We start from the raw sequence: 72089 nt of genomic DNA, 5'->3' as shown, positions 1-72089 counted from the left end.
CAAAGGAAACTTTGGGATATTATTTCTACAACCGGTCAGAGGGCAAAGTGTTTGTCGCTCGGAATAGGGTTTTCCTAGAGAAAGAGTTTCTCAAAGGAGAAAATAGTGGAAAGAGAGTGGATCGTGAAGAAGTTCAAGATGAGTCAATCGGGCAAGAATCAATGAGTGATGCTAACGTAGCAGAACAAGTTGAGATACCCATAGCACCGCCACAACCACGAAGGTCGGCAAGGCTCCGCGAAATGCGGGAAATATTATTGTTGGACAATGATGAGCCTGCGACATATGCAGAAGCAATGATGGACCCAGACTCCGAAAAATGGTAGAGTGCCATGCAATCTGAAATAGAGTCCATGGGAGACAATCAAGTTTGGCACTTGGTTGACCCGCCTAATGGTGTTAAAGCCATGGAGTGCAAGTGGATATATAAGAATAAAAAGGACATGGATGGAAATGTTCACATCTATAAAGCATGACTTGTTGCAAAAGGTTTTCGACAAGGTCAAGGAGTTGACTACGATGAGAACTTCTCGCCCATAGTGATGCTTAAGTCCATTCGGATTATTCTAGCTATAGCTGCATATTTCGATTATGAGATATGGCAGATGGATGTCAAGATAGCTTTCCTGAATGGAAACCTAGCTGAGGACGTGTATATAATACAGCCTGAGGGTTTTGTCGATCCAAAAAAATGCTAGAAAGGTATGCAAGCTTCAGAGATCCATTTATGGATTGAAGTAAGCATCTAGGAGTTGGAACATTCGTTTTGATGAAGTGGTCAAAGGGTTTGACTTCACCAAGAACGAAGAAGAGTCTTGTGTTTACAAGAAGGTTAGTGGGAGCTCTGTAGTATTTCTAATCTTATATGTGGATGACATATTGCTGATTGGAAATAACATTCCTATGCTTGAGTCCGTAAAGACTTCATTGAAAAATAGTTTTTCGATGAAGGACTTAGGGGAAGCGGCATATATTCTGGGCATTAAGATCTATAGAGATCTATGGAGAAGGCTTATAGGATTAAGCCAAGATACTTACATTGACAAAGTGTTGAAGCGGTTCAGCATGGAAGTGGCAAAGAAAGGGTTCTTGCCTATGTCACATGGCATACATCTCAGCACGACTCAGTGTCCTTCGACTGCTGATGAGCGGGATCGCATGATTAATGTGCCATATGCCTCGGCTATTGGATCTATCATGATTAGAGTGCCATATGTACTCGCCCAGATGTTTCATATGTGCTAAGTATGACAAGCAGACACCAGTCTAATCCAGGTGAGAGTCACTGGACAACGGTGAAAAACATTCTTAAGTACTTGAGAAGGACTAAAGATATGTTCCTCATCTATGGAGGTGAGGAGGAGCTCATTGTAATAGGTTACACCGATGCTAGTTTCCAAACCGACAGAGATGATTCAAAGTCACAATCAGGATTTGTGTTCACGCTAAATGGTGGTGCTATTAGTTGGAAGAGTTCTAAGCAGGAGACGGTGGCCGATTCTACGACAGAAGCTGAGTACATCGCGGCTTCGGAAGCCGCGAAGGAGGGTGTTTGGATAAGGAATTTCCTCATTGAGCTTGGTGTGTTCCTGAATGCGTCCAGCCCATTGAATCTCTACTGTGATAACAATAGGGCAATTGCGCAAGCAAAGGAGCCAAGGAACCACCAGAAGAACAAACACGTAATGTGGCATTTTCATCTCATTCGAGACTTCGTTAACCAGGGTGAGATCAAGATATGCAAAATACACACCGATCTGAACATTTCTGATCCGTTGACAAAACCACTCTCGCAGGCTAAGCATGATGCGCATGTAAGAGCTATGGGTATTAGGTACTTTCTAGATTGACTCTAGTGCAAGTGGGAGACTGTTGGAGGTATGCCCTAGAGTCAATCATAGAGATGATGATATTCCATTTGTATCCATGATTTATATTGTGTTCCTTGAATATCCATTAAAGGCTACTTGAATTGATTTGCAATTATGTGAATTGTATGTGAAACTCTTTACTTGTATGGTTATTCTAAAGTTGTCCCTAGTCAGAGTTCATGTGAGGACACACATGAATATTAGACTAGCACATGTATTAGTTGATGAGTATGTTTCACAAGTCATGGATATGGAGATGTTAAACTAATAATGTGGGCACATGTGGAGACATGGTAACATGGTAGTTATAAAGGTAGCTTTCAGGTTTGTCAAGAAGCATGCTATGAGACATGGTCAATCAAGATGGGATTTGCCCCTCTCTGATTGAGAGTGATATCTCTGAGCCCCTCGAGTGATCGGATCCGAAAATGCATGGCCATGCTACGTACGGTTAAGAGTTAACCTATAAAGGGATTCCGAATCATAGGATCGAGAAAGAGCGGTCGGCTTGAAGCTAGACCAAATATCATGAGGCAAAGGGAATAACATGTATATAATGTTGTTATGGTTCGTCTGATATGATCTTCGTGTGCGTATAGGAGTTGGCACGTCTTGCTAGAGGCCGCTACCGACTATTGGGCCGAGTAGGAGTACTCGGGCCATGTCTATACGTATCTGAAGCCATAGGGTCACACACTTAAGGGGCTGGAAGCCCAATTCGGATGTGATCCAAGTTGGATTAGGTTTAGAAGTACTAATGGGCCTCAGACCCAGAGTTCCGTTAGGAACCTGTATAAATAGAGGGGTGGGGGTGCCCTAGGGTTTAGACCTTTTGGCGAAACTCATCTGACGCGCACCTCCCACACCCTCGCCTGTTGCAACTCATGGACCTAGCAGTCCGGCTTGCGATGCTTCCTCCCTGCACGTGTGGATACCTTTGAGGTGTTGCGCCTGCAGCACTTGGACGAGGCACCGACGAGCTACGATGAGCCGCTAACGAGCTGATGAGGACACCACGAGTACATCTACACCAGCAGCACCTCACGCGCCTCCAGTTGCTCCTCCACCTCAGGCGCCTACAGTTGATCGTCCAGTTGGGTCAATCACTCGGGCCCGTGCGAGAGAATTAAACTTCATCATGGTGTTAAGGAATGAAGGCCCATCGGAATAAGAAGATGGCCCAAAAGGGCAGCCCAGGTGGGGCGCCTAGGGTTGGGCGCGCGTGATCCCTTCGGACTCCAGGGGCTGCGCCCCCTTTATTTAGTCGGAGTTATTTTTATTTACGACTTGAGTTTTGTTTTACATCTAGCTTTAGCTACTCTTGAACACGCGCAAATACGCGCTGTCCTTGTGTGATTCAGAACTCCACCTTCGAGTGATATTTAGATTGCTCGCCTCTTTTTCTTGTTCGTTCTTCGATTGCGGACAGGAATCAATCTTCGTGATCAGGCTGATCTCGCACCGGCGAGGTTGGTAACCATCGGGAGTTGGTTCAGCGATTGCATTGGCGCTTCAGGTTCGCTCGTCGTAGTTGGATCGTGAGGGTCTACTTCCACCAAGTCGAATTTATCTCCACTCACCGAAAGATCAGGCACTCCGACTCTATCAAGTGGTATCAGCTTTCCAGGTTGATCGGTGAGTTTTATCGAGTGTTTTTCCCTTCCTACAGTCCACAAAACCCAAAACAAATTTTTTTCAGGTTAGATCCTTTGTCCCAGCAACCGTTTAGCCTCGCACATTCTTTCAATAAGTGTTTTTGTTGAATTTGTGTGCCTACTCGTTCAATTGTTGCTGGTTACTTGTGTTTAATCTCTTGTTTCTCGTTTTTCCTCTAACCCTAGTTTTTGCCGCCGCCGTCGTTCCGCTGCTCGCCAACCCTACCACGCCGCGCCCACCGCTCCCCTTCGCGACAACCGTGCCGCACCATCCCACCCCTCCGATCGCTCCCTCCCCTGTCCAAAAAAAAAGAAAGATAGAAAGCAATCAAAAAAAAGGAAAGTGCAAAAAAAAGGAAAGAAGCAAAAAAAAAAAAGAATCCAACAGGGAGAAGGAAGGTGATCCGGTTTTGTTTCGGTGGAAACTCCCTCCCTTTGCGCGCGCCGTGAACCCCCCTGGGTCACGACACTCCAGGGCAACTTCCCCCCCCCCCCACGCATTCCGTGCCAGCTTTTTCATATCCGTATCTCTCTTTCTTGGTACTTTTTTTCTGAGGTCCGCCTTACTCTAGAGAGAGAGAGAGTGTGTGCCACAATTTGCTCCTTGTGATCCTCTGTGTTCATATATCAGTTTTGGGGCACCCTCTGTGAAAAAAAAACAAAAAAAAAACAAAAGAGGTGCGCCCTCCCCACCTTTGCCTCTGTTCTTTCGATTTCCCTTGTTACCAGCAACTATTGTTACGTGTTTGGCATTATATTTCAATTTTGCATTATTGTTTGATTGTGCTAATCCTTCATTTGAGTGCAGCCTTCCCAGAACTCCAAATAGTTCTACGACGAGCATATTTTGTTTCTCCAGGCAATCGCTCCTCCAATCTTTCGCGAGTTCCACCGGTTGGTTGCAGTTCGCCCCTGTGTGCGTGGTAAGGACGGATAAGAATTTGATAACAGCACTAGTGTGAGCGCCTTGTGAGCCGTTACACCCCTGTCTTGTCGTCGCTTTTGTTCTTGTATTTGCGCTAACCATGGCAGATGATGTCGACGCGGGGGCTAACCAGCTGCAGGGCATACGGGCACAAGTTGAAGGGCTTGTCACCGACATTCAGACGATTCATGAACAGCTGGACTCGACGATCTCCTCGACGACCGAGCGGTGTGATCAGCTCGACCTTGCACAGACGGCCGCTAAGGCCACACTCGACTCAGTTGTGGCTAGACTCGATGCATTGCACACAACAGTCGCAGAGTTGCAGCAGGGTTATGGTGGTGACTCGGACCAGGACGATGGCGACCGCCGAGGCCGTGCCCGCCGCGTGCCACGCCGTCCCGGTGGTAATGATTCCTTTTCCAAGATTAAATTTAAAATTCCACCTTTTAATGGCAAATATGATCCTGCTGCATATCTTGATTGGGAATTAGAAGTTGAACAGAAATTTTCATGCCATGATATTCTTGCTAATTCTCAAGTTAAAGCTGCTATTAGTGAATTTACTGATTTTGCTTTAATTTGGTGGCGTGAATATAAACACAAACATCCCAATACCATTCCAACCACTTGGGAGCAATTAAAAACTGCTATGCGCCACAGATTTGTGCCTTCTTATTATGCCCGAGATTTGCTTAATAAAATGCAACATTTTCAGCAAGGTTCCAAATCTGTTGAGGAATATTTCTAGGAATTACAAATAGGCATGATTCATTGTGGGTTATTGGAGGAAAATGACGCTGCTATGGCACGTTTTCGTGGTGGTTTGAACCGCGAAATTCAGGATATACTTGATTATAAGGACTACACAGATATGACAACATTATTTGAATATGCTTGCAAAGCTGAACGTGAAGTGCAGGGACGCCGCTCGAAGACATATTCTAACTCTTTTGCAGGAAGAAGCTCGACATCCAACTCCGCACCCGCTCTCCCTACGCCACCCACGCCCACCACTACACCGCGCGAGCGAACGGCCAAACCTGCAAGCGCTGCCCCTTCCACAGGCGCCGCCCCTCCCACAGGCCGTACACGGGATATTCAGTGTCATCGTTGCAAAGGATTTGGCCACGTGATTCAGGACTGTCCGAACAAGCGCACTTTGCTTCTTCGTGACGATGGTGAGTACTCTTCCGCTAGTGATTCTGAAGATACTCGACATGCGATGCTTGCCACTGACCATGCAGCTATGGAGGTACATGTCAACCCGGGCGACACCGATAGGTATGAAAGTCTTGTTGTGCAGCGTGTTCTTAGTACACAGGTCGCCCCGTCTGAGAAGAATCAGCGACACACTCTTTTCCATACCAAGGGCGTTGTGCAGGAGCGGTCGATTCGCATCATCATCGACAGCGGCAGCTGCAACAATTTGGCGAGTACCACGCTGGTTGAAAAGTTGTCTTTACCCACTCGTAAGCATCCACATCCATATCACATTCCATGGGTGGGAAAATTAGAATTACTCGATCAGTCCGTGTTTCTTTCTCCATGGGTGCTTATTCTGATTTTGTCGATTGTGATGTTATTCCCATGGAAGCATGCTCTCTGTTACTTGGGCGACCTTGGCAATATGATACTGATAGCTTGCATCATGGTCGTTCAAATCACTATTGTTTCATGTTTAAGGGTCAGAAAATAATTATACATCCAATGACACCTGAACAAATTCTTAAAGATGATCTTGCTAGAGCTGCTAAAACTGCTAAACAACTTGACGCATCGCCATCTGTTAATTCTGAAATCAAGTTGAATGCTCCTGTTTTGCTTGCCACACGTGCTAATTTTGATGAGTTACGCGATGCTCCTTTGCCATGCTATGCCCTTATATGCTCTAGTGTGCTCGTTTCACTTGATGATGCACCATCTTTGGATATTCCCCCTGCGGTTGCTAACATTTTGCAGGAGTACGCTCATGTCTTTCCAAACGATTTGCCACCGGGACTCCCACCACTTCGTGGAATTGAGCACCAGATCGACCTCATTCCCGGCGCACAGCTTCCGAACCGCGCACCGTACCGTACAAATCCGGATGAGATGAAGGAAATCTAGCGCCAGGTACAGGCGTTGCTTGACAAGGGTTATATTCGTGAGTCTCTTAGCCCTTGCTCCGTTCCCGTGTTACTTGTTCCAAAGAAAGATGGCTCATGGCGTATGTGTGTCGACTGTCGTGCTATTAATAACATTACCATTCGCTACAGATACCCTATACCACGCCTTGATGATATGCTAGATGAGCTTAGTGGTGCCATTATTTTCACTAAGATTGATTTGCGTAGTGGCTACCATCAGATTCGCATGAAATTAGGTGATGAATAGAAAACGGCTTTTAAAACGAAATTTGGGTTATATGAATGGTTGGTTATGCCATTTGGTTTGACAAATGCTCCCAGCACATTTATGCGTTTGATGAATGAAGTTCTGAGGCCCTTCATAGGATTGTTTGTAGTTGTCTATTTTGATGATATCCTCATTTACAGCAAGTCTATGGAAGAGCATTTAGAACATTTGCGTGCTGTTTTTGATGCGTTACGTGCGGCCCATTTATTTGCTAACCTCGAAAAATGCATGTTTTGCACACAACGTGTCTCGTTTCTTGGCTATGTTGTTACTCCACAGGGCATTGAGGTGGATAGCAGCAAGATTGATGCCATTCGGGAGTGGCCCACACCGACGACGGTCACACAAATTCGAAGCTTTCTTGGCCTTGCAGGTTTCTACCGCCGGTTTGTTCGTGATTTTAGCTCCATTGCAGCGCCTCTACATGAGCTTACAAAGAAGGATGTTCCCTTTGCTTGGAGTGATTCGCAAGAGGTTGCGTTCAGCACCTTGAAAGATAAGTTAACCAATGCTCCTCTCTTGCAGTTGCCTGATTTTACTAAAGTGTTTGAGCTTGAATGCGATGCTAGTGGTATTGGACTAGGTACTGTTTTGTTACAAGAAGGAAAACCGGTTGCTTACTTTAGCGAGAAATTAAGTGGTGCTAGCTTGAATTATTCTACTTATGATAAGGAGCTTTATGCTTTAGTGCGCACTTTGCATACTTGGTAGCACTACCTTTGGCATCGCGAGTTTATAATTCATTCTGATCATGAGGCTTTAAAACATATTCGTACCCAAACAAACCTGAACCGTCGTCATGCTAAATGGGTAGAATTCATTGAGTCTTTCCCTTACATTATTAAACACAAGAGCGGGAAGGAAAATGTCATTGCTGATGCTTTGTCTCGTCGCTATACCATGCTGTCACAGTTAGATTTTAAAATCTTTGGCTTGCACACTGTGAAGGATCAATATGTGGATGATGCTGATTTTAAAGATGCTTTCGCCCATTGTATTCATGGAAAACCATGGGGCAAATTTCACATACAGGACGGGTTCCTATTTTGCGCTAACAATCTGTGTGTTCCAGCTAGCTCGGTTCGTCGTTTGTTGTTACAGGAAGCGCATGGAGGCGGTCTCATGGGGCACTTTGGCGTCTACAAGACGCATGAAGTGCTGGCTGCCCACTTCTTTTGGCCCCGGATGCGTGCTGATGTTGAGCGCCTTGTTGCACGCTGCACTACTTGCCAGAAAGCTAAGTCACGATTGAACAACCATGGTTTGTACATGCCTTTGCCTGTTCCTACTTCCCCTTGGCTTGATATTTCTATGGACTTTGTTTTGGGATTGCCTAGAACTAAGAAGGGGAGGGACAATATTTTTGTGGTTGTTGATCGTTTCTCCAAAATGGCTCATTTTATACCTTGTCATAAGACTGATGATGCTAGCAATGTTGCTGAATTGTTCTTTCGCGAGATTATTCGTTTGCATGGTATTCCAAATACAATAGTCTCTGATCGTGATACTAAGTTTCTGAGTCATTTTTGGAGATCGCTGTGGAATAAAATGGGAACTAAATTGCTGTTTAGCACCACTTGTCACCCTCAGACTGATGGACAAACTGAGGTGGTTAATCGCACCTTGTCCACTATGCTTAGGGCTGTTTTAGATACACACTTGAAACGTTGGGAAGATTGCTTGCCTCATGTTGAGTTTGCTTATAATCATGCAACGCATTCTTCTACAAAGATGTGTCCTTTTCAGGTTGTTTATGGTTATATTCCTTGGGCGCCTATTGATTTGTTTGCACTTGATGCCGAGGACGCCCCACACATAGATGCCGCTGCACATGTTGATCAAATGATTAGCTTGCATGAGCAAGCTCAACAAAACATTGCTGCTGCTAATGCTAAATATCAGGTTGCGGGTAGTAAAGGGAGAAAACATGTTACTTTTGCACCAGGTGATCTGGTTTGGTTGGATTTGAGAAAGGATCGTTTTCCTACTTTACGTCGTTCTAAATTGATGCCACGTGCTGCTGGTCCTTTTAAAGTGCTAACCAAGATTAATGATAATGCTTATATCCTTGACCTGCCTGCGGAGTTTGGTGTTTCCACGAGTTTTAATGTTGCAGATTTGAAACCGTATGTGGGCGAAGATGAGGAGTTGCCGTCGAGGACGACTTCAGTTCAAGAAGGGGAGGATGATGAGGACACCACGAGTACATCTACACCAGCAGCACCTCAGGCGCCTCCAGTTGCTCCTCCACCTCAGGTGCCTATAGTTGATTGTCCAGTTGGGCCAATATTTCGGGCCCGTGCGAGAGAATTAAACTTCATCATGGTGTTAAGGAACGAAGGCCCATCGGAATAAGAAGATGGCCCAAAAGGGCAGCCCAGGTGGGGCGCCTAGGGTTGGGCGCGCGTGATCCCTTCGGACTCCAGGGGCTGCGCCCCCTTTATTTAGTCGGAGTCCTTTTTGTTTACGACTTGAGTTTTGTTTTACATCTAGCTTTAGCTACTCTTGAACACGCGCAAATACGCATTGTCCTTGTGTGATTCAGAACTCCACCTTCGAGTGATATTTTGATTGCTCGCCTCTTTTTCTTGTTCGTTCTTCAATTGCGGACAGGAATCGATCTTCGTGATCAGGCTGATCTCGCAACGGCGAGGTTGGTAACCATCAGGAGTTGGTTCAGCGATTGCATTGGTGCTTCGGGTTCGCTCGTCGTAGTCGGATTGTGAGGGTCTACTTCCACCAAGTCGAATTTATCTCCACTCACCGAAAGATCGGGCACTCCGACTCTATCACGAGCCACGACGAGCCGGCGACGAGCCACGACGAGCCGTGACACGAGGGCGATCTTGCTGCACGTGGACGAGCTGCTGAGGAGCTGCTGGACATCAACGTGATCGACTACGTACGACTTCACTGATAGACTTTGCTCATCGACGTGAATCTACATCTTCCGCATCAGTGCGTCGAGTGGTAATCCCGTGATCCTTATACAACAGTTTTCGTGGTTTACGTGGTAGAAAATTTTTGATTTGCGCTAGTGTAACCTACCGCGTATCCCAACACAGTAACCACCGGCAAGCGAAGATCATGGTTCCCAATATAGAACCACCTTTTCTTCCACTCCCCATGGGAGTCAGTCAAATTGTACTCAATATACGCGCCCGAGTTCTTGAGTTGGAACCCGGCACCTCCAAAGACCTCTGTCCTAAGTGCACTAGGCTGAGGCTTACAACGGAACAACTTTCTAAACAGCTCAAGGCTTCAAGGCTTGGAGGAACTCCCAAGTAAACTTCGCAGAGGTGTACGAAAATCGACATGTGCAGTACAACATTGGGGTTCAAGTGAACAAGTTGAAGCTTATAGTACTCAAGGATACCTCTGAAGAAGTCGAAGGTGGGCATGGCCAACCCTCTCTCTACGAAGTGTGCAAGCATCATTGTCTCGGTGGGGTGTTTCTCGAACTGCCACGCATTCGCAAAAGCCGGGTGCCACTCGAGTACCTCCTTCGTCTGTAGAAGCTTGGCGTCGACTAGCGCCTGCATGACCTCCTCCTTCATCACCGAATGCTGCCACGTTGCTCCAGGCAATGGCGGCGCAGTCTGGTTCATCAGCCCCACCTTGGGCGCCGGTAGCACTAGTTCCTTCCCCTTCTTGGACTTCACCTTACCCGCCGCTGGAGTCTTGCCTTGGATCTTCTCGGGTTTCTTGCCCATCTTCTTGGTGCGCATCCGCCGATTTCAACCTTAGCAAAATGCACTCACCCTCGGATCTCTCTCAAAGAACAGCAATGGTGGTGGCGGCACTTGGCAATCGCGACGGTGGAGGAAAACAGGAACTGAAAAATAGGGGAAGAAGAGAAATAGATCTGACTACAGTAGGGCATAAACCTAACCAAAAGGGGGCCCTCCAGTTATATCTCCGTCACCTCTAGATTCTAAGCATCAGTTACGCAACAGGTGGATTTTAGGCAGATTAATTGCCTTAAACAACCAACGGCTACTCTTTTCAACGGGTTGTTGACCACTTCAATGACAAAAAAATCGCCTAAGTGCTCGGGGGCTGCGGGTACCGTACCCGATGGTCAGAATTTTCTTTTTTAGATTTCCAAGGGTAAAACAGTCAAAAAGCAGGATTGACCCTAAGCCTGACTCTTTGACTCAACCTAAGGCTCGGGGGCTACTCCATATGGAGTGCGATTGACATCGCACTACCATATAAAAACTCTCGGAACAGAAGCATCTCAAAGGAACAAGAAGAGTACCTTCCAGCCATGCGACAGTACTCGAGAACTTCGGACACTCCAACCTCTACGACAACTACTCAGATAGTGCCCACAGTACTCGAGACTGTGGCGCACAACTACAAAGTAATCGGGGGCTTGTCGGGTATACATCCTAGGCCTACGAGTAGACCCTGGATGGCCCACTAAGGGACGTACTCGGATATGATCAGGACAAGGGATAGGCGTAAACCACTCGGACTAGTCAAGTATGTGCATGGAAAACTACTCAGGCCATACCGAGTAGAACTCTGTAATAGTACTCGACTAGGACTCTGACTTGTAACCCTGCCCTAACGTGCATATAAGGGCAGGTAGGGACCCCCCTCAAATAGAACAACTCTGATTCATCCAAGATCAATACAAACCAACACACAGGACGTAGGGTATTATGCGATCTAGTGGCCCGAACCTGTCTAAATCGTGTTCCTTGCGTCACCATTGATTTCTTGATTCTTGACGATCCTTACCGCACAAAGGACCACCTAGGGTACCCCCTAGGCGGGTTGCCGGTCTAAAACACTGACATCCAGTTCTGCGGCCCTCCATCAACACCCTCTCCCTTCTGCAAGTACTCAAAACTAGACTTCAAGTACACATCGTGTACTTGAGTCTTATCCCGAGACGTTGTAGAGAGAGTGAGCAGTCGGCACCACGCCTCCATCCTCGATCAGGCAACTGGATAAAGACCGTGAAGCTCATCATCCTTCACCTGCGAGAACAGGGGAAAAGACCGAGCACACGGCAAATCCTCCTACGAGTATTCTTCTAGCATCGCACTTATCTCTCCAAGCGAGGAGATTTGTGGTGGGAATGTGGAACCTCACTACGAGGAATCTTCTAGCACCGGGGTACTCATTGGAAATTTGCTATTGTCAAAGAGAAGCAACCTAAGGCAAACCATCGCTATAATCGGATCCATGTCTCAACAATGACAGCTGGGGGGACTATTTATAGCTGGAAGGCCAGGCAGCATAGCGCATCCGTGACTACACAATAACTCAACTTGTCCTTAACAAGGAAAAAACCCACGTGAAAGCTTACCTAAGCAGAATCAAAACTTGCACGTGAATCGTTAAGAACACAACCCGACAAGTTCTTCATAGTACACTCGTGTGTCCTTGCAACTTTACGGCAATAATGCAATGATCACGATGATCACATGCGCGCTCTCCGCAACCACCTGCAATAATTGGGGTCTACATGGAAGACTAATCGCCAACTCAATGACTACTTAAAAGACTACCCATTGGAGATCTGCAACTCATTGAATATACAATGATCAACACCCCAAGAGAAACAATAGATACTTGTTCAAACACATCAAGTTCATCTTCAAAATTACAAGTCAATACAGCGAACTGAGACTACTCCAAATTGATAAAGCCCGCTACACGCTCAGCAACCAGCTCCAGATCCTCCAAATACTGCATGTATGCTTCATCGCTACAATCTCTGGCGATACCATCTGCGACCAGTGCCAAGTTTGCCTTTGGATAAAAAGACCTTACGATTGCTAGCACCTGCTTGCAAATGGACTTCGCCATATTAGTGATCTGGGCCGGTGCGTCCCTTAATCTCGCAATTAAGGGGTGGGAGTCTATTGTTGGGATACGAGGTAGGCTACACTAGCGCAAATCAAAATTTCTACCACGTAAAATCAGGAAGAACTGTCGTATAAGGATCACGGGATTACCACTCGACGCACTACTGGTGCGGAATATGTAGATTTGCGTCGATGCAGTGAAGATGATCAACGTAGTCGTACGTAGTCGATCAACGTAGTCGTACGTAGTCGATCGCGTCAACATCCAGTAGCTCCTCAGCAGCTCGTCCACGTGCAGCAAGATCGCCCTCGTGCCGCGGCTCGTCGCTGGCTCGTCGTGGCTCGTCGGCGGCTCGTCCAAGTGCTGCAGGCGCAACACCTCCAAGGTATCCACATGTGCAGGGAGGAAGCGTCGCAAGCCGGACTGCTAGATCCGTGAGTTGCAACAGGCGAGGGCGTGGGAGGCGCGGCAGATGTGTTTCGCCAAAAGGTGTGAACCCTAGGGCGCCCCCACCCCTCTATTTATAGAGGTTCCTAACGGGCCTCTGGGTCCGAGGCCCATTAGTACTTCTAAACCTAATCCAACTCGGATCACATCCGAATTGGGCTTCCAGCCCCTTAAGTGTGTGACCCTATGGGTTCGGATACGTATAGACATGGCCCGAGTACTCCTACTTGGCCCAATAGTCGGTAGCGGCCTCTAGCAAGACGTGCCAACTCCTATATGCACACGAAGATCATATCAGACGAACCATCACAACATAATATACATGCTATTCCCTTTGCCTCACGATATTTGGTCTAGCTTCAAGCCGACTGCTCTTTCTCGATCCTGTGATTCGAAATCCCTTTGTAGGTTAACTCTTAACCGTACGTAGCATGGCCATGCATTTTTGGATCCGATCACTCGAGGGCCCCAGAGATATCACTCTCAATCAGAGAGGGGAAAATCCCATCTTGATTGACCATGTCTCATAGCATACTTCTTGACAAACTCGAAAGCTACCTTTATAACTACCCTGTTATGGCGTAGCGTTTGATAGCCCCTAAGTAGGTCGATCCACATCTTGAATACATGCGACAATCTCAGGTCTAAGGACAAAGCGTATATGTTGTTTAAAGAGAGAACTACTTCTCATGTTGGGTCAGTCCTAGCACATGTCTCCACATGTGTCCATATTATTAGTTCAACATCTCCACGTCCATGACTTGTGAAACATAGTCATCAACTAATACATGTGCTAGTCTAATATTCATGTGTGTCCTCACATGAACTCCGACTAGGTACAACTTTAGAATAACCATACAAGTAAAGAGTTTCACATGCAATTCACATAATTGCAAATCAATTCAAGTAGCCTTTAATGGATATTCAATGAACACAATATACAAATCATGGATATAGATGGAATATCATCATCTCTATGATTGCCTCTAGGGCATACCTCCAACAGTCTCCCACTTGCACTAGAGTCAATCTAGAAGGTACCTAATACCCATAGCTCTTACATGCGCATCATGCTTAGCCTGCGGGAGTGGTTTTGTCAACGGATCAGAAATGTTCAGATCCGTGTGTATTTCGCATATCTTGATCTCACCCCGGTTAACGAAGTCTTGAATGAGATGAAATCGCCGCATTACGTGTTTGTTCTTTTGGTGGTTCCTTGGCTCCTTTGCTTGCGCAATTGCCCCATTATTATCACAGTAGAGATTCAATGGGCCAGATGCATTCGGGAACACACCAAGCTCAATGAGGAAATTCCTTATCCAAACACCTTCCTTCGCGGCTTCTGAAGCCGCGATGTACTCGGCTTCTGTCGTAGAATCGGCCACCGTTTCCTATTTGGAACTCTTCCAACTAACAGCACCACCATTTAGCGTGAACACAAATCCTGATTGTGACTTTGAATCATCTCTGTCGGTTTGGAAACTAGCATCGGTGTAACCTGTTACAACAAGCTCCTCCTCACCTCCATAGACGAGGAACATATCTTTAGTCCTTCTCAAGTACTTAAGAATATTTTTCACCGCTGTCCAGTGACTCTCACCTGGATCAGATTGGTGTCTGCTTGTCATATTTAGCGCATATGAAACATCTGGGTGAGTACTTATCATTGCATACATGCTAGATCCAATAGCCGAGGCATATGACACTCTACTCATGCGATCCCGCTCATCAGCAGTCGAAGGACACTGAGTCTTGTTGAGATGTATGCCATGTGACATAGGCAAGAACCCTTTCTTTGCCTCTTCCATGCTGAACCGCTTCAACACTTTGTCAATGTAAGTATCTTGGCTTAAACCTATAATCCTTCTCGATCTATCTCTATAGATCTTAATGCCCAGAATATATGCCGCTTCCCCTAAGTCCTTCATCGAAAAACTATTTTCCAGTGAAGTCTTTACGGACTCAAGCATAGGAATGTTATTTCCAATCAGGAATATGTCATCCACATATAAGATTAGAAATACTACAGAGCTCGCACTAACCTTCTTGTAAACACAAGACTCTTCTTCGTTCTTGGTGAAGTCAAACCCTTTGACCACTTCATCAAAATGAATGTTCCAACTCCTAGATGCTTGCTTCAATCTATAAATGGATCTCTGAAGCTTGCATACCTTTCCAGCATTTTTCGGATCGACAAAACCCTCAGGCTGTATCATATACACGTCCTCAGCTAGGTTTCCATTCAGGAAAGCTGTCTTGACATCCATCTGCCATATCTCATAATAGAAATATGCAGCTATAGCTAGAATAATCCGAATGGACTTAAGCATCACTACGGGTGAAAAGGTTTCGTCGTAGTCAACTCCTTGAACTTGTCGAAAACCTTTTGCGACAAGTCGTGCTTTATAGATGTAAACATTTCCATCCATGTCCTTTTTCTTCTTATAGATCCACTTGCACTCTATGGCTTTAACACCATCAGGCGGGTCAACCAAGTTCCAAACTTGATTGTCTCCCATGGACTCTATTTCGGATTGCATGGCACTCTGCCATTTTTTGGAGTCTGGGTCCATCATTGCTTCTGCATATGTCGCAGGCTCATCATTGTCAAACAATAATATTTCCCGCATTTCGCGGAGCCTTGCCGACCTTCGTGGTTGTGGCGGTGCTTCTCTTGCCATGGGTATCTCAACTTGTTCTGCTACGTTAGCATCACTTATTGATTCTTGACCGATTGGCTCATCTTGAACTTCTTCAAGATGCACTATCTTTCCACTCTTTTCTCCTTTGAGAAACTCTTTCTCTAGGAAAACCCCGTTCCGAGCGACAAACACTTTGCCTTCTGATCGGTTGTAGAAATAATATCCCAAAGTTTTCTTTGGATATCCCACGAAAATGCACTTATCCGACTTGGGTGTGATCTTGTCCGACTGAAGTCGCTTGACAAACACTTCACATTCCCAAATCTTTAGAAAAGATAAACTAGGAACCTTTCCAGTCCATATCTCATATGGTGTCTTAACTACGGATTTAGATGGTACCCTATTAAGTGTGAAAGCTGCTGTTTCTAGAGCGTATCCCCAAAATGACAACGGTAGGTCCGACTGGCTCATCATTGATCGAACCATGTCTAACAAAGTTCGATTACGTCGCTCGGATACACCGTTTCTCTAAGGTGTTCCAGGCGGCGTAAGTTGTGGAATAATTCCGCAACTCTTTAGATGATTGTTAAACTCGTGGCTCAAATACTCGCCTCCACAATCAGATCGTAAGGCCTTAATTTTCTTGCCACACTGATTTTCAACTTCATTCTGAAATTCCTTGAACTTTTCAAAGGTTTCAGACTTGTGCCTCATCAAGTAGACATAGCCATATCTACTAAAATCATCAGTGAAAGTTATGAAGTATTGGAATCCTCCTCTAGCCGTCGTACTCATTGGTCCGCATACTACGAGTTCCAACAAGTCTACTGCTCTCTCAGGAAATCCTGTGAAAGGGGTCTTGCTCATCTTGCCTAGCAAGCAAGCCTCACATGTCTCGTATGATTCAAAATCAAACGAAGTTAGAAGTCCATCAGAATGGAGCTTCTTCATGCGCTTTTCACTTATATGACCCAAATGACAATGCCACAAGTAGGTAGGACTCAAATCATTGGGCTGAGGCCTTTTAGCACTTACGTTACAGACAGGTGAACCATCAAGATTTAAAACAAAAAATCCATTCACAATTGGTGCAAAAGCCATAAACATATCATTCTTAGAGATCACACAACCATTGTTTTCACTCGCAAATGAATAACCATCCTTCATCAAGCATGAAGGAGACAAAATGTTTCGACTTAAACTAGGAACGAAATAACAATTATTCAACTCCATAATAAATCCTGACGGGAGGTGGAGTTGCATCGTTCCGACGGTCAACGCAGCAACTCTTGCATTATTGCCCACGCGGAAATCAACTTCTCCTCTTTCCATGCTTCTACTTCTTGTCATTCCCTGCATCGAATTGCAAATATGAGCAACCGATCCGGTATCAAATACCCAAGAATTAATAATTGTATCAGCGAGAAAAATGTTGTCTATAACATTAACAACAAGCGTACCTGAGGTAGAAGTACTCTTACTTCCGCCATTCTTCAACGAAGCTAGGTACTGCTTGCAGTTTCTCTTCCAGTGACCAAGTTCATGACTAAAAAAAAGCACTCTTTGTCTGGAGCAGGTCCAGGTCCAGCTTTAACCTTGGGCGTTGGGTTTGGCTTGGACGTTCCAGCCTTGCCCTTCTTCTTCCAAGAATTGCCCTTCTTCTTAAAGCTAGGCTTGTTCTGTATAGCCATCACATGGCTGGTACTAGTGCTTTTCTTAATGTCTACCTCTGCTGTCTTGAGCATACCACACAGTTCATTCAGACCCTTCTCCGTCCCATGCATATGGTAGTTCGAGATGAAGTTCCCATAGCTAGGCGGAAGAGATGAAATAATGAAAACTCGCATATCTCCATATCCACACATCCCGAATCCAAAACTAAACAGCTACGGCTCTGATACCACTGTTGGGATACGAGGTAGGCTACACTAGCGCAAATCAAAATTTCTACCGCGTAAAACCAGGAAGAACTGTCGTATAAGGATCACGGGATTACCACTCGACGCACTACTGGTGCGGAAGATGTAGATTTGCGTCGATGCAGTGAAGACGATCAACGTAGTCGTACGTAGTCGATCAACGTAGTCGTACGTAGTCGATCACGTCAACGTCCAGCAGCTCCTCAGCAGCTCATCCACGTCACGTGCAGCAAGATCGCCCTCGTGCCGCGGCTCGTCGTCAGCTCGTCGTGGCTCGTCGGTGGCTTGTCGTGGCTCGTTGGCGGCTCGTCCAAGTGCTGCAGGCGCAACACCTCCAAGGTATCCACACATGCAGGGAGGAAGCGTCGCAAGCCGGACTGCTAGATCCGTGAGTTGCAACAGGCAAGGGCGTGGGAGGTGCGGCAGATGTGTTTCGCCAAAAGGTGTAAACCCTAGGGCGCCCCCACCCCTCTATTTATAGAGGTTCCTAACGGGCCTCTGGGTCTGAGGCCCATTAGTACTTCTAAACCTAATCCAACTCGGATCAGATCCGAATTGGGCCTCCAGCCCCCTTAAGTGTGTGACCCTGTGGGTTCGGATATGTATAGACATGGCCCGAGTACTCCTACTCGGCCCAATAGTCGGTAGCGGCCTCTAGCAAGACGTGCCAACTCCTACACGCACACGAAGATCATATCAGATGAACCATCACAACATAATATACATGCTATTCCCTTTGCCTCACGATATTTGGTCTAGCTTCAAGCCGACTACCCTTTCTCGATCCTGTGATTCGAAATCCCTTTGTAGGTTAACTCTTAACCGTACGTAGCATGGCCATGCATTTTCGGATCCGATCACTCGAGGGGCCCAAAGATATCACTCTCAATCAGAGAGGGGCAAATCCCATCTTGATTGACCATGTCTCATAGCATCCTTCTTGACAAACCCGAAAGCTACCTTTATAACTACCCTGTTACGGCGTAGCGTTTGATAGCCCCTAAGTAGGTCGATCCACATCTTGAATACATGCGACAATATCAGGTCTAAGGACAAAGCGTATATGTTGTTTAAAGAGAGAACTACTTCTCGTGTTGGGTCAGTCCTAGCACATGTCTCCACATGTGTCCACATTATTAGTTCAACATCTCCATGTTCATGACTTGTGAAACATAGTCATCAACTAATACATGTGCTAGTCTAATATTCATGTATGTCCTCACATGAACTCCGACTAGGGACAACTTTAGAATAACCATACAAGTAAAGAGTTTCACATACAATTCACATAATTGCAAATCAATTCAAGTAGCCTTTAATGGATATTCAATGAACACAATATACAAATCATGGATACAAATGGAATATCATCATCTCTATGATTGCCTCTAGGGCATACCTTTAACAGTTACCGACTACATACCTTGGTACCCCGAGACTTCTCTGGGGTTGAAGCAGACTTAGCCGCAGACATCTTGCGGACTACTCTGCGTCTTTTAACAGGAGGAGAAGGCTCGTCCTCTGACTCCTCGACGACAGCTTCCGACTCTTCTTCCGACTGTGCTAAGTAGCCGGCAAGAACTCGAGACTTCAAACAACAAATCAGTATCAGCAACAAGAAATCACAAGTCAAAGAAGAACAAGTCAGGAGGAAAACACTTACCACCTCTAGCTTGTACCAGGCGTTATATTGACGAAGGGCTGCATGGATTACTTGTACTCCCTGATAGTTCCTCATCGGATATGTCCTCATCGGACATACACGATGGATCCTTCAAACCTACATACTCACTTCCCGAGTGAGCACGTTGTTGGAGCGGCTGGATCCTTCTCTTCAGGAAGCTGGCCACCACGTTGATCCCAGTCAAACCGAGTGCCTTCAACTCGGTGATCTGCTGCATTAGGTGATCAAGCTCAGGGGTGTCCTCAGGCTTGCTCACCCAATTCTCTGCATGCTTGGGCGCGTGACCAGTCACCACAGGCAAGCGAGGTCCATGGTTCCCGATGTAGAACCACCTTTTCTTCCACTCCCCATGGGAGTTGGTCAGATTATACTCAATATACGTGCCCGAGTTCCTAAGCTGGAACCCGGCGCCTCCAAAGACTTCCGTCCGCTGAGCACTCGGCTGAGGCTTACAACGGAACAGGTTTCTGAATAACTCGAGACTTGGAGGTACTCCCAGGTAAACTTCGCACAGGTGTACGAAAATAGACATGTGCAGTACACCATTGGGATTCAAGTGGACGAGCTGGAGTTTATAGTACTCAAGAATACCTCTGAAGAAGTCGGAGGTGGGCACCGCCAATCCCCTTTCCACAAAATGCGCAAGCATCACCATCTCGGCAGGATGTTCCTCAAACTGCCATGGATTGGGAAACGCGGGGCGCCACTCAAGAATCTCCTTCGGCTGAAGGAGCTTCGCGTCAACTAGCGCCTGGACAGCTTCCTCCTTCATCACCGAGTGTTGCAAAGTTGCCCCAGGCAGCGACGGCGCAGTTTGGTTTGTCGGCCCCACCTTCGGCGCCGGCAGCACCAAATCCTTCCCCTTCTTGGATTTGACCTTGCCTGTCGCCGGAGCCTTGCCCTGGATCTTCTCGGGTTTCTTGCCCATCTTCTTGGTGCGCATTCGATGGACTCAACCTCAAAGGGCTCACACTCGGATCTTTCTCAAAAAGCAGCAATGGCGGCGGCGGTGGCGTAGAAAAGGAAGAAAAGGGATCTGATTACCGTACGGTGTAACAGCAACCGAAAGGGGGCCTTCCAGTTTTAGCTCCGCCGGCTCCGGTTTCCACGCGTCAGTTGCGCAACGGATAGATTAATGGCGTATCAATCGCCTTAAACACCCAACGGCTACTCTATTCAACAGACTGCTGACCACTTCAACGACAGAAATTGCCTAAGTGCTCGGGGGCTGCGGGTACCGTACCCATTGGTCAGTTTTTTCTTTTCAAGATCTCCAAGGGTAAAATGGACAAAAGCTGGTTTGACCCTAAGCCTGATACTTCGACTCAACCTAAGGCTCGGGGGTTACTCCATATGGAGTGCGATTGACATCGCACTACCATATAAAATTACTGGGGAACGGAGACAACTCGAAGAAAGCAAAAAGAGTACCTTCCAGCCACGCGATAGTACTCGAGCACTTCAATCTGCAAACTTCTACAACCAAGCTACTCGGATGGCGCCTGCAGTGCCCAAGACTGTGGCGCACGACTACAAAGTACTCGAGGGCTTGTCGGGCATACACCCCAGGTCCACGAGTAGGCCTTGGACGGCCCACCAAGGGACGTACTCGGACAAGGTCAGAACAAGGATGGGCGTATCCTTCTCGGATTAGTCTTGTATGTTTATGGAAAACTACTCGGGCCAATACCGAGTAGAACTCTGTAATAGTACCCGACTAGGACTCAGACTTGTAACCCTGCCCTCCCGCGTATATAAGGCCGGGCAGGGACCCCCCTCAAGACATCTATCCCTCTCAAGATCAAAGCAAACATCAATACAAACCAACACACAGGACGTAGGGTATTACGCGATCTAGCGGCCCGAACCTGTCGGTTGCCAGTCTAAAACTCTGACAAAGGGCGGGCACCCCTTCAGACAAGTTCAATCCAATACAAGAAAATAACATACAGGACGTAGGGTATTACGCGATCTAGCGGCCTGAACCTATCTAAGTCGCATACCTGCGTACACAATCGAGCTCCTGATTTCAGCGACAACCTCGGGTACTCTCTTGGTAGGTTGCTGGGTTTAAACACCAACACACAGGTTTGCTATTCCAACCTTTGACTTCTTTTGGGGCCTCTTGGAGTACTACTCATTGCAACTCGTCCATCTCAATCCCAACAATATTTTGCATATCTCCATCTTTGTTCACTTATGCGAGTCGTTTCAGGGATTCTGCCCCATTTTGGTCTTTTCCTCAAGATTTGTCGCTTGAAGCCACAGCCTAGTCAGGAGAATATGCAGGTTATTGGAGGTACCGGTGTCTAGATCCATGAGCAGTATTTGGATCTGTATTTGGAGTATAAGCTGGTGGAATCTTATGGCAGTTCGAAGGAGAAGTGGTTTTATATTGAAGATCGCAGGCTGTCTTTGCCCAAGATTACTGGACATCATCCAAAGTACAGCATCTGGTCGTTTGATGAACCAATAACTACTAAAAGTATTCAAGTACCCAATGTGTTGACCAAGATTGTTGTGTTGAAGAAGCAGGGTTTGATAAGAGTAGTCGTACCTGCCAGCTTTCTGAAAAGACAGCTGCAGCCATTGCAGTTTCAGCAGACTCTGGCATATGAGTACTCTGGACTCGACATCTCTCATGGATGTTGCCCGATGATATCTTTGATGAAGAGGTTGGAGCCCGACTGCGTCGGATATTCAAAGAACTTGAGGGTGAACCCGGAGTGGTTGAAGAGTTCGACAACCGAAACAAAACAAATGAACTAAGTATCCATCAGTGTTGTGATTCGTGTACTGGTATTATTTTGATCTGTTGTTTTCTGACCTGTTTCTTCTTGTGCAGGCAGTTGCACTCGTGTATGATTCGCCTCCTCATCCCCCCGGTGTGGATGTCACAAAGAATGCAATGCAAGTGTATTCACTGCAATTGCCTAGGGTTTCCTCAGAAAAGGAAGAGGAGGAGGTGAAGGATGAGGAGACCGATCCCATTGATAGCTCTGATTCTTATGATGAGGGTGACTTTGTATTGCAGCCGTGCGCCTCAGAGCAAGACAAATCGTCTTCTAACGCGTCAAGACGTCGTGCTCATGATGAAGTAGATGCTGATTTGGCGCCACCACCAAAGAAGCAACGAACTGCTATGACCAGAGGCACGCTAGGCATGATCTTCGCATTCATGATGCACCCCTACCAGTAATAGCTTTTGCAAAAGGGCAAGGCAGGCAAGGCAGGCAAGGCCTTGAGGTGCGAGTACTCTTTGTACTTGTTGTGTGTAGTTTTGAGTACTTATCGTTAAGTTCTTTCTTCTGTAGGCTACTAGTGAAGTAGTCGAGACTGTAGAGGTTATCTTTAAGAAGCTACTGATGAGGTTGTTGGTGCAACGGAGATGGTACCAATAATGCCAGCGAAGTTGTAGAAATAGCTGCGAACGTTGGGACTGATGCAGGGATACGGCCGCCGGTGATATGACCATGGCTCCGGAGGTAATTACTGCACGCGTGACTTTGGAGGCAATGGTGACTGCTAGCAGTGTAGCCGGATCAATGGAGACGGACATGAGTGAAGCAGTCAAGACGCCGTAGGCTGTGTCTGATGCTACTCTGTCCGAATTTCTGGAGGCGGAGAACACGTGGACACCAATGGCAATCTTGTGGCTGCCACTGCCCAAGTAATTGCTGCGGGTATTGGTGACAACCTTGAAGCTCCGCTACCTGCCCTATCAAGTATGCCAATTCCTAGTACCTTGCCAATGCGCTTGGTGAAGAAAGCTCCTCTGGTGCCTCGTCGGTGGACTAGGTGAGTACCCTAGCACTATGATGGAGTATTAAATTTGTATCGAGTAGTTGCTCTCTGGTTCTGATGCTTTGTTGTGTGTAGGTCATCTTCTAGTGTTGATCTTGGTGCGGTAGGCACATGCCCAACTGTTGATGACGAAAGCCGCTCAACTACGAACCCAGCCCCCGCGCCTATCATCGAATTAATGGAGGAGAACTTAGCGCCGGAGGTAGGGGCCAATGCTACATCCTTGGCGGCTGCGTTGTTGCAGGAAGTGATCGGTTCTCTCTAGGACATAGCACCGGCAGCTCCCTAGACTACCGCCCCCAGACCGCTGCCTGAGGCCGCATTAATTGAAGACCCATCTGCGTCAGACGTCTTGGATGCTGTCCCTCTCAACTCTGCGGGAACTGAAGCCCTCGAGGCTGTGCGTGCCCTTGGATCCAATGCGGCAGCTGCAGGGATGACGTTGGAGGCAGGGCTGTCGTTTAGTCGGGAACAAGACTTGGTGCCTGGCGCAAAAATTGATACAGCGGCAGAGCATCCACCGTCGCGGAGGGACATTGAGGCTTTTGAGTGTGACGACCGGCCCCCAAATCTTCCAAGTTAATCTTAATCCGAGCCCTGATCACCTGTCTTAGCTTTCCAAGCCTAAGTGTTCAACCTCCCGACTGGTCCCGACCCCTGAGACCCGACCCCTCCCCGCCTGTCTCCAGTTCCGACCCCGCCGACCCCAACTCACCGTCAGATCCTTCTAAGTCTTTCCCAAAACGTCCGTTCTATCTGACCGGTGGACCCATGAGATCTTTTTTGCCCAGATCTTCCGCGACAGGCGCACTAGAGTTGCATGCCCGCTTCAGAGTTTCCCCGCCGCGTGGCTCAACTTCTCCGACGCCCGCCGCTCCGCCTCGTCTCTGACCCGCGACCGAATGGATTCTCGCGCCCCCTTCCCCAATTGCAGCGGAAGCCCCTCTGCAACCTTTCTGCAATGCCTCGCCTCCCGCGCCCATCATCACATCGCCAGATCCCGGCCGCAGAGCCCGATGTTGCCCGTCTTTTCCGTCACTTCGACACAGTCGCGCCGCCTGGTCTTCGCTACCCGATGATTCCTCCTCCGCCAACCCTGACCACGGCAGCGACAGCTCCTTTCCCCGCCCTGTCAGAAGCCGCCCGACAATCTGTTGCTCCGCACTCGCCCGCGCGCCCGCGGCTGCCTGTCTTCTCACCAGAGCGCCCTCGATTCTAGCGCCGTTAACCCGATCACTTCCATCAATTCTACCGCACGACGACGCCCGCCTCCGCCAAATTTCAACCACTGGCATACCCACTCCAAAGCCGCCCTGACGCCAGAGCCCAATGACCACTGGCGTCATCCCCGAAGTCCTGCTCCACCGCCCTCGTCGCTCAATCGCCGCCCAGGCAGAGCACTCCATTGCTTCTTCCCCGGCCTTCGCGCCGCTCCCCTTCTCACTCCCGCGTCGCTTCCCTTCTCCCTTCCCAGCCGCTATAAAAGGGAATGCGCGAGCCCCGCCGGAGTTCCCTCCGCCATCACTGCCTTTCCGCCATTTCTCTTGCTCCCTGCTCGAGCTCCCAGCGCCACACACTAAGTTCCTGAGGAACTCTCCTCCCCGCTCCACTCCGTTTTCCCCAAGCCATCCAGCCGCTTGCTCCTTCGTGCTGCATAAGAGCTCACTTGTGATCCACAAGAAGCACTGCCGCCGCCGGAGTACTGCAGGACCTTGCCGTTGTTCAAAACCATAGCCCCTCCGCCCAGGCCTGTTTCTTCCCAACCCCAAGCTTTCCTTGTAGGAAGAAGGTAAGCTGCCGACCCCTGGTCCGCCTCGTCCGACCCCTGTCCGCTTCGCCCGACCCCTCTTATCCGCCCGACCCCGGTTCTGTCTCGCCCGACCCTGTCTGTTCCACCGACCCTTCTCCACCTCGCCCGAGGGCTCGGCTAGAACCTTTTTCTTCAAACCGAGGGTGTATGTGTAAAACTTGGGAACCCTTCAGCGTTGAGTCTGAGGATCCCTAGCACACCAACCCTCTAGTTTAAGGGTCAGATCACAAGTTCCTTTCTTCGGACCCTTACCTCTTGATCTCCACCAGCTCCCTTGAACCTTCCCACCCTCCTACTTTTTGTCACGAGTTTCTGGGCTCAGACTTGCAAGTGTTGCTGTTGAAATAACCGTCTATGCTAACTAATGCATTGCATTCGTGTAGAGCTGCGCCTCGCCGACGGCTTCTACGAGCTGCACCCGGCGCCAGAAGACGACGGTGTAGCTGAGCTCCTGCCCTCTGAAGCCGAAGCTGCCCCAGAAGTCGAGCAGTTCTCTTCCTCCTTGCTCGAAGGCAAGCCCCGGTTGCATGAAAACCCTGTGTTGTTTTACCAAACTTGCGCATGCCTTCTTTAACATGCTTGTGCATTTACGTATAGGAGTTGTTTGGAACCCTAGATGCATAACGTAGCTCCCCTGATCTGAACACTAGCTGTTGGACCGAGTAGCTGCTTGGTTAAATAGGAAGCGGTAAAAGTCGAGTGATTTCCTGTCACTCGCGAGTTGCAGGAGTTGGTTGTCTACCCTTCTGTTACAACTGTAAGGACGATGGACGGGGCAGGGTTTGGGTAACTCTTTGGTGGTTGGTTGATCGCCCCATCTATCTATGAAACTTGACTAAGGCCCGACAGTGGTGGTGTTCGTGATCAAGTGTTTGAAAGTACTAACCTCATACTTAGTATGGGATGAGGAAGCCTAGTACCGGATTGAACCTAGACGTGAGCGGTCGCCCCATTGTTCTTGGAACGGAGTTTCCCCTGCTGGATGTCGCACATGGTGGCATGCGTGGTCACAGAACGGCAGAGGCCGGGTCTGTGGAACCTTGCACCAAAGGAAATGGGCCCGACACGGGTTAGGGGATTGATGGGGAAGGCCGACACAGGAAGCGACCTCCGGGTGCGCGGATGTCGTGAGGTTAGGTTCACCATGCATGGTTAAAGAACTCGAATCGATTCGTCTGCCTCTCACAGTTTGAGACTGCTTGATCGCTATGTCACCCTGAGTAAATGAGGAATCTGATGATGACATGGTTTTGTTGATATATATATACCTACCTTGGTTGGTTCTATGATTGTTTAGGATAGCTGCAAAACCTAGACCGGATAATGAACTTAGAACCTAAGCTAAAACTTGAAAATAGGGTTTTACTTAGTGCTTTTGGCAAACAAAACCTTCAGCCAAAAAGCCCTCCATGTCTAGAAGTGTGGAGTAGCTCTACTCCTGTCGGTTAAGTCTTGTTGAGCTTAGTAGCTCAGCCTTGTTGTGGCTCCTGGTTTTCAGGTGAAGTTGCTGCTCCCGACCCTTCTCTAGCTGGCACTTGGCCGCCCCAGCTCCCTCCGGGTTGGACGGTCGAGTGGGATCCCTCCTCGGACGGCGAGGAGAGGGATCAGTGATGTCCCAGCTGGCCTCACTAGGGACGTCCGACCCCGACGTTTTGCTTCCGCTAGTGGTTTTATCTTCTGTTGTCTTTCTTGAAAACCTTGTAAAACTCTGATGTTTATTTCCTAACTAAAATAAGTGGTTAAGTTGTTAACTCGGTGGACTTGTTGTATTCTCTGGAACCGCTCACCTTCGTGTGGGTCTGCTAAAATGGTCCTGTTCAGGTGGTTAAATCGAAGGAAATCCGACGGCACTTTGTGTTTACTCGGCTTGGGCATGAGCGTCGCGTATTAGGCGGCTAAATCATGTTTAACCAAGTAGATCCGAAGTGGATCCGCCACAGCTGGTACCAGAGCCGGTTTAGCAATACAGAGAACACAACAAGCCCTAACACTTCTTTGAGAAGATAAAAATTGCAAGAAACTTTTTGAAAAATCTCGTACGATCGTTAAGGATGACTTTAGTGCGACAGGCCCTAGGGGATTTTGGGATTGTTTTAGGTGGCTAATATTTTACTTGGTTATCTTGCTAGCCCTTCCAGCACTTCACCACGTTTATCGTACATGAGCCGAGTTCTGCATCACGAGTATGCGAAGGTTGATAGGGAGTTCTATTCAAAGGGCCCTATCATCGTGGTTGTTTTCGCCCACGTCTATCATACGTGCGCAGGTTCCATATGTAATCCATACGAAGGTTGGTACGGTTTGATTCCAACGAACCTATCAGCACGGTTGATTTGCCACGTCTATCACACGTGTGCTGATTCCGCATCGCGAGTATGCGAAGGGTTATACGGTTCCATTCAAAGGGAACCTAGTTCCACGGTTGAGTGCTGTCCATGCAGCCTTAAACGCATGGGTGCCGTTCCTATAGTGAGCGGTAATGTTTGGGAACACTTTCGTGGGTGCTGGCGCGAAAGGTTCGTGTGGTGGTGTTTTCTGCAGGTACACTAACCGCGTTCGCTTAGGAGACGTTGCTAGAACCGACTAGCTATTATAGGGAGAGCCGTACTTGTTTCCTTGCCACCGGCACTGACCGCGTAAGACCCAAGTTTCGGGCGGTTGTTTTGGTTAAGAGTAAGGTAGGCCGTGCATGCGTCATAAGCAAAAATATCTGTAAAGTCACTCTCCTCAAAAGCAACCTTGCTTGAAAAAGCTCTTTTTTTTCGGTTCTAAGGATTTCTAGTTTCTTCCAGTTGCTCTCGGTTAAAACCGAATGCTTCTCTATCCGACCCCTGACCCTTGGAGACTATCTCACGTGGTTTTGGTTTCTTGGTTCCAGATGGCCGTCCCCGGACACGTTCTGTTTGGAGCAGATGGTACCTTCTAGTCAACCTGTCTACACTTCGAGGGCTTCCCCGCGATTTTGTGGGACACTTTGAAATGGTTCGGGTATCAGTCCCCACCATTGTACGCCGGACGATTGTACCTGGAGCAGGCCATCCAGACGTGCAACGTACAGGCGGTGGTACCTCCTCCTCCTGTGCGGCCCGACTGGCCCTCCATCGGAATATCAGCTTACGGTCTTGCTCCGGAGGACACCTGGGAGTCCGCCGCTCTTCAACTCCTCACTCAGTTTTGTCAGCTGCATCCCCTGGAGGTTACACTAGACCCTATCGGCCTGTTCCCCGCCAGGAACCGGTTGGATCCGGCGTGGCTCGACCGCGTCAGAAATATCGAGGTGCCGGCCACCACTTACTCCATGATCACCATCTCCACCAATGTCAGATGCATGACAGCCCTCTATTGGCTGATCGAGCTCCAAGGAAGAGCCATGATGTGGCGGAACCGCCCAACTTAAGCTGGTTTAAGTGCGCCTAATCGCTGTCGGAACAACAATTATTCGAAACGCACCTAAAACAGCATAAGTCCGGTAGTCCGTCGAGTGTCCCTAGGACTCCTCGAAGGATCCACGATGTGTCTCATAGCCATACATCAGGATAATATCCGCGATGGGATAGCATCAACAAATATTACATTTTTAAAGACATAACAAAGGTACGATATATTACAACCATAGTTTGAAACAAACTTAATAGTGCAGGTTAGCGTGGTTCTAAGAATTTAAAACATAAACCAGTCCGGAAGAAAAATAAACCTCTAAGTTTTATTCTAGAGTATCATGAGACTCATAAGATACCCTAGATCTTCGGAGCTTCCTCTTCTGTGAGTTCCTGCTGGTTTTTTGAAAATAACAACAAGGGATCCCCTGAGTACGAAGTACTCAACAAGTCTTACCCGACTAACCAATATAATAGCTTTCTTTGGAAGTGTATGCTTAGCTTTTTGGTGTACTTGGCTAATGCAATTTTTGCCAAAAAGCTTACTACAAGTGATGCCTTAATTTTATCTTTTATCTGGGTTAAGTCATTACCTAACCATTCTAGATGATGAGAAAAGAGTAAAGACAACCGTAAGGTATTTAAACCATACATCACTCATTTATCAGAAAGGTATATTATTCATGAATTTACACTACAATGCTCAACAGTGATCAAGTGCATTCATAACCGAGAATTGCGGTGATCCGGATCCATTTACATCCTGCAGGAGAGTACCCTGATCACTAGCTATATACGACTGTACAGGTCGTACGTAACGACTTTTCGATCAGCAAATCCAATGATTGGGAATAAGACTACCCGGACCCAGGGACGCACCCCCACATGGGACCCCACGTCTGGCCCGATCACCATGTGAGTTTCAGGCTACGCCGCTGCCAATCTCCAGCACGTCAAGCGCGGGTACGAAGTATTCCCGATCAGAGAGTTTACCAACCTACTGGGCTTTACTGGTCCCATACCCAGTAAGTGATCAGATGCTTATCACTTGATCAAAGGTTAAGACAACGAATCGGGCCTTAACCAAATTAACTAGCAGACAGAACTACATCTCTAGCTTCTGTCCGCTTCTCAATTCCAAGTTAACCTTCCATATATCACATGTATGACTCAAAGTTTTTCCTTAAGGTTGGTAAACCAAGCATTTAAGCAACTAAGCATTTCTAGACTTGGGTTATCTTCTAAGGTTTGAACAAGTGGCAAAGATGTCCTTAAAGCAAGGTATGATTATACACAAGAATAGGTTTCAAGCAACTCCTAGACTTAGTGCATATATAAAGCAAATAACCAATAATAAGTCACATGAAATAACGACTCCAAAATAGATAGGTATAAATGCACCGGGGCTTGCTTGGGATCACAAAGGTTAGTTCTTCGGAAAACTCCTTTATTAAAAGAGGCACTCCACAATTCGCGAATGCTGTCCATCTCCAGCTAAATTCCATGAATTCCACTTCAGGAGTTGTGATATCTACGATTTAGCATATGCAGGAGTTAGAGATGCAAAACTTTTCGAATACAAGACTATACAACTTTCCTTCATGATAAAGTTGCAAGCCAACAGTGACTACACAATTTATCATGATAAAGTTGCAAGCTAATACACAAAAACTCGAAAAGATTAGCCCACAATTTTTATTTCCTTTACTAATCCTACCTTAGACTTTTTCTTTTATTTTTAAAAGCATTATAATTATTTTCTAATCTCAAAAACTTATTTCCTATAACTTAATAATGATTTATGGATAATAAAGCATTTTTCAAGTTTTATACATTTAATAATGTTTAAGTATTTATTTAAATACCTTAAATAAAAAGGCATTAAATAAATACCTAAATTTTTATTATTTTTCTTAGGGTTTAAGAATTTTAATGCATAAAGGAAGATAAAACAATCCTAATAAAATTGGTTTCACTAATTTTGGGCACTTCTAGAATTTCCTGTGAATTAAATGGTGAAAATCGTATTAAATCTATTTATCTAATAAAAGAAAACCTAAGGTTTATTTAGAAAACCCCCAGCCCAAACTTCTCTCGCTTAACCTTCTTCTACCCACTATTACTTCCACCTAGGGCCCATCTGGCCTCCTATTCTCCTTCCTCTCTTCTTCACTGACAAGTGGGGCCCACGGCCGAAACCTTCCCTTGGGCCGAAAGGTGGCCCGTCAGCCTTTAACCTTCCACGCGTGGGCCTTCTTGCGACAGCCCCTTTTTGGGCCGACTCCCCCTTCTTTCCTCTTAACCGTGATCGGCCCACTTGTTTCCTCTCTCCTTTTATACCGCATGGGCTTAGATGGGTCGGTTCTTTCCGTGGCCCAAGACGGACGGTTGGGCCCTCTTCTTTTTCTTTTTCTTTCTCCGACGATCGGCCTGTTAATCCGGCCCACGGCCTTCTTTTTACCCACCGGCCCACTTTCCCTTTCTTCACTTCCACCTGGGCCGCACGACTCATTTTCCTTTCAGTCCAACGGACAGCCCACCAGCTCTCCTTCTTTTTTCGTCGCACGGGCCGGCTGGGCTGGCACCTTTCCCTAGCCCAAAACGGGTGGCCGGCCCTTATCCTCTTTGCGCCTCCCCCCCTTCTCCTTGAGGCTGGCATGTGGGCCTCCTTGGTCAGGGGCATCTTCCTCCCCTGGCCAAGAACAGGGGCGCACGGGCCGACGGGGGCTCGCCGGCTGGCGGCTCGCCGGCGACGGGGTCGGGCCGGGGAGGAACCCCCAGGCCGCGACACACCCGTGGGCGGCGGCGGCGCCTCGGGAGACGACCGGAGATGGCCCCTCCACGGCCGCGGCGGCTTGGCCGGCTGCCGGCCGTGGCTTCACAAGATGATGGCGCAACACGGTCTCCGGTCTCCTCCTATGGCTCTCATACAACCTAGCAACGCGACTAGGATCCATTTATTGAAGAGAAAAGGACGGCACAGAAAGCTTACCGGCGGACGGTGGTGGCGGCGGGCGGACCGGTATGGCGGTGATTCGGAGCTCGACGGCGAGGAACTACTGAACGGAGCAGCGTGGGGCGTTGAGGAGGAGTTGACGGAACCTTGGGCGGTGGAATCGCGCAGGGGAGCAATGACGTGGGTGCATCGGCCGGCGGCGGGCGTTGGTTTGCTCGAGCTCGGCTACTGACGATGTAAGGCGGCAGGGTGAACAGATAAGCGCGGGAATAGCAACGTCATGATCTTTCACCGTGCATGCGTGCCACCTCGACAACCTGCACGCCTGTGTGAGCGCGGACGTGGCCGTCGTGCTGGCCGGCGTGCGCGAGAGCCGGCGGCAGCACGGCACTGCACTGGCTGTCGCCTCTGTTCTGTTATTCTTCTTTCTTCCTTCCAAACCGACATGTTCACGCCTCAATTGCTCAAAATATTCCATCTCAACTCGTAGAACTCCTTTAAACAAACTTGTAGAGTAGTTCATGTACTCCATTTGATAGATTAACCTCTAACCGAAATAAGCACCCTAAGGTCGAGATTTTGGAGCTCCAAGTTTCTGTCAGCTTGTACTGAACTTCAGTGATTCAGTTCGATAGTCCTAAGCATGGTTATTTACCCTACTTTGGCACCAATTTCAGTAGCCCAACTGTATTCCATATAGGACAACCACTACCCATTCGTGCTCTATAACCAGCAAGGATTCCATTTTGCACAAGAAACTATATAACCTTTGCACTAGATTTTCCTGAAATTCGCTCCAAACATTGCTAGTTAACACTGTTTTCAGACTTAGAATTTACGCAGCTCAAGAGTTGGCCGAAATAGTTAGAGTGCTGACTTTGAGCTTTGATTTAAATTTGATTCTTTCGCTATCTCTGAGCAACAACACCTTATTAAACATGTCCAAGGATCATACTTCACCGCTGTCTAGTTGCCTTTGCTCACTTTTAAGGAAATTTCTCCAGAAATTGGTTCTAAAGTCATGTACTCACTACTATTTTCAGACTTAACCAAATTCCAGCAAAGCTGCCTATTGTGACAAAGTGCCAACTTTAGGCCTCCATTTGAAATGGTTCCCTCTGCTATTCCTGATCAACAACACCCAAATTTTGGAGTCCAAAGTTCATACTTCAACATGGTATAGTTGTCCTGATTTACTTATTTGAGAAATTTGTCAGAATTCAGTTTCCAAAATGGACTCTGAGGCTGTTTTTCTGATTTCTTGTTTTCGTACGGTGAACAGTAAATGTAGTTTTTCATTTCCTTCTCTGATTTCTTTTGAGTGTTTAGGATCAAATATTATTCCAAATTTTTTACCCTTAAGTTCTAATCATCTTTACACTTCTATTCTATACTTTTGCCGAATTTTTCTGAATTTCAAATTCAAAATTCAAATTTCGGCCAAATTTGACCCAAATTTGATTTTCGGTCAATTTCTTTTTCCTTTCTTCTCGAATTGCTTCCAACTCTTCAAAGTCACTTTGATGACTAAAAATGGCGGGTGTTACACATGACCATCCTTCCCCGGACCGCAGTGGATGCTCAAGGACACCTCCAGTCAGCCAGGAGAGACATGGTAGGCCAAACCTACCAGCTTATCCAACGAGGCATTCAGATACACGACATGCAAGACAGGATCTCCAAGCTCGAAGGAGAAGTAGCCGACCTGGTGGACGGCATGATCGAGCTGTCAGAGGAGAAAATGGAAATAGAGATGGAGCTGGCGGTTGCCAATGCTCACTTGGACGAGCATCAAGCTGAGCTCGACGATATGCAAGCCCTCCATATGCAACTCGAAGCTCAAGAGGACCCCGAGGAGGATGAGGGAGCGTCCAGTATGGACATTGAAGAAGACGGTGCCCCTTCTCCTACTCATAGTGTCCATTTGTAGATAAAGAGTTACAAGGGACTCATTCTTTTGTTGTACTCCTCGGCAACCTAAATTTTGGAAAGAATTGTAATAGGTTAGCCTCGAGTCGAGTACTCCCTGTGTTTGGAACACCGCTGTAAATAAAGTCAATTCCTGAGTCTGGCCTTTAACTCTTGCAAAGTGTTGGAATGTTGGACTAAGTGAGTTGAGCCGCGACCACGCACGCCATTTTCTGTGAGTCTGTTCAAGTTGGCCGACCCCGGTTCGCAAGATCGGATGCGCCGACCTTTCGAGGCAGTCTCTGCCTCGCCCGACCCCTTTTTAGTGTGGATCGTTGCTGACCCTTTTTCTCGGGAGGATTGCCTAGCCCGACCCCGTGGCTTAAGTTTGGATTCTAGGAGTCTTGGTAGGGTATGATTTGCCCGAAGTTGAGTACAAGGCTAAGATAAACGCTAATTAACATGAGGATGAGAAGAGTGTATCTCCCCTATGAGGACGTGTGTTGCACTATCAGCAAGAGTTGCATTGGAGAATTTAACTTATACGTTCCATTTGTTGGAGTACTTCTAAGATTATAAAATTAATGGAACGTTAACTCTTGCAGATGGCGCATCGCACCATATCTGGTTCTGTGCCCAGCAGCAGCGAGCAGTGACAGGATCTTCCTCCACCCCCACCCTCGTCTCCACTAGAGGCAATCCTAGCAACTCAAACCGAGCTGCTGAGGCATCTTGTACAAGGACAACAGCAGCAGCCCCATGGTGGAAGGGCTCAGGAGCAGCCGCATGTTGCTCGCTATGAGGACTTTTTGGGGACACAACCCCCTTTGTTTCAGAAGACACAAGAACCGCTCGACGCCGACGCCTGGGTTCGTACGATCGAATCCAAGTTCGAGCTTCTCACCGCCCCATGCCCCGACCATAACAAGGCTCGGTTCGCAGCTCAACAGCTGCGTGGCTCCGCACGGCTCTGGTGGGACCACTACCATGCCATGTTGCCGGCTGGCCATGTGGTCAGCTGGAACGAGTTCAAGACCGCGTTTAAAGTGCATCACATCCCGGAAGGTCTCCTGGAGCGCAAGCTCAACGAGTTCCTGGCTCTTACCCAGGGAACCCGAGATGTACTGCACTACGCCCAAGCTTTCAACGATCTGTGCCGTTATGCCAGCTATCATGCGGACACAGACGAGAAGAAGCGGGACAGATTTCGCCGAGGACTGAGCTTGGAGCTCAGAGAAAGGTTGAACCCCATCAAGGTGGACACCTACAACGAGTTGGTCAATCTGGCCATCTCCCAAGAAGATTGCATGCAGGCTCTCAAAGCCGACCAGAAGAGAAAGGTCTCCGTGGCATTTCCGAGCCAGCCAACCCGAAGGTTCAGGATGGTTCCTCCACAAGCCCCCGGCCGACCCCAGCAGTCGGGAAGGTGGATTGCCCGACCCCCACCACCAGCAGTGCTCCGTTTTTCTGACTTCCAACCACAGGCTCCCCGGCCGACCCCACCAACACCACCCCGCCCTGCAACTAGTAGCTGCTGCTTCACCTGCGGCAATGAAGGGCATTTTGCTAAGGACTGCCCCAGGAACAAGAATCAGCAGCAAGGCCAGAACCCCATGGCGAACAGAGGAAGAAGGCCCAAGGTGCAAGTTCGACAAGGCCGGCTCAACTACACCAGCTTGACCGAACTCCCTGAAGGTGCACCAGTAATGACGGGTACTTTCCTTGTCTTAAATCAAGCTGTTGTTGTGTTGTTTGACTCGGGAGCCTCTCATAGCTTTATCGGGAGTAAGGCTAGAGAAAGATGTGAGCTGGATGTCGGTCACACTAAGGAATCCTATGTGATCGCCACTCCGGGAGGGAAGATAGCCTCGGATCAGATCGTTACTCTTGTACCTCTCCAGCTAGGCCCAACTCTTTTCAAGGAAAACCTTATCATCCTTGACCTGGAAGGAATAGATATCATCCTCGGGATGGATTGGATGGCCAGACACCAAGTGGTTCTAGATACCGCCGCCCGAACTCTCCACATCAACTCACCCTTCCATGGCAGTTCTACCCTATCCTTGAAACATCCTAAGTCCGCACTCCCTTGTGTGTACCCTCTATCGGAAGCCCGACTAGAAAGCCTCCCTGTTGTCTGTGAGTACCCTGACGTGTTCCCCGAAGACTTGCCTAGCATGCCACCTGATAGAGAGGTGGAGTTTTCCATAGAGTTGATCCCCGGCACCGCACCGATATCCAAGAGACCCTATCGGATGCCACCTGCTGAGTTGGCCGAGTTGAAGACCCAGTTGCATGATCTGTTGGAAAAAGGCTTCATCCGACCTAGCTCATCACCTTGGGGTTGTCCTGCCCTGTTTGTGAAGAAGAAGGATGGCAGTCTCCGCATGTGTGTGGACTACCGACCCCTCAATGTTGTGACCGTCAAGAACAAGTACCCACTGCCACGCATTGATGTCTTTTTTGATCAGTTAGCTGGAGCAAAAGTGTTCTCCAAAATCGATCTTTGTTCGGGTTATCACCAAATCAAGATCCGACTCTGCGACATACCCAAGATAGCCTTCTCCACAAGGTATGGACTATACGAGTACCTGGTCATGTCCTTTGGACTCACCAATGCACCCGCCTATTTCATGTACCTCATGAACTCGTTGTTCATGCCCGAGTTGGACAAGTTTGTTGTGGTGTTCATTGATGATATCCTCGTGTACTCAAAGAGCGAAGAAGAACATGCCGATCATCTTCGTGTAGTTCTCCAACAGCTGAGAGATCACCAACTCTATGCCAAGTTCTCCAAGTGTGAGTTTTGGTTAGATAGTGTCAAGTTTTTGGGACACACTATCTCCAAGGATGGTATAGCCATCGACCCCAGTAAGGTACAGGAAGTTATGGAATGGAAGCCTCCTGCCTCAGTGCACCAGATCAGAAGTTTCCTTGGACTGGCAGGCTACTATCGGCGCTTTATACTGGATTTCTCTAAGATAGCTAAGCCGATGACAGAGTTGTTGAAGAAAGAGGTTAGGTTCGTGTGGAGCGACAAGTGCGAAGAAGCCTTCAAGACCCTGAAGCACTTGCTGACCACAGCCCCAGTTTTAGCTCAGCCCGACCCTTCTAGGCCGTTTGATGTGTACTGTGACGCCTCTGGCACTGGACTTGGGTGTGTTCTTATGCAAGACAACCAAGTCATTGCCTATGCCTCACGGGCATTACGACCTCATGAGCTGAACTACCCAACCCATGATCTTGAGTTGGCAGCAGTGATTCATGCCTTAAAGATATGGAGACACTATCTGATGGGCACCCACTGCAACATCTACACTGACCACAAGAGCCTCAGGTACATCTTCACTCAAGCCGACCTCAACATGCGCCAAAGAAGATGGTTAGAGTTCATAAAAGACTATGACTTGGAAGTTCACTATCATCCCGGCAAGGCCAATGTGGTGGCCGATGCTCTTAGTCGCAAGAACTGTTGCAATTGCTTGTCGGCAACAACTTTCACCGAGACTTTGTGTCATGAGATAAGGAAACTTAGTTTGGAAATTGTTCCCGATGGAACCCTCGGCCACATCACCCTTGACTCAGTTTTGGAAGACCAAATACGGTCAGCACAAGTGGAGGATGAGGAAATAAAGCGGATTATCAGGAAGATCTCATTGAAGGATGAAGGGTATAAGCATTTTCGACAGGATGAGATTGGGAAGGTGTATTATGGAAACCGACTGGTTGTACCAACCGACCCTGACATTAAGAAGCAGATCTTAGATGAAGCTCATCTCTCCAAGTTCTCAATCCATCCTGGCCGCAATAAGATGTACCATGATCTCCACCAAACCTTTTGGTGGAGTGGAATGAAGTCGGAAATTGCCCGTTATGTTTCAGAATGTGATACCTGTCAACGTGTCAAGGCCAGCCATCTAAAGGTAGCAGGTACCCTGCAGCCTCTACCTATTCCCTCTTGGAAATGGGAAGACATCAGAATGGACTTTATAGTTGGACTGCCCCTTACATCACAGTGATATGACTCCATCTGGGTTATAGTGGACCGCCTGACCAAGACCGCCCACTTCCTTCTTGTCCGCACCACCCACACAGTCAAGCAGTATGCGGAGTTGTACCTCGACCGCATAGTTTCCCTACACGGTGTACCCAAGACCATCATCTCTGATCGAGGAGTTCAGTTTGTGGCATGCTTTTTGGGAACAGCTACAAGCATCCATGGGCACCAAGCTCATCCGTAGATCAACATATCATCCTCAAACTGATAGTCAAACTGAAAGAGTCAATCAGATCCTTGAAGACATGTTGAGAGCTTGTGTCATCCATTATGACAAAAATTGGGACAAGTGCCTGCCCTTGGCAGAGTTCTCCTACAACAACAGCTACCAGGCCAGTTTGAAGATGGCACCGTTTGAAGCCTTGTATGGCTGGAGATGTCGGACACCCTTGAACTGGTCCCAAGCAGGAGAAAGACAGATCTATGGCCCTGACTTAGTGGCAGAAGCCGAAGAGCAAGTAAGGGTAATTCAAGAAATTCTCAAGGCTGCCCAATCTCGACAAAAGAGTTATTCCGACAGGCGAAGAAGGCCCCTCCAGTTTGATATTGGTGATCATGTGTATCTTCGAGTCTCCCCGACCAAAGGAGTGCAACGGTTTGGAGTGAAAGGAAAGTTGGCTCCCCGCTACATTGGCCCTTATGAAATTGTGGAGATCTGTGGACCCGTGGCTTACCGGATCCAACTCCCAGAACGGCTATCGGCCATACACGATGTGTTCCATGTGTCTCAACTAAAGAAATGTGTCCAAGTTCCAACCGAGATCTTAGAACCAGAGCAGCAACAGATCAAGTCCGACCTAACCTACGCCGAGTACCCAGACCGAGTTCTTGACCAGAAAGAGAGGCATACCCGGCGCCAAATGGTCAAAATGTACAAGATCCTCTGGAGGAACCACACGGAGGATGAAGCAACATGGGAAACAGACGAGTATCTAAACAAGCACTTCCCAGGTTTTCTGTCTCATCAAGGAGGTAAGAACGGCACACCCTACTTTGATACCTGAATCTCGGGACGAGATTCTTTTTAAGAAGGGTAGGCTGTGACAACCAGCCCCCAAATCTTCCAAGTTAATCTTAATCCGAGCCCTGATCACCTGTCTTAGCTTTCAAAGCCTAAGTGTTCAACCTCCCGACCGGTCCTGACCCCTGAGACCCGACCCCTCCCCGCCTGTCTTCAGTTCCGACCCCGCCGACCCCAACTCACCGTCCGATCCTTCTAAGTCTTTCCCAAAACGTCCGTTCTATCTGACCGGTGGACCCATGAGATCTTTTTCTCCTAGATCTTCCGCGACATGCGCACTCGAGTTGCATGCCCGCTTCAGAGTTTCCCCGCCGCGTGGCTCAACTTCTCCGCCGCCCGCCGCTCCGCCTCGTCTCTGACCCGCGACCGAATGGATTCTCGCGCCCCCTTCCCCAATTGTAGCGGAAGCCCCTCTGCAACCTTTCTGCAACGCCTCGCCTCCTGCGCCCATCATCACATCACCAGATCCCGGCCGCCGAGCCTGATATCGCCCGTCTTTTCCGTCACTTTGACACAGTCGCGCCGCCTGGTCTTCGCTACTCGACGATTCCTCCTCCGCCAACCCTGACCACGGCAGCGACAACTCCTTTCCCCGCCCTGTCAGAAGCCGCACGACAATCTGTTGCTCCGCGCTCGCCCGCGCGCCTGCGGCTGCCTGTCTTCTCACCTGAGCGCCCTCGATTCTAGCACCGTTAACCCGGTCACTTCCATCAACTCTACCGCACGACGACGCCCGCCTCCGCCAAATTTCAACCACCGGCATACCCGCTCCTGCGCCGCCCTGACACCAGAGCCCAATGACCGCTGGTGTCATCCCCGAAGTCCTGCTCCACCGCCCTCATCGCTCAATCGCCGCCCAGGCAGAGCACTCCATTGCTTCTTCCCCGGCCTTCGTGCCGCTCCCCTTCTCACTCCCGTGTCGCTTCCCTTCTCCCTTCCAAGCCGCTATAAAAGGGAATGCGCGAGCCCCGCCGGAGTTCCCTCCGCCATCACTGCCTTTCCGCCATTTCTCTTGCTCCCTGCTCGAGCTCCTAACGCCACACACTAAGTTCCTGAGGAACTCTCCTCCCCGCTCCACTCCGTTTTCCCCAAGCCATCCAGCCGCTTGCTCCTCCGTGCTGCGTAAGAGCTCACTTGTGATCCACAAGAAGCACTGCCACCGCCGGAGTACTGCAGGACCTAGCCATTGTTCAAAACCTTAGCCCCTCCGCCCAGGCCTATTTCTTCCCGACCCCAAGCTTTCCTTGTAGGAAGAAGGTAAGCTGCCGAGCCCTGGTCCGCCTCGTCCGACCCCTGTCCGCTTCGCCCGACCCCTGTTATCCGCCCGACCCCGGTTCTGTCTCGCCCGACCCTGTCTGTTCCGCCGACCCATCTCCACCTCGCCCAAGGGCTCGGCTAGAACCTTTTTCTTCAAACCGAGGGTGTATGTGTAAAACTTGGGAACCCTTCAGCGTTGAGTCTGAGGATCCCTAGCACACCAACCCTCTAGTTTAAGGGTCAGATCACAAGTTCCTTTATTCAGACCCTTACCTCTTGATCTCCACCAGCTCCCTTGAACCTTCCCACCCTCCTGCTTTTTGTCACGAGTTTCTGGGCTCAGACTTGCAAGTGTTGCTGTTGAAATAACCGTCTATGCTAACTAATGCATTGCATTCGTGTAGAGCTGCGCCTCGCCGACGGCTTCTACGAGCTGCACCCGGCGCCAGAAGACGACGGTGTAGCTGAGCTCCTGCCCTCTGAAGCCGAAGCTGCCCCAGAAGTCGAGCAGTTCTCTTCCTCCTTGCTCGAAGGCAAGCCCCGGTTGCATGAAAACCCTGTGTTGTTTTACCAAACTTGCGCATGCCTTCTTTAACATGCTTGTGCATTTACGTATAGGAGTTGTTTGGAACCCTAGATGCATAACGTAGCTCCCCTGATCTGAACACTAGCTGTTGGACCGAGTAGCTGCTTGGTTAAATAGGAAGCGGTAAAAGTCAAGTGATTTCCTGTCACTCGCGAGTTGCAGGAGTTGGTTGTCTACCCTTCTGTTACAACTGTAAGGACGATGGACGGGGCAGGGTTTGGGTAACTCTTTGGTGGTCGGTTGATCGCCCCATCTATCTATGAAACTTGACTAAGGCCCGACAGTGGTGGTGTTCGTGATCAAGTGTTTGAAAGTACTAACCTCATACTTAGTATGGGATGAGGAAGCCTAGTACTGGATTGAACCTAGACGTGAGCGGTCCCCCCATTGTTCTTGGAACGGAGTTTCCCCTGCTGGATGTCGCACGTGGTGGCATGCGTGGTCACAGAACGGCAGAGGCCGGGTCTGTGGAACCTTGCACCAAAGGAAATGGGCCCGACACGGGTTATGCTCACCCTAACGAACTTCCCGTTCTATGGGATTGTCCCAGGCAATGCAGCTATACTGCTTGGACAAGTAGTCCTACTAGTTACCTTCGGGACTAAGGAGCACTACCGCACAGACTACATAAGGTTCGGGATAACAGACTTCGAGACTTCTTATCACGCTATCCTTGCAAGACCAGCACTGGCTATGTTCATGGCAATCCCACACCATGTTTACCTACTCCTGAAGATGCCAGGACCTAAGGGAGTAATCTCTCTCCGTTGAGACTTACGAAGATCATACGAATGTGACACAGAAGCTGTTGAGCTGGCATCAACTACCCAAGTACCCAGCTCAATACAACAAGTCTTCACTGCTCCAAAGAAGCTCTCCCTAACGGAACTCGAAATCCCGGAGAACAAGTCGGGAGCCACTAAAGTCAAGCTGGTAAGTGATGTGGACTTTAAAGCCATTGACCTTTAGACCTACGACTCCTCCAAGACAGCCCTGATTGGCACAGGGCTGGATGCCAAATAGGAAAGCGCGCTTGTTAGCTTCCTTTAGGCAAACCGAGACATTGTCACATGGAAACTGGCAGATATGCTAGGTGTGCCTAAGGAGTTGATCGACGTAGATCCTAAAGCTACTCCAAAGAGACAGTGACTACGCAGATTCGCCCAGGACAAAAGACAGCTATCAAGAAAGAGCTAGCAAAACTACTCGCGGTAGGTTTCATAAAAGAAGTCTTCCATCATGAATGGCTCGCCAACCCAGTCCTGGTCCGCAAGAAGAACAACAATGAATAGAGGATGTGTGTAGACTACACAGACCTCAACAAGTATTGTCCTAAGGATCCCTTCGGGCTCCCAAGGATTGATCAAGTCGTCGATTCTACAGCCGGATGCGCATTACTCTGCTTCCTTGATTGCTATTTAGGATATCACCAGATAGCTCTCAAGGAGGAAGACCAAGCCAAAATTCCATTTGTCACCCCTTTTGGAGCTTTCTGCTACAAAACAATATCCTTCGGGTTGAAGAATGCAGGAGCAACGTATCAACGCGGCATCTAGATGTGCTTCAAGAAACAACTTCACCGCAACATGGAAGCCTATGTGGATGACGTGGTAGTCAAAACCAGAAATCCAGATGATCTCATCACAGACTTGGAAGAGACCTTCACCATCCTGCGAGCATTCCGGTGGAAACTCAACCCTACAAAGTGCGTCATTGGTGTACCGTTAGGGAAACTACTCGGGTTCATCATCAGCCACAGAGGCATTGAAGCAAACCCCGAGAAAATCACCGCTATTTCCAATATGCAGGCTCCGTCCAGCATTAAGGACGTCCAGAAGCTGACAGGATGCGTGGCAGCCCTCAACAAATTTATTTCAAGGCTTGGAGAATGGGGTGATGAGGACACCACGAGTACATCTACACCAGCAGCACCTCAGGCGCCTCCAGTTGCTCCTCCACCTCAGGCGCCTATAGTTGATCATCCAGTTGGGCCAATCACTCGGGCCCGTGCGAGAGAATTAAACTTCATCATGCTGTTAAGGAACGAAGGCCCAGCGGAATAAGAAGATGGCCCAACAGGGCAGCCCAGGTGGGGCGCCTAGGGTTGGGAGCCGCAGCCCCCCTCCTGCCGTGGCGCCTCCTCCGGACTCCAGGGGCTGTGCCTCCTTTATTTAGTCGGAGTCCCTTTTGTTTACGACTCGAGTTTTGTTTTACATCTAGCTTTAGCTACTCTCGAACACGCGCAAATACGCGCTATCCTTGTGTGATTCAGAACTGCATCTTCGAGTGATATTTAGATTGCTCGCCTCTTTTTCTTGTTCGTTCTTCGATTGCGGACAGGAATCGATCTTCGTGATCAGGCTGATCTTGCGCCGGCAAGGTTGGTAACCACAGGGAGTTGGTTCAGCGATTGCATTGGCGCTTCGGGTTCGCTCGTCGTAGTCGGATCGTGAGGGTCTACTTCCACCAAGTCGAATTTATCTCCACTCACCGAAAGATCGGGCACTCCGACTCTATCATGGGGCCTCCCCTTTTTCAAACTACTCAAACGGCAAGACAAATTTCAGTGGACAGAGGAGGCGGGTAAGGTTCTGCTACGGTTGAAAGACTTCCTATCAAAACCACCAATCCTCACAGCGCCAACTCCAAACGAAGACTTATTGCTATACATCGCTACTACTACTCATGTCATAAGCACGGCAATAGTAGTCGAAAGGTATTAACCAGGTCACGTATACAAGGTCCAGAGACCAGTCTACTTCATCAGTGAAGTACTCTCAGATTCCAAGACCCGGTACCCACCAGTCTAGAAGCTACTTTATGCCATACTACTCACCTCACGGAAACTGCGACACTACTTCAAGGAACATAAGATATCCGTGGTCACTTATTTCCCCCTAGGCAAAATTCTCCATAATCGAGACGCCACGGACAAAATCTCAAAATGGGCAGTAGAACTAGGAGTGCTCTCCCTTGAATTTAGGCTGCGAACCGCGATCAAGTCTCAGGCTCTAGTTAATTTCATGGTAGAGTGGAGAGAAAATCAACTACCAACACCAGCAGAGCGCCTAGAGCATTGGGTCATGTACTTTGATGGGTCACTCGAGCTCGAAAGTGCCGGTGCAAGAGTACTCTTGATATCCCCCAAGGGTGAACTTCTCAAATATGTTCTCCAGATATTCTGGGAGGTATCCAATAACAAAGCCGAGTACGAGGCGCTACTACATGGGTTACGCCTAGCAGTATCCCTAGGATCAAAAGATTACTAGTTTACGGCGATTCGCTAGTAGTCATCAACCAAGTAAACGATGAGTGAGATCGCAACAAAGAGAACATGGACGCATACTGCAAAGAAGTACGCAAGCTGGAAAATAAATTTTCAGGCCTGGAGTCCCATCATGTTGTCCGTGACAACAACGTCGTTGTGGACGTCCTATCCAAGATGGGTTCAACACGTGCTCAAGTTCCAACAGGTGTATTCATCCATGAGCTTCGCAAGCCATCCATCATGGAGCAAGCACCCTCAGCAACCACTGAACGCGGTCCCATAGAACTAGACCGGGAGGTTATGATGATCGATGTCAATTGGAGAACACCATTTATTGATTATATAAAATAGCACAAGCTACCTTTAGACAAAACGCAAGCAGAACAAGTCTTATGGTGAAGCAAAGGCTACGTACTCGTCGAAGACAAGCTATACAGAAGAGACGCATCTTCAGGAGTACTCATGAAGTGCATTACATGAGAGGATGGCAAGACATATTGGAGGAAATACACAAAGGGATCTATGGCAACCACGCATCTTCGCGCACAATAGTTGGCAAGGCCTTTGGAGCAGCATTTTACTAGCCTACCGCACTAGCTGATGTAGAAGCACTAGTCCGTCAATGCTAAGGTTGTCAATTCTTTGCAAAGCAACAACATGTCCCTGCCTACAAGCTCATCACGATACCTCTAACATGGCCCTTTGCATGTTGGGGGCTCGACATGATTGGACCACTCCCAACTACGCCCGGAGGATTCATCCGAGTACTCGTAGCCATTGACAAATTCACCAAGTGGATTGAAGTGAAGCCTGTCACCTACCCCAAAGCAGATAGAGTACTCGACTTCCTCAACAAGATCGTCCACCGCTATGGATTCCCAACCCGGATCATCATGGATTTAGGCTCCAATTTTAGCAACCACGAATTCTGGGAGTACTATGAAAACAACGGAATTGACGTTCATTATGTCTCTGTCGCTTATCCAAGAGCCAATGGCCAAGTTGAACGCGCTAATGGGATGCTACTAGAAGCTCTGAAAAAAAGACTGCATTACATTGGCAACACCAAGGGAGGAAAGTGGCTCAAAGAACTACCCAATGTACTCTGGGGGCTACGTACTCAACCGTGCAAGCCTACACGTGTGACGACCGACCCCTAATCTTCCGAGTTAATCTTAATCGGAGCCCTTGATCATAGTCATCTGTCTTGTTTTACCGCGCCTGAGTGCTCAGCCTTCAGCCCGATCCCGACCCTTGAGACCCGACCCCTCCCCGCTTCGCTTCGATCCCGACCCCGGCGAGCTCAGCCCACCGTCGGATCCTTCTAAGTCTTCCGCAACCGCCCGTTCTATTCGCCCGGTGGACCACGAGATCTTTTTCCCCAGATCCTCCGCGACAGGCGCACTCGAGTTGCATGCCCACTTCAAAGTCTCCCTGCCGCGTGGCTCGTCTTCTCCGACGCCCGCCGCTCAGTTTTGTCTCTGGCTCGCGACCAAGTGGATTCTCGCGCCCCCTTCCCCAATGGCAGCGGAAGCCCCTTTGCAACCTTTCTGCAGAGCCTCGCCTCCCGCGCCCATCATCACGCCGCCAGATCCCGGCCCCAGAGCCCGATGTCGCCCGTCTTTTTCGTCACTTCAACCACAGTCGCGCCGCCTGGTCTCCGCTACACGACGATTCCTCCATCGCCAACCCCGACCACGGCAGCGACAGCTCCTTTCCCAACCCTGTCAGAAGCCGCCCGGCAATCTGTTGCTCCGCGCCCGCCCGCGCGCCCGCGGCTGCCTATCTTCTCACCTGTGCGCCCTCGATTCTAGCACCGTTAAACCGGTCGCTTCTATCAAATCTTCCGCACGGCGATGCCCGCCTCCGCCAAATCTCAACCACCGGCATACCCGCTCCTGCGCCGCCCTGATGCTAGAACCCAATGACCGCTGGCATCACCCCCGGAGTCCTGCACCACCGCCCTCTTCGCTCAATCGCCGCCCCGGCAGAGCACTCCATTGCTTCTCCCCGGCCTTCGCGCCGCTCCCCTTCTCTCTCTCCCGCGTCGCTACCTTCCTCCCTTCCAGCAGCTATAAAAGGAATGCACCAGCTGCCGGAGTTCCCTCCGCCATTGTTGCCTTCAGCCATTCTCTCGCCCCCCTGCTCAAGCTCCTAGCGCCACACACCAAGTTCTTGAGGAACTCTTCTCTCAGCTTCTCCCTCAGTTTTCTCCAAGTCACCCAGCCGCTTACTCCTCCGTGCTGCGTAAAAGCTTACTTGTGATCTGCAAGAAGCATCGCCGCCGCCGGAGCATTGCCGGTCTTAGCCGTTGTTCAAAGCTTTAGTCCCTCCGCCCAAGTCTGCTTCTTTCCGACCCCAAGCCTTCCTTTTAGGAAGAAGGTAAGCTGCCGACCCCAGTCCGCTTCGCCCGACCCCTCCTATCCGCCCGACCCCGGTTCCGTCTCGCCCGACCCTATCTGTTCCGCCGACCCTTATCCGCCTCGCCCGAGGGTCTGGCTGTGATCTTTTTCTTCAACCCGAGGGTGTATGTGTAAAATTTAGGAACCCTTCAGCGCTTGCATCTGAGGATCCCTAGTATACCACATCCTCTAGTTCAAGGATCAGATCATAAGTTCCTTTCCGACCCTTGCCTCTTGATCATCACCCGCTCTCTTGAACCTCCCTACCCTCCTGCTCCTTGTCGCAAGTTTCTGGGCTCAGGCGAGCCAGTGTTGCTGTTGAAATAACCGTCTATGCTAACTTTTGCATTGCATTCGTGTAGAGCTGCACCTCGCTGACGGCTTCTACGAGCTACACCCGGCGCCAGAAGACGAAGCTGTAGCTGAGCTCCTGCCCGCTGAAGCCGAAGTCGCCCCCGAAGTCGAGCAGTTTCCTTCCTCTTTGCTTGAAGGCAAGCCCCGGTTGCATGAAAACCCTGTGTGTTTTACCAGACTTGCACATGCCTTCTGTAACATGATTGTGCATTTACGTATAGGAGTTGTTTGAAACCCTAGATGCATGACTTAGTTATCCCCATGATCTGATCACTAGCTGTTGGACCGAGTAGCCGCTTGCTTAACTAGGAGACGGTAAAAGCCGAGTGATTCCCTGTCACTCGCGAGTTGTAGGAGTTGGATGTCTACCTTTCTGTTACAACTATAAGGACGATGGACGGGGCAGGGTTTTGGTAACTCTTTGGTGGACGGATGGTCGCCCCGTCTATTTATGAAAACTTGCTAAGGCCCGACAGTGGTGGTGTTCATGATCAAGTGTTTGAAAGTACTAGCCTCATACTTAGTATGAGATGAGGAAGCTTAGTATCGGATTGAACCTAGACGTGAGCGGTCGCCCCATTGTTCTTGGAACGGAGTTCCCCTGCTGGTTGTCGCACGTGGTGGCATGCGTGTCCCTAGAACGGCAGAGGCCGGGTCTGTGAAACCTTGCACCAAAGGAAATGGGCCCGACACGGGTTAGGGGATTGATGGGGAAGGCCGACACAGGAAGCGACCTCCGGGTGCGTGGATGTCGTGAGGCTAGGTTCACCATGCATGGTTAAAGAACTCGAATCGATTCGTCTGCCTCTCACAGTTTGAGATTGCTTGATCGCTATGTCACCCTGAGTAAATGAGGAATATGATGATGACATGGTTTTGTTGATATATCTACATATCTTGTTTTGGTTCTATGATTGCTTAGAATAGGTTGCAAAAACCTAGACTGGTTAATGAACCTAGAACTGGAGCTAAAACTTGAAAATAGGGTTTTACTTAGTGCTTTTGGCAACAAACCCCTCAGCCAAAAAGCCCTGCATGTCTAGAAGGAGGAGTAGTTTACTCCTATCGGTTAAGTCTTGTTGAGCTTAGTAGCTCAGCCTTGTTGTGGCTCCTGTTTTTCAGGTGAAGTTGCTACTCCCGACCCTTCTCTGGCTGGCGCTTGGCCGCCCCAGCTCCCGCCGGGCTGGACGGTCGAGTGGGATCCCTCCTCGGATGGTGAGGAGAGGAATCAGTGATGTTCCAGCTGGCCTCCCCAGGACATCCGACCCCGACGATTGCTTCCGCTAGTGGTTTTACCTTTTGTTGCTTTCCTTTGAACCTTGTAAAAACTCTGATGTTGGTTTTTGTGGCCGAACTAAAGGGTTAAATCGTTTATCTCAGTGGACTCGTTGTATTCTCTGGAACCACTCACCTTCGTGTGAGTTTGCTAAACTCGATCCTGTTCAAGTGGTTAATCCGATGAAATCCGACGGCACTTCGTGTTAACTTGGCTTAAGCATGGGTGTCGCATGTTAGGCGGCTTAACCCTGTCTAATCAAGCTAATCCGAAGTGGATCCGCCACAGCTGGTACCAGAGCCAGTTTAGCAGTACAGAGAACACAACAAGCCCTAAACACTTCTTTGAAAAGATAAAAGTTGCAAGAAACTTTTGAAAAATCTCGTACGATCGTTAAGGATGGCTTTAGTGCGAGAGGCCCTAGTGGATTTTGGGGTTGTTTTAGGTGACTAATAATTACTTGGTTATTTTGCTAACCCTTCCAGCACTTCGCCACGTCTATCATACGTGTGCCGAGTTCCGCATCATGAGCATGCGAAGGTTGATAGGGAGTTCTATTCAAAGGACCCTATCCTCGTGGTTGTTTTCGCCCACGTCTATCACACGTTCGCAGGTTCCGTATGTACTCCATATGAAGGTTGGTACGGTTCGATTCCAACGAACCTATCAGCACGGTTGGTTCACCACGTTTGTCATACTTGTGCTGATTCCGCATCACGAGTATGCGAAGGGTTATATGGTTCCATTCAAAGGGAACCTATTTCCACGGTTGAGTGCTGTCCATGCAGCCTTAAACGCATGGGTGTCGTTCCTATAGTGAGCGGTAATGTTTGGGAACGCTTTCATGGGTGCTGGCACGGAAGGTTCGTGTGTTGGTGTTTTCTGCAGGTACGCTAACCGCGTTCGTTTAAGAGACGTTGTAGAACCGACTAGTTATTATAGGGAGAGACGTAATTGTTGTCTTGTCACCGGCACTGACCCCGTAAGACCCAAAAGTTTTGAGCAGTTGTTTTTGGTTAAGTGTAAGGTAGGCCGTGCATGCGTCATAACTAAAAAGCTGTAAGGTTTCCTTCTCAACAGCAACCTTGTTCGGAAGAGTTCTTTTTGGATCTAAGGATTTCTAGTTCTTCCGTTGCTCTCGGTTAAAGCCGAATGCATCTCTGCCCGACCCTTGACCCTTGGAGTCTATCTCACGTGGTTTCGGTTTCTTGGTTCCAGATGGCTGTTCCCGGGCATGTTCTATTTGGAGCGGACGGTACTTTCCAGTCGACATGTCTGCATTTCGAGGGTTTCCCCGCGATTCTGTGGGACACGTTGAAGTGGTTTAGGTACCAGTCCCCACCCTTGTACGCCGGACGGCTATATCTGGAGCAGGGTATCCAGACGTGCCAAGTGCAGGCGGTGGTACCTCCTCCCCCTGTGCGGCCCGACTGGCCCTCTTTCGGCATAATAGCCTATGGCCTTGCTCCTTAGGATACATGGGAGTCTGCCGCCCTCCAGCTTCTCACCCAGTTCTGCCAGCTGCATCCCTTGGAGATCACGCTCGACCCGATCGGCCTTTTCCCCGTCAGGAACCGGCTGGACCCGGCATGGCTCGACCGCGTCGGGAATATTGAGGTGCTAGCCACCACATGTGCCATGGTCACCATCTCCACCAATATCAGGTGCATGGCAGCTCTTTACCGGCTGATAGAGCTTCAAGGGAGAGCCATGACCCTCTTCGCCCGGACAGCAGCGGATGCTCACGGGTACCTCCAATCGGCACGAAGAGATATGGTAGGCCAAACCTACCAGCTTATTCAACGGGGTATCCAGATCCACGACATGCAAGACCGGATCTCCGAGCTTGAGGGAGAAGTCGCCGACCTAGTGGACGGCATGATAGAGCTATCGGAGGAGAAGATGGAGATAGAAATGGAGTTGGCGGTTGCCAATGCCCATTTGGAGGAGCATCAAGCTGAGCTCGATGATATGCATGCCCTCCACATGCAGCTCGAAGCTCAAGAGGACCCTGAGGAAGACGAAGGAGCGTCCAGCATGGATATCGAGGAAGATGGCGCCCCTTCTCCTACTCATAGTGTCCATTGGTAGATTGAGGGTTCTCAGGGAATCATTCTTTTGTTGTACTCCTCGGCAGCCTAAATTTTGGAAGGATTGTAATAGGTTAGCCTTGAGCTGAGTACCCCCTGTGTTGGAACACCGCTGTATATAAAGTAAATTTTGGTGCCTGGCTTTTTCATCCTTGCACGGTGTGGATGCTAGGCTAAGTGAGTTGCGCCATGACCATATGCTGTTTTCGGGGGGCCTGTTCAGTTGGCCGACCCCAGTTTGTGAGGCCGAGTGCGCCGACCCTTGAGGCAGTTTCCGCCTCGTCCGACCCTTTTTAAGTATGGATCGTTGCCCGACCCCTTGGCTTGAGTTGGATCATAGGGGTCTGTATATGATATGTTTTGCCTGAAGTTGAGTACCAGGTCAAGATAAATGTTATCTACTCTGAGAATGAGAAAAGTGTGTTTTCCCTATGAGGACGTGTGTTGCACCATTGGCAAGAGTTGCATTGGAGAATTAAATTATGCAATCCATTTGTTGGAGTACATCTAAGGTTATGAAATTAATGGAGCGTTAACTCTTGCAGATGGCGCACCGCACCAGGTCTGGTTCTGTGCCCGGCAGTAGCGAACCGCGACAGGATCTTCCCCCGCCCCCGCCCTCATCGCCACTGGAGGCAATCCTAGCAACTCAAACTGAGCTGCTAAGGCATCCGGTACAAGGGCAACAGCAACAGCCACATGGTGGAAGAGCTCAGCAGCAGCCGCATATCGCTCGGTATGAGGACTTTCTGGGGACACAGCCCCCTTTGTTCCAAAAGACACAAGAACCGCTCGATGCTGACGCCTGGGTTCGTACGATCGAATCCAAGTTTGAGCTTCTCACCGCCCCGTGCCCCGACAACAACAAGGCTCGGTTTGCAGCTCAACAGCTGCGTGGCTCCGCACGGCTTTGGTGGGATCACTACCATGCCATGCTGCCGGCTGGCCATGTGGTCAGTTGGAATGAGTTCAAGACGGCGTTCAAGGCGCATCACATTCCAGAAGGTCTCTTGGAGCGCAAGCTCAACGAGTTTCTGGCCCTTACCCAAGGAACCCGAGATGTGCTGCACTACACTCAAGCTTTCAACGACCTGTGCCGTTATGCCGGCTACCATGCGGACACAGACGAGAAGAAGCGGGACAGATTCCACCGAGGACTGAGCTTGGAGCTCAGGGAAAGGTTGAACCCCATCAAGGTGGACACCTACAATGAGTTGGTCAATCTAGCCATCTCTCAAGAGGATTGCATGCAAGCTCTCAAGGCCGACCAGAAGAGGAAAGCCTCTGTGGCATTTCCGAGTCCGCCGACTCGAAGGTTCCGGATGGTTCCTCCACAAGCCCCTGGCCGACCCCAGCAGCCAGGAAGGTGGATTGCCCGACCCCCGCCAGTAACAGCGCCTCGTTTTCCAGGCTTCCAACCGCAGGTGCCCCGGCCGACCCTGCCAACACCACCCCGCCCTGCAGCTAGTAGCCGTTGTTTTACCTGCGGCAATGAAGGGCACTTTGCAAAGGACTGCCCCAGGAACAAGAATCAACAGCAAGGCCAGAACCCCATGGCAGCCAGAGGAAGAAGGCCCAAGGTGCAAGTCCGACAAGGCCGACTCAACTACACCAGCTTGACCGAGCTCTCCGAAGGTGCGCCAGTAATGACGGGTACTTTCCTTGTTTTAAATCAAGCTGTTGTTGTGTTGTTTGATTCGGGAGCCTCTCATAGCTTTATCGGGAGTAAGGCTAGGGAAAGATGTGAGCTGGATGTCGGTCACGCTAAGGAACCTTATGTGATCGCCACTCCTGGAGGAAGGATAACGTCGGATCAGATTGTTACTCTTGTACCCCTCCAGCTAGGCTCCACCCTCTTCAAGGAAAACCTTATCATCCTTGACCTAGAAGGCATAGATGTCATCCTTGGTATGGATTGGATGGTCCGACATCATGTGGTTCTAGATACAGTAGCCCGATCCCTCTACCTCAACTCACCCTTCCATGGCAGTTCTACCATATCCTTGACCCATCCTGAGTCTGCACTTCCTTGTGCCTACCCCCTGTCGGGAGCCCGTCTAGAAGGCCTCCCTGTTATCTATGAGTACCCTGACGTGTTTCCGGAAGACTTGCCGGGTATGCCACCTGATAGAGAAGTGGAGTTTTCCATAGAGTTGATCCCTGGCACAGCCCCAATATCTAAGAGACCCTATCGGATGCCACCCACTGAGTTAGCCGAGTTGAAGACCCAGTTGCATGATCTATTGGAAAAAGGCTTCATCCGACCTAGTACATCATCTTGGGGTTGCCCTGCCCTGTTTGTGAAGAAGAAGGATGGCAGTCTACGTATGTGTGTGGATTACCGACCCCTCAATGCTGTGACCGTCAAGAACAAGTACCCACTGCCACGCATTGATGTCTTGTTTGATCAGTTAGCTGGAGCAAAAGTGTTCTCCAAGATCGATCTTCGTTCTGGTTATCACCAAATCAAGATCCGACCCTGCGACATACCCAAGACAGCTTTCTCTACCAGATATGGACTGTACGAGTACCTAGTCATGTCCTTTGGACTCACCAATGCACCCGCCTATTTCATGTACCTCATGAACTCGGTATTCATGCCCGAGCTGGACAAGTTTGTAGTGGTGTTCATTGATGATATCCTAGTGTACTCGAAGAACGAAGAGGAACATGCCGACCATCTTCATGTAGTTCTCCGACGGCTAAGAGATCACCAACTCTATGCCAAGTTCTCCAAGTGTGAGTTCTGGTTAGATAGTGTCATGTTTTTGGGACACACTATCTCCAAGGATGGTATCGCCGTTGACCCCAGTAAGGTGCAGGAAGTCATGGAATGGAAGCCTCCTGCCTCAGTGCACCAGATCAGAAGTTTCCTTGGACTGGCCGGCTACTATCGGCGTTTCATACCAGATTTCTCTAAGATAGCTAAGCCGATGACCGAGTTGTTGAAGAAAGAGGTCAAATTTGTGTGGGACAACAAGTGTGAAGAAGCCTTCAAGACCCTGAAGCACTTGCTGACCACAGCCCCAGTTTTGGCTCAGCCCGACCCCTCTAGGCCGTATGACGTATACTGTGATGCCTCTGGCACTGGACTTGGGTGTGTTCTTATGCAAGACAATCGAGTCATTGCCTATGCCTCACGGGCGTTACGACCTCATGAGCTGAGCTACCCAACCCATGACCTTGAGCTAGCGGCAGTGATATATGCCTTGAAGATATGGAGACACTATCTGATGGGCACTCACTGCAACATCTACACCGACCACAAGAGCCTCAAGTACATCTTCACTCAAGCCGACCTCAACATGCGCCAAAGAAGATGGTTGGAGCTGATAAAAGATTATGAATTGGAAGTGCACTATCATCCCGACAAAGCCAATGTGGTAGCCGATGCCCTTAGTCGCAAACACCATTGCAACTGCTTGTTGTCAACAGCCTTCACCAAGACTCTGTGTCACAAGATGGGAAAACTCGGTTTGGAGATTATTTCTCAGGGAACCCTTGTTCACATCACCCTTGACTCAGTCTTGGAAGACCAAATCCGGTCAGCACAAGTAAGAGATAAGGAAATACAACGGATCATCAGGAAGATCTCAGTAAAGGCTGAGGGATATAAGCAATTCCGGCATGACAAAACGGGAGGTGTGCATTATGGAAACCGACTAGTTGTACCCGCCGACCCCAACCTTAGGAAGCAAATCCTAGATGAAGCTCACCTCTCCAAGTTCTCAATCCATCCTGGCAGCACTAAGATGTACCATGATCTCCGTCAAGCCTTTTGGTGGAGTGGAATGAAGCCGGAAATTGCCCGGTATGTTTCAGAATGTGACACCTGTCAACGCGTCAAGGCCAGTCATTTAAAGGTAGCAGGTACCCTGCAACCGCTACCTATTCCCTCTTGGAAATGGGAAGACATCAGCATGGATTTCATAGTTGGATTGCCCCTTACATCGCAACGATATGATTCCATCTAGGTTATAGTGGACCGTTTGACCAAGACCGCACACTTCCTTCCTGTTCGCACCACCTACACAGTCAAGCAGTATGCAGAGTTGTACCTCGACCACATAGTTTCCCTACACGGTGTACCCAAGACCATCGTCTCTGATCGAGGAGTTCAGTTTGTGGCACGCTTTTGGGAGCAACTACAAGCATCCATGGGCACCAAGCTCATCCGAAGCTCAACATATCATCCTCAAACCGATGGCCAAACCGAGAGAATCAATCAGATCCTCGAAGACATGTTAAGAGCTTGTGTTATCCACTATGACAAGAATTGGGACAAGTGTCTGCCCTTAGCAGAATTCTCCTACAATAATAGCTACCAGGCCAGTTTGAAGATGGCACCGTTCGAAGCCCTGTATGTCCGGAGATGCCGGACACCCTTGAACTAGTCCCAACCAGGAGAAAGACAGGTCTATGGCCCTAAGTTGGTGGCAGAAGCCGAAGAGCAAGTAAAGGTAATTCAAGCTAATCTCAAGGCTGCCCAATCTCGACAGAAGAGTTACTCCGACCGGCGGAGAAGACCCCTGCAGTTCGACCTTGGTGATCATGTGTACCTTCGAGTCTCCCCGACCAAAGGAGTACAACGGTTTGGAGTAAAAGGCAAGTTAGCTACCCGTTATATTGGCCCTTATGAGATTGTGGAGATATGTGGACCCGTTGCTTACCGGATCCAACTCCCAGAACAGCTATCGGCCATACACGATGTCTTCCATGTGTCTCAACTGAAGAAATATGTCCGAGTTCCAGCAGAAATCTTAGAGCAAGAACAGCTTCAGGTAGAGCCCGACCTGACCTACGCCGAGTACCCAGATCGAGTTCTTGACCAGAAGGAAAGGCACACCCGACGCCAAGTGATAAAGATGTACAAGATCCTCTGGAGAAACCACACCGAAGATGAAGCGACATGGGAAACGGATGAGTATCTGAACAAGCGCTTCCCCGGTTTTCTATCTCATCAAGGAGGTAAAAATGGCACCTTGCTTTTGATGCCTGAATCTCAGGACGAGATTCTTTTTAAGAGGGGTAGGCTGTGACGACCGACCCCTAATCTTCCGAGTTAATCTTAATCGGAGCCCTTGATCATAGTCATCTGTCTTGTTTTACCACGCCTGAGTGCTCAGCCTTCAGCCCGATCCCGACCCTTGAGACCCGACCCCTCCCCGCTTCACTCCGATCCCGACCCTGACGAGCTCAGCCCACCATCGGATCCTTCTAAGTCTTCCGCAACCACCTGTTCTATCTGCCCGGTGGATCGCGAGATCTTTTTCCCCAGATCCTCCGCGACAGGCGCACTTGAGTTGCATGCCCGCTTCAGAGTCTCCCTACCGCGTGGCTCGTCTTCTCCGACGCCCGCCGCTCAGTTTTGTCTCTGGCTCGCGACCAAGTGGATTCTCGCGCCCCCTTCCCCAATGGCAGCGGAAGCCCCTCTGCAACCTTTCTGCAGAGCCTTGCCTCCCGCGCCCATCATCACGCCGCCAGATCCCGGCCCCAGAGCCCGATGTCGCCTGTCTTTTTTGTCACTTCAACCACAGTCGCGCTGCCTGGTCTCCGCTACACGACGATTCCTCCATCGCCAACCCCGACCACGGCAGCGACAGCTCCTTTCCCCGCCCTGTCAGAAGCCGCCCGACAATCTGTTGCTCCACGCCCGCCCGCGCGCCCGCGGCTCCCTGTCTTCTCACCTGTGCGCCCTCGATTCTAGCGCCGTTAAACCGGTCGCTTCTATCAAATCTTCCACACGGCGACGCCCGCCTCCGCCAAATCTCAACCACCGGCATACCCACTCCTGCGCCGCCCTGACGCCAGAACCCAATGACCGCTGGCGTCACCCCCGGAGTCCTGCACCACCGCCCTCTTCGCTCAATCGCCGCCCCGGCAGAGCACTCCATTGCTTCTCCCCGGCCTTCGCGCCGCTCCCCTTCTCTCTCTCCCGCGTCGCTACCTTCCTCCCTTCCAGCAGCTATAAAAGGAATGCACCAGCCGCCGGAGTTCCCTCCGCCATTGTTGCCTTCAGCCATTCTCTCGCCCCCCTGCTCAAGCTCCTAGCGCCACACACCAAGTTCTTGAGGAACTCTTCTCTCAGCTTCTCCCTCAGTTTTCTCCAAGTCACCCAGCCGCTTGCTCCTCCGTGCTGCGTAAAAGCTTACTTGTGATCTGCAAGAAGCATCGCCGCCGCCGGAGCATTGCCGGTCTTAGCCGTTGTTCAAAGCTTTAGTCCCTCCGCCCAAGTCTGCTTCTTTCCGACCCCAAGCCTTCCTTTTAGGAAGAAGGTAAGCTGCCGACCCCAGTCCGCTTCGCCCGACCCCTCCTATCCGCCCGACCCCGGTTCCGTCTCGCCCGACCCTATCTGTTCCGCCGACCCTTATCCGCCTCGCCCGAGGGTCCGGCTGTGATCTTTTTCTTCAACCCGAGGGTGTATGTGTAAAATTTAGGAACCCTTCAGCGCTTGCGTCTGAGGATCCCTAGTATACCACATCCTCTAGTTCAAGGATCAGATCATAAGTTCCTTTCCGACCCTTGCCTCTTGATCATCACTAGTGGACTCGTTGTGGCCGAACTCTGATGTTGGTTTTTGTGGCTGAACTAAAGGGTTAAATCGTTTAACTCAGTGGACTCGTTGTATTCTCTGGAACCACTCACCTTTGTGTGAGTTTGCTAAACTCGATCCTGTTCAAGTGGTTAATCGGATGAAATCCGACGGCACTTCGTGTTAACTTGGCTTAGGCATGGGTGTCGCATGTTAGGCGGCTTAACCCTGTCTAATCAAGCTAATCCGAAGTGGATCTGCCACAATAGGGCAGTCACCCTACTTCCTAGTCTATGGATTAGAAGCCATACTCCCTACTGACGCCATGTGGAAATCTCCCACAGTCGAACAATACGATGAAGGCGCAATAGAAGAAACAAGGCATCTAGACATAGACAGTCTAGAAGGAGCCCGCTATGCGGCACTCATCCAGTCACAAAGGTACCTTGAAGGACTCCACTGTTATCATGATCGCAATGTCAAAGAACGTTCCTTCAACATCGATGACATGGTTCTCAAGTGCATCCAAGACACCACAGGGCTGCACAAACTCAATTCGTCATGTGAGGGGCCTTACATCGTGTACTTGAGTCTTTCCAAGAGAAACTGAGGAAAGAGGGAGCGGTCGGAACCACACCACTGTCCTCAACCATATAGCTGGATAAAGATCGGGATGCTCGCCTTTCTCCGCCAGCGAGCTCCAGCATCGATTCATCCAGAGAGCAGGGGAAAAGTCGGGGCGCACGGTGCTTCCTCGTATGAGGGTTCTTCCAGTATCGCAGCCACCGGGCTCAGCTCAAGGATCTGTGGAGGGAATGTGGAACCTCAATATGAGGAAACTTCTAGCACCAGGGCGCTTATTGGAAGCTTTCCACCATAAAAAATAAGAAGCCTAAGGCCAACCACTGCTATAACCCGAGCCATACTTTTAATAGAGGTAGATGGAGCCCTATTTATAGCCAAGAAGCTATGCTACCATCCAAGGTTTGCAACAACACTACCATGACTACACAGTGCAAAGCTTGCCCCACTGTCGGTGTTTTAGACCGGCAACCCGCCTAGGGGGTACCCTAGGTGGTCTTTTATGCGGTAAGGGTCGTCGAGAATCAAGGAATCAATGGTGACGCAAGGAACACGATTTAGACAGGTTCGGGCCGCTAGATCGCGTAATACCCTACGTCCTGTATGTTGATTTGTATTGAGGTATGTTGAGATGTGTATGTCTGTTGGGTCTTGTTTGAGGGGGGGTTCCCTGCCCGGCCTTATATACACGGGAGGGTAGGATTACAAGTCTAAGTCCTAGTCGGGTACTATTACAGAGTTCTACTCGGTAATGGCCCAAGTAGTTTTCCATAAACATACAAGACTAGTCCGAGTAGGATACGCCCATCCTTGTTCTGATCTTGTCTGAGTACGTCCCTTGGTGGGCCGTCCAAGGCCTACTCGTGGACCTGGGGTGTATGCCCGACAAGCCCCCGAGTACTTTGTAGTCGTGCGCCATAGTCTTGGGCACTGCAGGCACTATCCGAGTAGCTTAGTTGTAGAGGTTGCAGACTGAAGTGCTCGAGTATTGTCATGTGGCTGGAAGGTACTCTTTCTGCTCCTTCGAGTCGTTTCCGTCCCGAGTAATTTTATATGGTAGTGCGATGTCAATCGCACTCCATATGGAGTAGCCCCCGAGCCTTAGGTTGAGTCGAAGAGTCAGGCTTAGGGTCAAACCAGCTTTTGTCCATTTTACCCTTGGAGATCTTGGGAAAAGAAAAAACTGATCAACGGGTACGGTACCCGCAGCCCCCGAGCACTTAGGCGATCTTTGTCGTTGAAGTGGTCAGCAGTCCATTGAATAGAGTAGCCGTTGGGTGTTTAAGGCGATTAATATGCAATTAATTTGTCTGTTGCGCAACCGACGTGTGGAAACCGGAGCTCGTGGAGATAAAACTGGAAGGCCCCCTTTCGGTTGTTGTTACGCCGTACGATAATCAGATCTCCTTTTCTTCCTCCTTTGCGTCTCCGCTCTGCGTTTCGCCACCGCTAGTGCCGCCGCCGCCGCTATTGCTGCCTTTTGAGAAAAAATCCGAGTGTGAGCCCCTTCTAACTTGAGGTTGAGTCCGTCGAATGCGCACCAAGAAGATGGGTAAGAAACCCGAGAAGATCCAGGGCAGGGCTCCGGCGACGGGCAAGGTGAAATCCAAGAAAGGGAAGGAGCTGGTGCTGCCGGCGCCGAAGGTGAGGCCGATGAACCAAACTGCGCCGCCGCCGCCTGGGGCAACCTGGCAACACTCGGTGATGAAGGAGGAAGTGGTCCAAGTGCTAGTCGATGCAAAGCTCCTTCAGCCGAAGGAGATTCTTGAGTGGCGCCCCGCGTTTCCCAATGCGTGGCAGTTTGAGGAACATCCTGATAGAGTCGGAGTGCCCGATCTTTCGGTGAGTGGAGATAAATTCGACTTGGTGGAAGTAGACCCTCACGATCCGACTACGACGAGCGAACCCGAAGCGCCAATGCAATCGCTGAACCAACTCCCGATGGTTACCAACCTCGCCGGTGCGAGATCAGCCTGATCACGAAGATCGATTCCTGTCCGCAATCGAAGAACGAACAAGAAAGAGAGGCGAGCAATCTAAATATCACTTGAAGGTGGAGTTCTGAATCACAAGGACAGCGCGTATTTGCGCGTGTTCAAGAGTAGCTAAAGCTAGATGTAAAACAAAACTCAAGTCGTAAACAAAAAGGACTCGGACTAAATAAAGGGGGCGCAGCCCCTGGAGTCCGAAGGGGTCACGGCGCCCAACCCTAGGCGCCCCACCTGGGCTGCCCTGTTGGGCCATCTTCTTATTCCGATGGGCCTTCATTCCTTAACAGCATGATGAAGTTTAATTCTCTCGCACGGGCTCGAGTGATTGGCCCAACTGGATGAGCAACTGGAGGCGCCTGAGGTGGAGGAGCAACTGGAGGCGCCTGAGGTGCTGCTGGTGTAGATGTACTCGTGGTGTCCTCATCATCCTCCCCTTCTTGAACTGAAGTCGTCCTCGACGGCAACTCCTCATCGTCGCCCACATACGGTTTCAAATCTGCAACATTAAAACTCGTGGAAACACCAAACTCCGCAGGCAGGTCAAGGATATAAGCATTATCATTAATCTTGGTTAGCACTTTAAAAGGACCAGCAGCACGTGGCATCAATTTAGAACGACGTAAGGTAGGAAACCGATCCTTCCTCAAATGCAACCAAACCAGATCACCCGGTGCAAAAGTAACATGTTTTCTCCCTTTACTACCCGCAACCTGATATTTAGCATTAGCAGCAGCAATGTTTTGTTGAGTTTGCTCATGCAAGCTAATCATTTGATCAACATGTGCAGCGGCATCTATGTGTGGGGTGTCCTCGGCATCAAGTGCAAACAAATCAATAGGCGCCCGAGGAATATAACCATAAACAACTTGAAAAGGACACATCTTTGTAGAAGAATGCGTTGCATGATTATAAGCAAACTCAACATGAGGCAAGCAATCTTCCCAACGTTTCAAGTGTTTATCTAGAACAGCCCTAAGCATAGTGGACAAGGTTCGATTAACCACCTCAGTTTGTCCATCAGTCTGAGGGTGACAAGTGGTGCTAAACAGCAATTTAGTTCCCATTTTATTCCATAGTGATCTCCAAAAATGACTAAGAAACTTAGCATCACGATCAGAGACTATTGTATTTGGAATACCATGCAAACGAATAATCTCACGAAAGAACAATTCAGCAACATTGCTAGCATCATCAGTCTTATGACAAGGTATAAAATGAGCCATTTTGGAGAAACGATCAACAACCACAAAAATACTGTCCCTCCCCTTCTTAGTTCTAGGCAATCCCAAAACAAAGTCCATAGAAATATCAAGCCAAGGGGAAGTAGGAACAGGCAAAGGCATGTACAAACCATGGTTGTTTAATCGTGACTTAGCTTTCTGGCAAGTAGTGCAGCGGGCAACAAGGCGCTCAACATCAGCGCGCATCCGGGGCCAAAAGAAGTGGGCAGCCAGCACTTCATGTGTCTTGTAGACGCCAAAGTGCCCCATGAGACCGCCTCCATGCGCTTCCTGTAACAACAAACGACGAACCGAGCTAGCTGGAACACACAGCTTGTTAGCGCGAAACAGGAACCCGTCCTGTATGTGAAATTTGCCCCATGGTTTGCCATGAATACAGTGGGCGAAAGCATCTTTAAAATCAGCATCATCCACATATTGATCCTTCACAGTTTGCAAGCCAAAGATTTTAAAATCTAACTGTGACAGCATGGTATAGCGACGAGACAAAGCATCAGCAATGACATTTTCCTTCCCGCTCTTGTGTTTAATAATGTAAGGGAAAGACTCAATGAATTCTACCCATTTAGCATGACGACGGTTCAGGTTTGTTTGGGTACGAATATGTTTTAAAGCCTCATGATCAGAATGAATTATAAACTCGCGATGCCAAAGGTAGTGCTGCCAAGTATGCAAAGTGCGCACTAAAGCATAAAGCTCCTTATCATAAGTAGAATAATTCAAGCTAGCACCACTTAATTTCTCACTAAAGTAAGCAACCGGTTTTCCTTCTTGTAACAAAACAGCACCTAGCCCAATACCGCTAGCATCGCATTCAAGCTCAAACACTTTAGTAAAATCAAGCAACTGCAAGAGAGGAGCATTGGTTAACTTATCTTTCAAGGTGCTGAACGCAACCTCTTGCGAATCACTCCAAGCAAAGGGAACATCCTTCTTTGTAAGCTCATGTAGAGGCGCTGCAATGGAGCTAAAATCACGAACAAACCGGCGGTAGAAACCTGCAAGGCCAAGAAAGCTTCGAATTTGTGTGACCGTTGTCGGTGTAGGCCACTCCCGAATGGCATCAATCTTGCTGCTATCCACCTCAATGCCCTGTGGAGTAACAACATAGCCAAGAAACGAGACACGTTGTGTGCAAAACATGCATTTTTCGAGGTTAGCAAATAAATGGGCCGCACGCAATGCATCAAAAATAGCACGCAAATGTTCTAAATGCTCTTCCATAGACTTGCTGTAAATGAGGATATCATCAAAATAGACAACTACAAACAATCCTATGAAGGGCCTCAGAACTTCATTCATCAAACGCATAAATGTGCTGGGAGCATTTGTCAAACCAAACGGCATAACCAACCATTCATATAACCCAAATTTCGTTTTAAAAGCCGTTTTCCATTCATCACCTAATTTCATGCGAATTTGATGGTAGCCACTACGCAAATCAATCTTAGTGAAAATAATGGCACCACTAAGCTCATCTAGCATATCATCAAGGCGTGGTATAGGGTATCGGTAGCGAATGGTAATGTTATTAATAGCACGACAGTCTACACACATACGCCATGAGCCATCTTTCTTTGGAACAAGTAACACAGGAACGGAGCAAGGGCTAAGAGACTCACGAATATAACCCTTGTCAAGCAACGCCTGTACTTGGCGCTGGATTTCCTTCGTCTCATCCGGATTTGTACGGTACGGTGCGCGGTTCGGAAGCTGTGCGCTGGGAATGAGGTCGATCTGGTGCTCAATGCCACGAAGTGGTGGAAGTCCCGGTGGCAAATCTTTTGGAAAGACATCAGCGTACTCCTGCAAAATGTTAGCAACCGTAGGGGGAATATCCAAAGATGGTGCATCATCAAGTGAAACGAGCACACTAGAGCATATAAGGGCATAGCATGGCAAAGGAGCATCGCGTAACTCATCAAAATCAGCACGTGTGGCAAGCAAAACAGGAGCATTCAACTTGATTTCAGAATTAAGAGATGTCGATGGTTCAAGTTGTTTAGCAGTTTTAGTAGCTCTAGCAAGATCATCTTTAAGAATTTGTTCAGGTGTCATTGGATGTATAATTAATTTCTGACCCTTAAACATGAAAGAATAGTGATTTGAACGACCATGATGCAAGCTATCAGTATCATATTGCCAAGGTCGCCCAAGTAACAGAGAGCATGCTTCCATGGGAATAACATCACAATCGACAAAATCAGAATAAGCACCCATGGAGAAAGGAACACGGACTGATCGAGTAATTCTAATTTTCCCACCATCATTAAGCCATTGAATGTGATATGGATGTGGATGCTTACGAGTGGGTAAAGACAACTTTTCAACCAGCATGGTACTCGCCAAATTGTTGCAGCTGCCGCTGTCGATGATGATGCGAATCGACCGCTCCTGCACAACGCCCTTGGTATGGAAAAGAGTGTGTCGCTGATTCTTCTCGGACGGGGTAACCTGTGTACTAAGAACACGCTGCACAACAAGACTTTCATACCTATCAGCGTCGCCCGGGTTGACATGGACCTCCATAGCTGCATGGTCAGTGGCAAGCATCGCATGTCGAGTATCTTCAGAATCACTAGCGGAAGAGTACTCACCATCGTCACGAAGAAGCAAAGTGCGCTTGTTCGGACAGTCCCGAATCACATGGCCAAATCCTTTGCAACGATGACACTGAATATCCCGTGTACGGCCTGTGGGAGGGGCGGCGCCTGTGGAAGGGGCAGCGCTTGCAGGTTTGGCCGTTCGCTCGCGCGGTGTAGTGGTGGGCGTGGGTGGCGCAGGGAGAGCGGGGGCGGAGTTGGATGTCGAGCTTCTTCCTGCAAAAGAGTTAGAATATGTCTTCGAGCGGCGTCCCTGCACTTCACGTTCAGCTTTGCAAGCATATTCAAATAATGTTGTCATATCTGTGTAGTCCTTATAATCAAGTATATCCTGAATTTCGCGGTTCAAACCACCACGAAAACGTGCCATAGCAGCATCATTTTCCTCCAATAACCCACAACGAATCATGCCTATTTGTAATTCCTGGAAATATTCCTCAACAGATTTGGAACCTTGCTGAAAACGTTGCATTTTATTAAGCAAATCGCGAGCATAATAAGAAGGCACAAATCTATGGCGCATAGCAGTTTTTAATTGCTCCCAAGTGGTTGGAATGGTATTGGGATGTTTGTGTTTATATTCACGCCACCAAATTAAAGCAAAATCAGTAAATTCACTAATAGCAGCTTTAACTTGAGAATTAGCAAGAATATCATGGCACGAAAATTTCTGTTCAACTTCTAATTCCCAATCAAGATATGCAGCAGGATCATATTTGCCATTAAAAGGTGGAATTTTAAATTTAATCTTGGAAAAGGAATCATTACCACCGGGACGGCGTGGCACGCGGCGGGCACGACCTCGGCGGTCGCCATCATCCTGGTCCGAGTCACCACCATAACCCTGCTGCAACTCTGCGACTGTAGTGTGCAATGCATCGAGTCTTGCCACAACTGAGTCGAGTGTGGCCGTAGCGGCCGTCTGTGCAAGGTCGAGCTGATCACACCGCTCGGTCGTCGAGGAGATCGTCGAGTCCAGCCGTTCATGAATCGTCTGAATGTCGGTGACAAGCCCTTCAACTTGTGCCCGTATGCCCTGCAGCTGGTTAGCCCCCGCGTCGACATCATCTGCCATGGTTAGCGCAAAGACAAGAACACAAGCGACGACAAAATAGGGGTGTAACAGCTCACAAGGCGCTCACACTAGTGCTGTTATCAAATTCTTATCCGTTCTTACCACGCACACAGGGGCGAATTGCAACCAACCGGTGGAACTCACGAAAGATTGGAGGAGCGATTGCCTGGAGAAACAAAATATGCTCGTCGTAGAACTATGTGGAGTTCTGGGAAGGCTGCACTCAAATGAAGGATTAGCACAATCAAACAATAATGCAAAGTTGAAAGATAGTGCCAAACACGTAACAAGAGTTGCTGGTAACAAGGAAAAATCGAAAGAACAGAGGCAAGGTGGAGAGGGCGCACCTCTCTTTTTTTTCTGTTTTTTTTTTCACAGAGGGTGCCCCAAAACTGATAATATGAACACAGAGGATCTCAAATATCAAATTGCGGCACACATTCTCTCTCTCTCTCTCTAGAGTAAGGCGGACCTCAGAATAAAAAAGGACCAAGAAAGAGAGATACGGATTTGAAAGGCTGGCACGGAATGCGTGGGGGGGGGGGGAATTTACCCCAGAGAGTCGTGACCCAGGAGGAGTCACGGCGCGCGCAAAGGGAGGTTCCACCGAAACAAATCCGAATCACCTTCCTTCTCCCTGTTGGATTCTTCTTCGTCTTTTTTTTTTGCTTCTTTCCCCTTTTTTTTTTGCACTTTCCTTTTTTTTTTGATTGCTTTCGATCTTTTTTTTTTGACAGGGGAGGGGCGATCGGAGTAGTGGGATGGCGCGGCGCGGTTGTCGCGGGGGGGGGGGGGAGGTGCGGTGGGCGCGGCTGGTAGGGTTGGCGAGCAGCGGAACGGCGGCGGCGGCGAAAACTAGGGTTAGATGAAAAACGAGAAACAAGAGATTAAACACAAGTAACCAGCAACAATTGAACGAGTAGGCACACAAATTCAACAAAGACACTTATTGAAAGAATGTGCGAGGCTAAACGGTTGCTGGGACAAAGGATCTAACCTGAAAAAATTTGTTTTGGTTTTTGTGGACTGTAGGAAGGGAAAAACACTCGGTAAAACTCACCGATCAACCTGGAAAGCTGATACCACTTGATAGAGTCGGAGTGCCCGATCTTTCGGTGAGTGGAGATAAATTCGACTTGGTGGAAGTAGACCCTCACGATCCGACTACGACGAGCGAACCCGAAGCGCCAATGCAATCGCTGAACCAACTCCCGATGGTTACCGACCTCGCCGGTGCGAGATCAGCCTGATCACGAAGATCGATTCCTGTCCGCAATCGAAGAACGAACAAGAAAGAGAGGCGAGCAATCTAAATATCACTCGAAGGTGGAGTTCTGAATCACAAGGACAGCGCGTATTTGCGCGTGTTCAAGAGTAGCTAAAGCTAGATGTAAAACAAAACTCAAGTCGTAAACAAAAAGGACTCGGACTAAATAAAGGGGGCGCAGCCCCTGGAGTCCGAAGGGGTCACGGCGCCCAACCCTAGGCACCCCACCTGGGCTGCCCTGTTGGGCCATCTTCTTATTCCGATGGGCCTTCGTTCCTTAACAGCATGATGAAGTTTAATTCTCTCGCACGGGCTCGAGTGATTGGCCCAACTGGATGAGCAACTGGAGGCGCCTGAGGTGGAGGAGCAACTGGAGGCGCCTGAGGTGCTGCTGGTGTAGATGTACTCGTGGTGTCCTCATCACATCCAGGCGAGACAGTGATGCTCGCGCATTTTTTGGAAATGGGGTTGATGGTGCCCACCTCCGACTTCTTCAGAGGTATTCTCGAGTATTATAAACTTCAGCTCGTCCATTTGAATCCCAATGGTGTACTGCACATGTCTATTTTCTTACACCTTTGCGAAGTTTATCTGGGGAGTTCCTCCAAGACTCGAGTTGTTTAGGAAGCTGTTCCATTGTAAGCCTTAGCCGAGTGCCCAACGGACGGAAGTCTTTGGAGGCGCCGGGTTCCAACTCAGGAACTCGGGCGCGTATATTGAGTATAACCTGACCGACTCTCATGGGGAGTGGAAGAAAAGGTGGTTCTACATCGGGAACCATGAACCTCGCTTGCCTGTGGTGACTGGTCACGCACCCAAGCATGCGGAAAACTGGGTGAGCGAGCCTGAGGACACCCCTGAGCTTGATCACCTGATGCAGGAGATCACCGAGTTGAAGGCACTCGGTTTGACTGGAATCAACGTGGTGGCCAGCTTCCTGAAGAGAAGGGTCCAGCCACTTCAGTAATGTGCTCACTCGGGAAGTGAGTATGTAGGTCTGAAGGATCCATCGTGTATGTCCGATGAGGACATATCCGATGATGACGTAGAGGCGCTGCTGGCTAAGTTTTTTAGGAACTATCAGGGAGTACCAGTAATCCCTGCAGCCCTTCGTCAGTATGATGCCTGGTACGAGCCAGAAGTGGTATGTCTTTTGCTCCTGACTTGTTCTCTTTTTGACTTATGTGATACTTGTTGCTGATACCGACTTGTTGTTTGTAGTCTCGAGTTCTTGCTGGCTACTTGGTGCAGTCGGAAGAAGAGTCGTAAGCTGTTGTCGAGGAGTTGGAGGAAGAGCCTTCTCCTCCTGTTAAGAGACGCAGAGTAGTCCGCAAGATGTCTGCGGCTAAGTCTGCTTCAACCCCTGAGAAGTCTCGGGGTACCAAGGTATGTAGTCGTGAACTTATCTGTTACTGATGGTTTTGAACTTGTTATTGATGTGGAGAATTTTGTTTTTGTTCGTCAAGGCTGTAGATACGACGCTTGGTGAAGATGAGGCTGTTTCTGAAGAAATGGCCGTGACCGTCCCAGAAGTCGGTAATGTGTCTGTTGACATGGTGCCGGAGGAGGCACCATCAACAGAAACTGGAGTAGCCCCCAAGCTATTCGTGCCTACTCCATCGGCTGCCATGCCACCCGTTGCTGACCAAGCAGTCTTGGGGCTGCCTGCTGGAGTAGCGGGCGTTGCAAAGGAGGTGTCGCCAGTACTTGCTACTGGTACTTTGCTATCCAATGTGATCGCCAGTGGTAAGTGTTGTCCCTTCCGATTGTATTCGTTTGAGTAGTACTGTAGTCTTGACTTCGGTTTTGTAGGCCTTGGCGAGAAGACAGCGCCGGTGGCTATTCCCGCAGCTCCTAGTACTCGGCGGCCTATCGCTGAGAAGAAGCATGTGCGACTGCCGCCACGTTCAACCCGGTGAGCTTTCTTGTCTGTTTGAATGACGTTGGGTTGTCTTGAAATCATGTAGTGACGCGTTTTGGTGCAGAGATGTAGAGGATACTATCCCTGTAGAGACAGGGGTAGAGCCGGATCCCTCGACTACAATATCTGTTCCTTTGGAGGACTTGACTGCTGAAGAGGTACCCGAGGTTGACGCCGGTCGTCTTGGAGCTACTATGTCGATGCTTCAAGACGTAATTCGTTCGGTGGAGGTTTCTACCACTGCATCGGGCTCAGGAGGTGCTGCCTTATCGTCATCTACTGGTGGATCGCTAGCCGTAGTGGATCACTGGCCGTAGTCTTTTTATTGTAGTCGTAGCCGGTAGCTGATATGATAAATGTTGTAGGTGCTACTCTGGGTACAATTCCTCATCTTGTGGAGAGTACCCAAAGACCAGTACTTAGCATGCCCTCTGACTTGGAGTTCCAAAGGGCCATCGATGTTTTCCGGGGCTTCCAGGTAGATTTCTTTGTTGAGTTTGTTGCATGACCCGAGTAGTTGTGAGGCTTGAAACTCACCACACCATACTCGGATTTTTTCAGGAAAGAAGCCATCAGCTGGAGCAGGAATGTGCCCGACTGACAGAAGCTCTGCGGGTTCATGAAGTCGGGGCGAAGTCCTTTGCCGTGGAACACGCGGATCACGCGGTTCTACAGGAAAAACTGGAGAGCCGCTACAAGTCCTTGAACAAGAAGTATCAAGGTAAGCATTTCGACTACTCTGGGTGTGTCCAACTGTAGTTTGCTGTGGCCTGAGTTCTTTGTTTTGTAGAGCTCAAGAAGCAGGAAGCGGTTGCAAGGAGCCAAGTCATCGACTAGAGAAACGCTCATGAACGAGTGGCAGATGAAGCCGAACATCTTCGAGCTGCGCTGACGGAAGCACAGGCTGCTTGTGAGCATCAGCGGGACCGAAAGATGCAAAATGGCGTGATGCTTGCCATGGCCATGGTGGCATGCAGAGATCATGCCCAGACCCTAAGAAGACTTCGGGGCGAACTCCAAGAGCTGTCTGGAGCGGCCGAAGACTTGGTGAATGCCATAGCCCCCGTGGAGGAAGGCGCAGGGCCACAATTGCTAGTCGAGCGACTAAGAGCTGCCCCGAGTAAAGTGGCAGGACTTTGCAAGACTGTTTGCAAACATGTTCTTGTAGTTGTGAAGTCCTACTACCCGAGGGCAGACTTGGCGGCAGCTGGTGATGGCATGGCTCGTAACTGCACAGAGGAAGCATATGCGCAGTACCTTGAGGAGGCGGAGCCTATTGCATCCAAGATGTCGGAGTTTGTCTCCTTAGAAGAGCTTTGAGCTTTTGTGTGTACTCTTGTATTTGTGTCGAGTACGTTGATACTTTTGAATATCAAGCCTTTAGATTTGTTGTTTGAAGTTTGTTGTCTTGTGAAGAGTAGTTTTACTCCATTTTATCCAACCCAAAGTGCTAGAGTCGGCTGGCCTTGACCCTCTAGGGGAGAAGCTTCGTCTCGCCCGACCTTGAGTCTTGGGGTCGGCTAAGCCTGACCCCTTCGAGGGTGAAAACTCCACCTCGCCCGACCCTGGGTCCTGGGGTCGGAGTAGTCCAAGCCCCCGAGATGTAGCCCATGCTTGGCTTGTAGTAGTCCCGAGTGTCGAGTAGTCGTAATGCTGTTGAGTACTCGTCTTTTGAGGGACATGGGTGTACTGTACTCCTTTGTCGTTTGTGGATGCACGGGTGTACTGCACTCTTTTGTCCATTGTGGCATAAGTGCTGTCACGTGGGCAGAGTCAGGAGTCGTCAGACTCATTGATCACGGGTGTATAGTAACTCTTGGGCAGGTGGTAGTTGTGGCTTTCGGCTATAAATAGGGCCATCTGGTGAGCAAACCAACTCAAGTTCCTGAGTAGCGATGGATTGCCTTCGGTTGCTTCTGTTTGAGTGTAGAGAGCCATCAAAGAGTGCACCGGTGCTAGAAGATTCCTCGTAGATTGAGGCCACCTTCCCTCCACAGACTCCTGCGCTCGTAGGGATAGCCGTGATGCTAGAAGAATCCTCGTAGGAGGTTTCGTCGCACGCCTCATCTTGCAGCTCGTGATCCAGTGGGGTACGCGCTGGAACTCGCGAGTGATGGGTGATGAGTGCCGCGGTCTTTATTCCGCTCCGAGAGAGGTGGAGGTGCGGCCGTAGAGTAGATGGGCTCCGCAAGGCTAGCAAAAGAGCAGCCTTGGTTCCCTCTAGGCGCGTCGTGCCGGATTTGTCGTTGCCGCTATCAAGGCAGTGGCGATGCTGGAGTTGCTGGCATTGCCTTGGGTAGGGTACCTGGGCATGGCTGCATTTTGCGCAGCTTCCTTGCGTGTGGGCCCTTCCTCTTGTGGTCGGCAGTCCTGAGTAGCCTTGTGATATAGTAAAAGCCTGAGGCTTAAATGCAGCCCGCCAGTAGGCAGCTTCTTGTAGTCTTCATGTATTCCAAGTACATGTACTCGTATGTAACCTGATGTACTCTTGTTTCAGTAAAGATATTGATACGAAGATTTTGTACTAGGGCAATGATCCTCGTTGAGCTGAAACCTCTTGTTGAGGCTGAGATATCTTGAAGTCGGTAGTCGGGCAGTTGGCCCGAGTAGTTGTCATGAGTTATTGCCTTGAAACGATTACTCGGGTGCTGCTATGGGTAATAGCGACAGAGATGTTCTATATTCCAGGAGTTTGGCACTTGTTCTCCTGAGAGCTCTTGGAGTCTGTAAGATCCGGGTCTCGTAACCTTTGATACGATGTAAGGACCTTCCCACGGTGAATTGAGTTTATGCAATCCTGACGTGTCTTGGATACGCTTAAGGACCATATCGCCCGAGTTGAAAGATTTTTCCTTAATGTTGCGGTCGTGGTAACGCCTTAAACCGTCAAGATATCTGGCAGATTGCACTAGTGCTGCGCATCTTGTTTCTTCTAAACTGTCTATATCTGTTCGCCGTGTTTCTGTTGCAAGTTCTTCGTCGTATTGTTCAATGGATGGGGATTGCCACATGATGTCGGCGGGTAGTATGGCTTCCGAGCCATATACCAGAAAATAGGGTGATAGCCTTGTAGTTTTGCACGGTTGGGTACGTAGGCCCCACAAGGCATTGGGTAACTCTTTGAGCCATCTGCCACCTTTGGTGTTGCCAACGTCATGTAGTCGTTTCTTCAGAGCGTCGAGTATCATGCCATTAGCACGCTCGACTTGTCTGTTGGCTCGCGGGTGAGCAACAGAGACATAGCGGACGTCGATGCCGCTGTTATCGCAATATTTCCAAAAGTCGTGATTATTGAAGTTTGACCCTAGGTCTGTGATAATCCTGTTGGGAAAACCGTAGCGGTGTACGATTTCGTCCAAGAAGTCGAGGACCCGATCTGCCTTGGGGCAAGTGATTGGTTTGAGCTCGATCCATTTGGTGAATTTGTCGATTGCCACGAGTACTCTATTGAATCCTCCTGGCGCAGTTGGTAACGGACCTATCATGTCGATCCCCCAGCAGGCAAATGGCCATGTTGGAGGTATTGTGACTAGCTTGTAGGCCGGTACATGTTGCTATTTTGTGAAGAATTGACAACCTTTGCATTTCTGAACTAGTTGTTTGGCATCGGCCAGAGCCATTGGCGAGTAGAAGCCTGCTCTGAAAGCCTTGCCAACTAGTGTCCTCGAAGAGGCGTGGTTGCCGTAGATTCCTCTATGAATCTCTTCTAGGATTTCTTGGCCATCTTCTCTGGTGACACACTTTATGAGTACTCCAGATGATGCACCTTTCTTGTAGAGCTTGTCTCCGACTAGAACGTAATTCTTTACTTGCCGGGAGATTTGCTCAGCTTTATTCTTGTCGGATGGTAACTGGTGATCTTTGATGTAGTCGATGAAGGGTGTCCTCCAGTCGACTTCTATCATCATGATTTCTCGAGAGACGTCACTGGCCAAGACTACTGGTGGTGTGACTTGTTCAGGTATGGACGGCTTGCACAGTTCATGTACGAAAATTCCTGCTGGAACTTCTGCACGAGTTGAGCCCATTTTGGATAAAACATCGGCGGCAACGTTGTTGTCACGGATGATGTGATGAAACTCCAAGCCTGAGAATTTATTTTCCAGTTTACGGACTTCTTTGAAATAAGCGTCCATGTTGTCCTTGTTCCGATCCCACTCGTCATTGACCTGGTTTATAACGACTAGAGAGTCGCCGTACACCAGTAGTCGTTTGATGCCGAGGGAGATTGCGAGGCGAAGGCCGTGTAGGAGTGCTTCATACTCGGCTTCATTATTAGATGCTTCCTAGAATATCTGCAGTACATACTTGAGTTGGTCTCCCTTGGGAGAGATGAGTAAGACGCCTGCGCTGGCTCCTTCAAGTTTGAGGGATCCGTCGAAGTACATTACCCGATGTTCTGGTCGTTCGACTGGTGTTGGAACTTGATTTTCAGTCCACTCAGCTATGAAGTCGACCAAAGCCTGAGACTTGATGGCTGTCCTTGGCTTGAAGTTCAAAGTGAGAGCTCCAAGTTCAACTGCCCATTTGGAGATTCTGCCCGTGGCATCTCTGTTATGGAGAATTTCGCCGAGCGGGAAATCGGAGATGACTGTGATGTTGTGCTCTTGGAAGTAATGGCGCAGCTTCCGGGAGGTGAGCAGAATAGCGTATAAGAGCTTTTGTATCGGTGAATACCGAGTTTTGGAGTCCGAGAGTACTTCGCTGACGAAGTAGACAGGTCGTTGGACCTGTAAGCGTGGCCCGGTTCAGACCGTTCGACTACTATTGCCATGCTGACGACATGAGTAGTAGCGGAGATGTATAGGAGAAAGTCTTCATTCGGAGAGGGAGCGGTGAGTACAGGAGGCTTTGACAAAAAGTCTTTGAGTTGTGTTAATGCCTCATCTGCCTCTTCCGTCCATTTGAACTTGTCCTGGCGTTTGAGAAGCTTGAAGAAGGGTAGTCCCCGTTCTCCAAGTCTCGAGATGAACCGGTTGAGAGCGGCCATACAGCCTGTGAGTTTCTTCACATCCTTAATGCTGGTTGGTGCCTGCATGTTTGTGATGGCAGATATTTTTTCCGGGTTGGCCTCAATGCCGTGATGGCTAATGATGAACCCGAGTAGTTTACCGGAAGGTACTCCAAAGACGCACTTAGTAGGATTGAGTTTCCATCGGAAAGCGCAGAGACTAGAGAAAGTTTCTTCCAAGTCAGCAATGAGTTCCTCCCGGTTTCTTGTTTTGACGACGACGTCGTCAACATAAGCTTCGATATTGCGGTGAAGTTGCCTTTCGAAACACATCTGTATAGCCCTTTGATAAGTTGCTCCTGCATTTTTTAGTCCGAAGGACATTGTTTTGTAG

Source organism: Setaria viridis, chromosome 6, assembly GCF_005286985.2.
Source record: "Setaria viridis chromosome 6, Setaria_viridis_v4.0, whole genome shotgun sequence".
Classification (NCBI taxonomy): domain Eukaryota; kingdom Viridiplantae; phylum Streptophyta; class Magnoliopsida; order Poales; family Poaceae; genus Setaria; species Setaria viridis.
The sequence above is the reverse complement of the archived record's forward strand: the minus strand, read 5'-3'. Positions refer to the sequence as shown.